The 72,089-nt window shown below is 35.8% G+C and overlaps 2 protein-coding genes across 6 annotated transcripts; one reads left to right on the plus strand and one right to left on the minus strand.

The window, feature by feature from the left end:
- Window positions 1-907: 907 nt before the first annotated feature.
- Window positions 908-31,897, minus strand: LOC131150328 (protein OVEREXPRESSOR OF CATIONIC PEROXIDASE 3). Of its 4 annotated transcripts, none has more exons than XM_058100967.1 (4): window positions 31,598-31,897; window positions 12,459-12,806; window positions 11,331-11,639; window positions 908-1,321 (listed from the first exon to the last, which is right to left on the minus strand). In XM_058100967.1, the coding sequence occupies exons 1-4, from the start codon at window positions 31,790-31,792 to the stop codon at window positions 1,160-1,162; spliced, it is 1,014 nt and encodes a 337-aa protein (XP_057956950.1). In that variant the 5' UTR covers window positions 31,793-31,897; the 3' UTR covers window positions 908-1,159. The 4 variants fall into 4 exon arrangements, with proteins under 4 accessions (XP_057956950.1, XP_057956953.1, XP_057956954.1 ...); XM_058100970.1 differs by having other exon boundaries at window positions 908-1,350; XM_058100971.1 differs by having other exon boundaries at window positions 908-1,426.
- On the plus strand, window positions 31,741-37,250 carry LOC131150329 (uncharacterized). Of its 2 annotated transcripts, XM_058100973.1 has the most exons (4): window positions 31,741-31,983; window positions 32,048-32,195; window positions 34,504-34,735; window positions 36,859-37,250. In XM_058100973.1, exons 2-4 carry the CDS (start codon window positions 32,101-32,103, stop codon window positions 37,153-37,155), a joined length of 624 nt encoding a protein of 207 aa, XP_057956956.1. In that variant the 5' UTR covers window positions 31,741-31,983; window positions 32,048-32,100; the 3' UTR covers window positions 37,156-37,250. The 2 variants fall into 2 exon arrangements, with proteins under 2 accessions (XP_057956956.1, XP_057956955.1); XM_058100972.1 differs by having other exon boundaries at window positions 31,979-32,195.
- Window positions 37,251-72,089: the final 34,839 nt, after the last annotated feature.

Consider the following 72,089-nt stretch of genomic DNA (forward strand, 5'->3'; position numbering starts at 1 on the left):
ACATAATTGTTTAATTATTTATGTACAAAATTAATTTAATCGGATCACTCAAATCAATTAATATGCATATACATAATTAAATAATTAGTTTAATTTATATATGTACATAATTATGCTGGTAGATAATTATATTATTAAGATGTGACGATGGTAATCTCTCACATGCTTTGAAATTAAATGCGTCAACAAATATTTAATTGGGTAGGTGATGAATGAGTTATAAATAGTTACATGGGTCACTCCTTTAACATGTTAATCTGGATGTAGGTATGCATTTATTTTCCCTCGAGTTTTATTGAGGTTGCAAAATTAAGGAAAATAAAAAATCAAAACTTAATCAAAATATTTTTCAGTAAAATATTTATCTTTCTTTTAATCTAAGATTAAGTTTTTAAATGGATTTGATAGAATAAGATTTCAATAATTATTCTATTTCATACTTTATGCACTTTATTTATTAATTGATTGATTTTATTTTATTTTATTTTTTATTTTAATTTATTTTCATTACATAGGAACTCCAGGCATCAACAAGCCCTTTGAACTCCCTGATACAGCACCAAACCTACGTCTTCCTCCTAGTCCTCCCTGATCAGGACAAAGTCTGGATGCATACACAGTTTCCGTGCATCAGTTGAACGCTCGGCCAATAAGATATTTATATTTTTTTATAGCATCAATAGATATTTATATCTTTTTTTAAAAGTTTTAAAATTTTTTTAAATCTACAAAAACTATTAATTACCTTTCTATAAAACCCAAGATCGGTCTCTCACAGTTCAAACGTCATTCAGAATATTTACTCTGCTTTCTGGTGGTCTCTTTCATTAGTAGGATCAATCAAGGATGGCTCAACCACTTGGCTCTTGATTGTTGTTTTCTCTTTCTTTCCCCTTTGTGCAGAAAATAATAAAATGAATATAAGAATTTTTTATTAATATTGAGTGTCAGGATACAAATTCAAAATTTGATGCGTAAAATTAAAATATTTTTTAATTCAAACCAAAGATTTTACTTGGAAAAAAAAATTAAAATTATTTTCTCCCTATATCAAGTATTATTAAAAGCAAAAGAATGTTGAGAAATAGCTAGGCTAACAGAAAATAAATAACACGATGGGACATGTACAAGACATCAACTAAATCAGATTAAAGTTCATCTACAGATGGTTTTCTTGGGCAGAAACAGTTTCAGAAGCAGACAGTAGGTAAGGAAGGCGATGATCAGGAACACAATCTTCAGCACGTTTGTCCTCAAACCACTTAACAATTCTTTTGCGGGGCAGATTTGTCACCAGCACAATACTGCTGATCATTGTATTCTGCATTATTTGTCGATAAGCATGGAGTACTACAGTCATTAAACTTCACATCATCTCTTGGATAATCCAAACAAACAAGCTTTTTCATGGAGAAATGGTAAATTTCTTATGCAGTGCAACAAGCATGAGAAAATAGGGATAAAAAAAACATAGAAACTGTCATCAAAACAGGGCAACTCCAGAAAAAGTAAAGGATGCCATTTTTCCTGGAAATTCTACAGCTTCATGAAAATCAGAAATTACTTGGTCATTCTATGGCATAGACACGACGCTGATGGCAACTTGTCACTGGAAATGAACTCTCTAGCCCCTAATTTCAACAGGCACATAAATTTTTTTTTTTTTTTCTTGATTGTTAATGATTATTTAGTCATTTAGCGTTATTATCGTGTCAAGAGTGATGTTAGTAAGTATAGTAAGGGTATTATGGTCATTGGTGTTAATTTTGGTCAGAATGCCCTTGCTATCGGGTTTGCTTTCATTATATGTAGAAGAGATTTACATAGTTGTTGTCTGATTTTCAGCACATTTTCAGCGCCTAAATGCTGCCAGATTTACAGCCTAATTTTATGCTATATACAATCTAAATATAAACTAAAATATTTCAACTAAATTATTTACAGCCTAATTATCCTAAATTATCTTCGTAATATCCCTCCTCAAATTGATGCTGGTAGATCAAGAAGCATAAATTGTCAACCAAGAACTTATGCTAGTGCCGAAAAAGAGCTTTATTGAATATGTCTGCAGTTTGACATTCGGTGGAAATGTGAGGAAGACTAATCACTTTTTTGTCAAAGGATTCACGTATGGAATGGCAATCGACTTCGATATGTTTCGTACGCTCATGGTAGACGGGATAAGCAGCGATTTGAATAGCAATGGTATTATCAGCATGAACAAGAGTAGAATGAAGCTGAGAAAAAACCAAGTTCACCCAATAAACCACAAAGCCATGTGATCTCAGAGCATGCGGAAGACATAGCATGATACTCGGACTCAGTGGAGGACTTGGAAACTCTATCTTGCTTCTTACTCTTCCAAGAAATGAGTGCATTGCCTAAGAACATGCACTAGCCAGTAAAAGAGCGACAATTATCCGCACATTCGACCCAATCAGCATCACTATACCCCACCAACTGTAAGGAAGATTCCTTAGGAAAGAACAACCCACGTGTAGAGGTGCCCTTCAGATATCGGATAATGCGGCAGACAGCGGCTAATGTAGATGTTGAGAAGCCTGCATAAATTGATTGACTTGTTGCACAGCAAAAGAAATATCAGGACGAGTAATTGTTAAGTAGTTCAAACTCCCAACAAGCTGCCGATACAAGGATGGATCTGATAGAAGCTCGCCTTCCTCCTAACGAAGCTTAAGATTTACCTCCAAAGGAGTAAGAACACAATTACCCAATTGGAAACCAGCCAATGAAATCACTTCCTGCACCTCAAAGCCAAAAAAGTACTGCAGGGAACCAAGATCTTTCATGTGAAAAGAGGCCTTGAGATGCTATTGTAAATGCTTAATTAACTCAATATCAGAGCCAATAATCACAATGTCATCAACATATATCAGAAGCAATACAATTCCTCCAGAAGTATTGCGAAGAAAAAGAGAGGAATCAAACTAACTCTTGAGTAAAATGAAAAGCAAGCAGGGTAGAGCGAAATTTATCAAACCGTGCACGTGAAGTCTGTTTCAGTCCATACAAGGATCGGTGTAGCCAACAAACCACCAAGGAAGGTGTAGCAAACATGCCGGGAGGTGGAGACATGTAGATTTCTTCCTTCAAATCCCCATGTAGAAAAGCATTCTTTACACCCCTCTCCCGGAGAGACCACCTCTGCGACGCAGCAAGTGCCAAGATAGTCCGCAGAGTAGTCATTTTGGCAACAAGTGCAAAGATCTCTTCATAATCAATACCATACTCCAGCCGGTTCCCAAAAGCCATGAGACGGGCCTTATATCTGTCCAGTGACCCATCAGACTGAAACTTGACTGAGTACACCCATTTACAACCAATAGGTTTGGCACCAGAGGGACAAGTCACAAGATCCCATGTGTGATTATCTTGAAGAGCTTCGATTTCTTCTTGCATGGTCTATTGCCAACATGCTTGGGTAGCTGCCTGGGTATATGAGTGAGGAACAGAAATAGTGTGGAGAGTGGCAGTAAGCGAGGTATGAGGAAAACCATAACTATCTGGTGGATGTGTAACCTGGGTGGAGCACCAAGGAACTGCAGAATCAGATGACGGATCAATGTCTGGAAGGGGCGTTGAAGGAGGACGTCGATGATACACCACACTCGGTTTAAATCGCTCAATAGAAGAATACCTATCATCAAAAGCGAGAAGAAGAGTAATAGGAGTATCAAAAATAACCTGAGACTGAAAGAAATATTGATTTTCAAAGAAAATCACATTCCAGGAGATTCGGAATTTGTTTGCATGAGCATCATAACAAACAAATCATTTCTGAGTAGGAGAATATCCCATAAAGGCACGCGTAATAGACTGGGCAACAAGCTTGTGGCACTCAATAGGTGGTAGATGAACAAAACAAACACACCCAAAAGTATGAAAGATTTGATATTCAAGAGATAGGGAGAATCATAATTTAGAGCGGCAATAGGCAATCGATTGATCAAATAGACAATAGTAGATAAATCTTCTACCCAGAACTTAGAAAGTACAAAAGAATCAATCAACAAAGTACGAATGACATCTAAAAGATGATGATTCTTACCCTTAGCAACTCCATTTTTTTTTAGGGGTATAAGACAAGAACGTTGGGAAATGATCTCCTTTTGCTGAAGAAAAGTCTGAAAAGAATGAGACATGTACTCCCCCCCGAGTCAGAGTGTAAAGTTTTGATACAAGTATTGAACTGTATCTCAACAAACGCAACAAATTTTTGAAAGACTAAAAACACATCAGCTTTAAAGTGGAGAAAATATATCCAAGTAAATCAACTATAATCATCAATAAACATCACAAATAACGATACTGACCATGAGAAATAACAGGACTCACACCCCAAACATCAGTATGCACAATCTCAAAGCAATTAGAAGTACGACTACCATGTGTAGGAAAAGGTAAAGTTTTACTTTTACCAAGACGACAAGTAGCACAATCAAAAGATATAGGAGAAGAAGAAAAGGAATCTCTATTGCCCAAAAAACCATGTTTCATAAGATGAGCCAAGACAACAGAATTAGGATGACCCAATTTCTTATGCCAGACTTCATTATTATTGGCAGTAACCGTACAAATAAGAGAAAGGACATTAGGAATAGAAAACTGTAAAGGAAATAAACATCCCACTTTAGGCCCCTTTGCGATCACCCTCCCTGACACCTGATCCTACACAAGACAACCACCACGAGAAAAATGAACATCATAGTTATTATCTACCAATTGTCCAACAAAAATCAAATTGGTAGACAATCCAAGGGAGACAAAAACATTGTGAAATGAAGAGCCCAAATTACCAACAGCAGTAATCGAAAGAGTACTGCCATCAGCAATCTGAATATTTTGTGTGCCTCTATACTTACGAATACCATGGAGACTCATCATATTACTAGTCATATGATTAGAAGCGCCCGAATCAACAATCCAACAAGTTGAGTTAATAGTCATACTTTGCAGGCCTAAGGCCGTAAAAGTAGAATCAACCATCTATTGGACCATTTCTGTTGTGAGAACATCCGAATAAGAGCTTACAGTGGGTGGCGCAAAAGAACAAGGAAGAAGAGGATTGAACAACAGCCCAAAAAGCTTGGGATTGGCGATTTTGAGGCCGCATTCGACAATCATCGATGACATGGCCTTCTTTCTTGCAGTAATTACAAACTTTCTTAGGACAGTTGCGAGCAATATGACCAAACTCCTTGCAACTGAAACATTGCAACTTGTTCCTCGCTCTCTCTTGTGCTACATATGCTACATTCACAGCCTCAGAAAATACCTTCTTAGAAGTCATACCCATCTGAGTGGATAACCGTTGTTCTTCACGCAATAAATCTCCCAAACAAATATCCAAAGATGGAACCGAATTACAGTTCAATAAATTGGCTTGAATAGGCTCAAATTCAGGTCAAAATTTCATCAAAAACTGATTACGTTGACTCTCAGTATGAACTTCTTGAAGAGCTGCGAGTGCCGTAGGTGGAACCTTAGCATGAACAATAGCAGAATACTCGCTTCAAAGATTAATAAAACCAGAATAAAATTGTTCTATAGGTAAATTACCTTGACTGTAATTACTAATTTCCAACTCCAATTGGAAGTTCCGAGCACTGTGATCTTGGTGGTAAATAGAGTGGAGATAATCCCACACAGCCTGAGTAGTAGTAAAACAGCGAAGATTGGTCACAAGGTGAGACTCAATCGTCCTCAACAGCCAAGAGATCACCTTAGCATCCTTGACCTCCCATTGTGCAAATTCCTTTTAATCAGTGGGCACTTGAGCAGAACTATAAATATGATTTGATAATTCATTCCCTTTCAAGAACATTTTAAATTGGAATTCCCACGTAGGGAAATTCTTTCCAGTAAATCAAACAATAGTCTTTTCAATAGACATGATGAAAGGCACTAAAAAAATAAGCCCAAGCAGTCAACCAAATAAATGGCAAGCCTAACTCAAATCAGGTCCAAATCCAAATAATAAGAGGTCCACAGACATAACCAGATTACAAAAGCCCAGCAGAAATAAAAAAACCCAGATCAAACACGGAAGGCCCAAATCAAACACGGAAGCCTAACTCGAAATATCTGCCCTGTGTGAAAAGCAACACAGCAGAGGAAGAAACACAACACCTTCGTCGATCACACCAGGAGGAATCGAAGTTTCTGAGCCCCACAAAAACTGCCGACAGCCACAAAGATGCCCAGCCACCACGAGAAAAAACACCGAGATGAGTAGCCCGCAACCAAGGGCAGCGTGTGCAACTGAAAAAAAATTCCAGCAGCCCCCAACAAAACTCAAAAACCACCAAAGTGGACACCATAGAGAAGGCCAACGCCCACGAAAAGCAAGAAAGAACTTGCTGAAACCGAGAGAAAAATTTTCTTTTTTTTAAGAACAGCGATAAGAATTGCACCCAGTGATTAAGACCAAAATGACGAAATCAGAAGAGGGGCTCTGTTACCATTTTAATTTTGTTCTGAATGCCCTTTCTATCGGGTTTGCTTTCATTATATATAGAAGAGATTTACATAGTTGCCCGATTTTTAGCACATTTTCATCGCCTAAATGCTGCCAGATTTTCAGCATTATTTACAGCCTAATTTTCTGATATATACAATCTAAATATAAACTAAAACATTTCAACTAAATTATTTACAATCTAATTATCCTAAATTATCTCCCTAACAATTGGCATTGTACTTGACATATATTGTAAATAGAGGGAGAGACCTGTCATGGAAGTTAGTCTTCCATTTTATCCAATTAGTCAACATAATAACAAAGCATGATTCTGAAACCCAAACCCTAATTGTTACAAACACCATCAAAACCGAAGCCTAAAACCTTAATCCGCTGCATGTCTACCATCATGGAAGAATTTCCAGCAACATTATAGCCCTAGAAAACAGCCAGCAGCTGCCAGAAATCGGACCAGTCGCTGGAAATTTCCTGGGCGACACTGCCAGCTCAGGAACACAAAATCTATTATAGATTTTGCAAAAACAACACCATAGTCAACCACAAACACTGCCAATCTGCCTCCCCCTGAAATCCCATCTCTAGGCAGTGCCCCACACACCCTCACGCGCCGGTCGAAAGCTGCCAGGGCTGACCCCATGGGCTGGTGCATGAAGCTACTTTCAGGCATGTTTTTGACCTGAATTCATTGAGCAATGCTCAAAGCCCTCTGTAAACAAATTAATGGAGTTTTTGTTATGTTTCTTTTTTTTTCCAAAGATCTCACCTTTTTTAATTGCTCATGCACAGATCCTGAGGAATGGTTGTTTGATGCTTCATGAAGCTGCTCGTCAATGGTTATCGAGTTTATTGGGGTCTGAAACAGTTGGATTTGTTGTGTTTTTTCAATGTTCTAATTCCTTCCACAGACGAAAATACCAAGCTGTTGGGCATGTGTTTTGCTCAAAGATCCAATCTTTGTTTGACCACGCACTTGTGGTAATTTGTTAGTTGTTGTTCGGTTTAGTAAAGGTCAATGGTGACTCTCTTGGAGCAGCGGTAGTGTTTATAAGCTGTTTTTGTGAGGCTGCGGCAGTGTTATATAAGTTTGTTGGCGATTTGTCCGAGGTAGTTTTGGTGGTTCACCTCTTCAATTGTTCCAATGTTGTGTGCTGGTTTCTTGTAGAGTTCATAAGCTGTTTTTGTAGGCTGTGGCAGTGTTATATAAGTTTGTTGGTGATTTGTCCATTGTAGTTTCAGTGGACAACCTCTCCAATTGTTGCAGTTCTGTGTGTTGGTTTCTTGGGGCTGTGTCTGAGTTTCTTGGTGCTGTGGCAGCCTTGTACTGATTTATTTGTGACTTGTTCATGGTGGGTCACCTTGTTCGTGATTGTTCTAGTTGTTCCAACAATTAATCTTGTTATCACTAGTCTAAGTTTGTGAGTGTTGGGATGAAGTTTGCAAATCCCAAGAGTATGGTTTCCTCATTAGTCACTTGCTTGAGTGAACCGCGTAATGTGACTATATCAAAGGAGTATTCAAGGTTTTTACAATATCAATCGTCTCAACAAGCATCTTATCACATTGCACCTTTTGCCAAGAAAGGTAATTCTGCAGTATCTATATCATCTGGTATCTTTGGTACTAGTCCCTATTGCTGCTAAGGAGATAGGAATAGTAAATCCTACTCCTTCTATCTCTCTTTCTTCTATTTTATACATTCCTAAATCCCCCTCTCAATCTAATGTCAGTTAGTAAGCTTACAAAGTCATTAAATTGTTCCATCACTTTCTTTCCTGATTCTGTAGTTATTTAGGATTTGAAGACGAGGAAGATAATTGGCATAGAACGTGAGACTCATAGGATTTACAACTTTGAAATTTCTTTCTCTTCACATTGCATGTGCAGCAGCAGCTACAGCACTACAAATCCGTTGTCAACTTGCTCATCCATCCTTGAACAAGTTGAAACAGCTAGTTTCTACATTATGTCTAATCTTGAGTGTAAGTCTTGTCAATTGGAAAACAGTATCAAGTTCCCTTTGCTCCCGGGTCGACAAACGGGTGGTTAGTCCTTTCATGTAGGACATTCCGATATTTGGGGTCCTAGTCGTGTCATGTTGAAGTTGGGGTTTCGATACTCAGTGACATTTGTTGTTGACTACTTTAGGATGACTTGGTTATATTTAAAAAAAAATCGTTCTAAATTGTTTAATATATTTTTTGTGCTTTCTGTTCTCAAATAAAGACTGAATTTGATATGCCATCCAAGATACTTTAGTACTTAGTACCCTTCACTACCTATATGACTAATTCTGGTATGATCCATTAGTCCTATTGTGCCCACACTTCACAACAAAATGGAGTTGCAGAGTAGAAAAAACAGACATATTCTTCAAGTCACTCGTACCATATTGTATCAAATGAATGTTCCCAAAGTTTTTTGGAGAGATATTGTGCTTATAGCTTGCTCCCTCATTAATAAAATGTCGTCCTCTATCCTTGGTGGTATCATCTCATATTCAGCCATCTTCCCTAAGGCTCATTTGTTCTCCCTTCGTCCTCATATATTTGGCTGTATGTCCTTTGTCCATCAATTAACTCTAGGAATGGATAAGTTGGATACTCGTGTTATCAAATGCATTTTTTGGGTCATTCCTATACTCAAAAGTGATATTGATGTTATAGCCTTACTTTACGGATTCTTTGTCTCTATTTCTGTAACCTTTTTCAAGTCTACACCATGCTACTCTAATTCCTTGAGTTCTATTGAACATGATGAGTCCCTTCCTCTACCTTGCCTTCCAGATCCCAACCTATTATCCATGCCTAATCCTCCTACATCGTCATCCAATTTGAGTACTTCTCGTCGCTTGGATCATCCCTATTTGTAGGTATTCACACGACGACTCAAGGAAGGAGAGCCTATAGCTTCTACTATTGCACCTCTAATTCCCTCGTCAAATGATCTTATTTCTCATGATGTTGATCTTCCTATAGCTGTTCAGAAAGATAAACGCACTTGTACCCAATATCCAATCTCTAATTTTGTTTGCTAATGATTTCTTGTCACACTCATATTAGTGTTTCATTAATACTTTGTTGCCTATTACTCTTCCAAAATCTATTTCTGAAGCCCTATCCCATTCTAGGGGGAGGATTGCAATGGGAGAAGATATGCATGCGCTACATGATAATGATACTTGGGATTTGATACATCTTCCTCCTAATAAGTCTATGATTGGTTGCCATTGGGTGTACAATGTGAAAATCAATCTTGAGGGTTTTGCGGCTCGTTTGAAGGCCCACCTTATTGCTAAAGGATATACTCATGTGTACGGTTTGGATTATTCAAATACATTCTCTCTAGTTGCTGAACTTGCCTCGGTATTTTTTTCATATCATTAGCCACTACTTTTTATTGGCCTCTACATCAGTTAGATCATGAAGATACATGGTGATCTTCACGAGGTATATATGGAGCAACCACCTGGGCTTGTTGCTCAAGGAGAGTCAGACTCAATGTGTCAACTTAAGAAATCATCATATGGATTAAAAGAATCTCCTAGAGTATGGTTTGCCTGATTTAGTGCAGTAGCACTTGAGTTCGGCCTCCGACAATGTGCAGTAGATCATTCTGTATTTTATTGTCATACTCCAGCATGTGGATGACACTGTGATCATGGTGATGATGATCAAGGCATCTAGGACCTATAGCTTTTCCTACAAAATAAATTTTAGACCAAGGGCTTGGGACCATTGAAGTACTTCTTGGATATAGAAGTATGGAGATCTCGTATGAGAGTTGTCTTGTCATAGAGGAAGTATGTTCTTGATCTTTTAATGAGACAACATATTTGGATCCAAACATCCATATATCCCAATAGTAAGTGTCAGATATCGGTGATTTGTTGCCTAGCCTAGATCGGTACCGAAGACTTGTTGGAAAGTTGAATTATCTCACAGTCACTCAAATGGATACATGCTTCACAACAAGTGTTGTGAGTCAGTTTCTCGATCCCTGAGAACAAGTCACTAGGATGCAATAATTCGCATTTTGAGATATCTCAAAAGTGCACCAAGATAGGCCTCTTATATTAGGATCAGGGTCACACTCATATTTTGGGATATACAGATATAATTGAGTCGGATAGCCTTTTGACCAAAGATCTACAACCGAGTACTGTATCTTTGTCGATGGAAATTTGGTGTCGTGGAAAAGTACAATGCAAGCTTATGGTGGCTAGGTCAAGCATTGAGTCAAAGTATAAGACTATGGCGCACACTACATGTGAACTTGTTTGGTTGAAGAACATGTTGAAAGAACTAGGTTTTCCACATTCTCAGCCTATAGAGCTGATTTACGATAATTGAACTACTATTTATATTGCCTCCAACCCGGTCTTCCATGAGTGGACAAAGCACATTGAAGTTGATTAACACATCATTCAGGAGATACTTGTATAGAAACTCATTACAACTACTCAAGTAAAGACTGAGTTTTAGCTTGCTGATTTGTTCACTAAAGCCTTGAGTGGTGCTTATGTGAAATTCGTTTGTAACAAGCTAGGAGCATATGATATACATATGCTCTAGCTTGAGGGAGGGGGAGTATTAATGGTTATTTAGTTATTTAGCATTATTATTATGTGTTGGAGTGACGATAGTAAGTGTGAGTTAGTAAGGATATTATGGTCATTGGGATTGTACTTGAAATATATTATAAATAGAAGGAGAGACCTATCCTTGAAGTTAGTTCTTCCATTTTACCCAATTGTCCAACACTGATAAATAATAAGAACTCATGTTAAGGAATATTGTTAAACTGCAATATCAACACAAGCTTTACTTACAGTAGGGCGCTTTGTTCGTCTATAAACTCTTTCAAGGGTTTCAACTTGCACTTTCTTCATTCTCTTTTGAGCAGACCAACTTCTTTGCATGACATGAACTGGCAGTTTTGCCTTGGCTTCAGGTTTTGCAGCATCTGTATACATCTTTTTAGAGAAGGTTTCCCTAGGTTTAGTTTCAGGCATCACAGTTGTTGGCACAGGCTCTTCGGGTAGGGCAGCACTCATCATTAGAAGATCTGGTGGGGGGTCACGAAGCAATTCAAGAACAACAGCCCTATCAAGACAAAGATCAGCTGCAAGAGTTTTAATCTGCCAGAAAATAAGTCAATTGGATTTCAGATATTTGACAGCATAGCAAAGGGTACTGAAATCAAATGATTGTAAAGCAGATTACACCTAAAAAGGCTAACCTTATGCATCAGCCCTGTTGGGCATGCATATGTATGGGTACTGTTATACAAAAGAAAAATGAGAGCATTCCTATGTCTAGTTGCCATTTCTTCTTTGCTAAATTTTAAACAATGATTTGAAAACTTAAAACTAATTTGCACAAAATATAATCAAAATGCTGAACTAAATAAATTTTCAGCTGGAAATATTTGTACAAGTCAATAAGATATCTCCACAGACTATACAATATGTTAACCAAATAAACCTCAGGAAATCTTATCTATAATAAATTTGTATTCAGCCAGTTAGTTTTCCAATTCAGTCTACTATACTTGAGCCCAGCTGAGACTCAGGAACACTTGATAATTTCACCAAAATTAGGAACCAACTAAAAAATGACTTGCTTTGATGACCCCCCAACATTTGATCAATGGATATCTCCATTACTTTATCAATTAAATAAGTGCTCAACACTATGAAAGGTTGAATATGTAAAACCACCCAATGAGGACAATAATTCCACATAGCATAGGAAGTTGGCAACTGCGTATTGAAGCCACTCTCAAAACTAAAATTATACACGGTTCTGCAGCAAACAAAACCAGCCTATCCAGGCAATAGGCGGGTAAGATTTCACAGATTTTCACAGATAAAATATTTGACAATAAAACACAAAATTGTATTTGCATCAATTAAACTGTTTATAATGTAAAAAATTTTAAACATCAAGATGCTCACACTAGTTTTACGGCGCCCAACTTTCAGAGCAGAAGCCAGCCTTCGAAGTTGCCATCTTTTCAGTTTCACTGGTGTTTCTTCTTCATCCTCATCATCAATCTCAACATCATTTCCACTTTCTATATTATCTGCAGCTGCATTAGACTTCCCCAACAGCACATCATCCCCCAGTGCCTCTTCTAACTCACGCTCAAGCTTGGCAAGGTCTTCCTCGCTTATTTCATCATCATTGTCATTTGTTGATAGATCATCATTTTTAAGATCTTCTTCCAGCTGACTAAAAAGTGCATCAAAAGCATCTTCATCTAAATCTTCTTCCCCCATAGCATCATTATGAGGCACATTTCTCTGTATTAGAATATATAGCATTATTTGCATAGCAACATAGATTAAGTACCAAACAAACCATATATCTACTACACAAAATGATATGCTCAGAAAAATTTCCTAACCACCATTCGTATTTAATAAGAGAATTTTAACATCAACACTAACAAATGAGATGATATACATACAAAAGAGGACAGTTAATCAAATCCTAAGGGTGACACCTTAAAAATGAAAGCAAAAACGAGAATACACATGGAAAATAAGTTTGAATTGAATACTTTTAAAAAGTAAAAATTTTTGGGCTTATTGGAGGCACACTAGGCCAGGGCTATGCAATGGCCATTAGCCTGTTCTCCCATCCCATACCCTCCCAAGGTCTGAACCTAAGACCTCCAACATGGAAGTCACTCTAAAATATGCCCCTAGAGGCACTTGAGAGTTGAATGGTTCATTTGAGATGCTATACCGAACAACATGACGTACTTCTTCTACGATATGGAGCTTCTTTAGCATCACATCTCAACAGAGTCATGTATGAACTTCTTTTATACAAAGGATCCCCATTGAGATAGTATCTCATTGCTAGTCTTTAGATGGTTTATTGTGATTGTTTGTTGCATGTGAGGGAAATTGTTGGTTCTACAAATCCTAACAATTTTTCAGATGTTGTCCCAAAGGTACACTTAGTTGGATTCAATCTCAACTTATATTTCTCAATCTTCCAAATAGCTTTTCTAGAACTTTAGGATGTTCTTCACCAATCTTGGACTTAGCAAACATATCATCCATATATACTTCAATCTTCTCATGCATTATGTCATGGAATAATGCCACCATGGCTCTCAAATATGTAGCTCCAACATTTTTTAACCCAAAAGGCATCGCTTTATAGCATAATATGCCCTATTGAGTAATGAATGTGGTTTTAGCTTTATCTTATTCTACCATCTTTATCGGATTATATCTAGAGAAACCATCCATGAATGAAAACAACTTATGATCTCCTGTATTGTCTACCAACATGTCAATGTGGGGTAATGAAAAAACATCTTTTGGACTAGTCTTGTTCAAATCCTGATAATAAACACACATTCTTACTTTATCATCCTTCTTGGGAATAAGAACAATGTTAGCTACCCGTTTGGGATAATTGCATACTTCTAGGAACTCTATATTAAATTTTTTCTGGACCTCTTCTTTGATCTTTATTTTCCTTTCAGGGCTCATCCTTCTGAGCTTTGTTTCCTTGGTTTGCAATTAAGACACACTAGTGTCTAATGAGTCACCATGTCTATATCCAATCTAAGCATATCTTGATAGGACTAGGTGAGTATATCATTATATTCATGCAGTAGCTCCACCACTTCTTGTCTTACTCGTGAACTCATCAAAGTGTCAATTTTCACCTCCTATGGAGCATCTTTTGCTCTCAAGTTCACAACTTCCACACCTAGCATATGGTTTAATTTGTTACCTTCATGTTCCAACATTCTCAAAAACTTTTCTAATGGCTCTAATTCCTTATCTCCTTTGCTAAGGTTAGGCAAAGTGCATTACAGTCAACAATGTTCTCAAGGTTCAAGATGGGTTTTAATTTCTTGCAGGGATAAAATGAAAAAATTCTAAAATACATGCAAAGAAACAAAGGCTAAAAGAGAAAGAACAAGCTAAGTCTATTTACAATAAGATATCTTTCTTTGGCCACAAGTTAACCAAAGAAAGGCTTTCATGTTAAAAAAAATCATTCATAAATAGGCAAGACCTCAGCAGTCCAATTACCAAGTGACCCTAGTGCAAATTCAGAAACATCCAGTTGACGCTCCTCTCAACCAACCATTGTGATATATAGTCCATCTTCAAACAATTCAATGAATTCTTCAAGATCAATGACTTCCTCAGGAACGGAAGACAATCTTCAATCCATGATGCATTAAACATGATAGCATTAGAGAAGTGTAACTGATATAAGGAATTACTAATGCAAGTTCATATGAAAGTCTTCCTTCAATCTTAGCCAATCTCTGATCTTTATGTCAAACAAATGCCTTAACTTTATCTTTTTTAGACAATTGAAAATCCAATCTGAGTGTGTCTTTATGACTCTTCAATACAATTGGTTCAATTATTCCTTGTAAATGCTTTCCCAACCCTTTCTCAAATTCATATTCTTGCTTCAACATCTATCTGACAACCATCATGCTGACTTTTGTGAATTTTGGTTCTAGAATTGCTACATTTTCTCCACCAAAAGTTGGAGATATTATTTCAACTATATTGAAGGGGCAATCTACTGACGTATTCTCAGCTCCAATGTCTCTCTATGTCAAACAGATGCCTCAACCTTATCTTTTTTAGACAGTTGAAAACCCAATACAAGGGTGTCTTTATGACTCTTCAATACAACTAGTTTAGTTAGTTCTTATAAATGCTTCCCAAAACCCATCCTAAATTCATATTCTTGCTTCAACATCGGCCTTGCTGCCATCATGCTGACTTTTGTGAACTTGGTTATGGAATTGCTACATTTTCTCCACCAAAAGTTGTTGACATTATTTCAACTGTATTGAACGCATGGTCTTAAATTTCCACTAAATTGTCGAAATTTTTGTCCAAACTTTCGATTTTCGTGATCTTCGAAATTGAAATGGCAGTCAATTTCCATCTTGCATAATTTCCATCAAAATCTCAATGAATCATCCAAAATTTATCGAAATCTCAAAATTTTAGCAAAACTTATCAAAATTTGAACTATGCAGTGAAATTTCCTCGGAATTCAAATGAGAGATTTAGGAGTGAAGTGAAATTTCTCTCTTAAATTATTTTCTTTATTTTTGTTGAAACAAAAGAAAATTAAAACTACTTTTGAAATTATATGAAAAAATAAACCTACAACAACATTTTATTTAAACATTCATGTCTAAATTATCATTATTTGTATAATAAATAATATTTAAGGATATATGAATTTCATTTGTACAAACTGATTCACTAAATATGTTTTACGTACATTATCTTACAAATATGTTGATGCACATATTATATTACAACTTTTACACCTCATACACAGCATAGATGTATTTACTTGTAATATATTAGTCCTAAAACTTACATTATTATGTCCATTAATTACTAAAGCTTCATAAAAGAATTCCATGTTTTACTATTGATTTCCATTATTTTTCCAAATTGAGATCGAAATCGAAATTTCTGTCGAAATTTCCATACTTTTGGAGCTTAGAAATTTGAGTTGAAATCGAAATTTAAGACTTGGATTGAATGGATAATCCACTAAAGTATACTCAGCTCCAACGTAAGATACCCCACTCTTGGTTTAATTGTTCCAACACCTTTTTCCCCTTTTATGGTGACTAGATGATTTCCAAAAACAATTTTAACTTTTGATGCAAGGAGGATGGCAGTGTCCTAGCCATGTGGTTCATAAGCCTTCCCAACAACATATTGAAAGAAGGTCTAAATTCCAGCACTTGGAACACAATCTTGAAAGTGCAAGGGTCAATTTCAATGCTCAAATCAACTTCACCAACACAATCCCTCATGATCCCATAAAAAACTCTATCAAACTACTTTTCCTCATTGATGACTTGTCTATTCCTAGCTTCACCAATATTGAGTATGGACACACATTTAGAGCTGAATCATTGTCAACCAACAATCAGGTTAAGATCAGCTCACCATGCTTCACAACTATATGCAAAGGACTCACATGACCTCTTCCCTCAATTGGAATTTCACCATTAGTGTAGGCTATGTTGTTGACTGTCAATATGGAATTGACTAGGTCTTCAAACTGTTCAACTAGTACATTTTGTGTCACATGTACTTCATTCAAAACTTTTAATAAAGCATTCCTATGACCCTCTGAAGTTGTGAGCAGATTAAGTAAAGAGATTTTAGCTAAAGTCTTATTCAACTGTTCCACAATGTTGCAATCATAGATATTAAGTTGTCGAAACTTCCTCACCTCTTCATCACTGACTTCTTTGCTCACTTCTTTGCCTGCTTCTTTCACCTTCTCCGCGGCATCCTTATCTTTACCATTTCTCCTTTCCAACTCTTCTAGTTGAATTCACAACCTTTGATTCGTAAGTCCAAGGCATAGGTTGGTTTAAAGAATATAAGTTGGCGACTTGATAATTACAAGTTCAAGGTTTAATGGAGATGATGTATGATATTGGATATAGATGAGTGTATAAATGATGGTAATGGATGATGTTGGTTGATTGACGGTAAGGACTTCACAAACTTTAAGAACATTGATTGATGTGCCTCCATGACCGGGTAAAGGATTTGTCTTGGCGGATGTTAGGATTAGAAGCATCTCCAACTAGATGAAATTTCAAGATACTTGCATCAATTAAGCCTTGAACTTTATGTTTAATAACTAAGCAAGTGTTGGTAGCATGACCAAGAGCATTCATGTGATATTCACAAGAGACATTGGGACTATGAAACCTCATATTTTCACCCAATTTCGAAGGTACAAGTACTATCTTCCCTTGAGATACCAATTGATGATATAAACAAACCAAAGGTATTGATAAAGTGAAGAATTCTTTTCTTTGTCTTGATTTGGGGTTCGTCTAGCTTGGATTAGCTTTTGGTGAGCTAGGCACATTAGCTCATGAGTTGACGACTAGTTGTGCGGTATAAGTACAAACTACTAGAGCTGTGGTTTGGTTTTGTGCCTTGCCATGGGATACCACACTTCTCCTTTCTTTTCCTTCTTGACAAAGGTCTTCTTCCCTGTGACTTGTTCAAAGCAGTGCAATCAATTAGCTTCCCTGATCTCCAATGGCTACAATTGTTGCAAAGTTGGATAAAAGCATCAACTTATCATAGTACATTCCTTTCAATGTACTCACGAAAGTGCTAACCATTTCTATATCAGACAATGGTGGATTGACTTGAGTAACAGCCTCTCTCCATCTCTAAACATAGTGTTTGAAAGTTTTTGAATTTGTTTTCTTCATATTTTGAAGACTTTGAATAATGTTTAATTCCACTAGAGTGCAAACACAACTATAGAAAATTTATGGAATCATATAATCCAAGCAACTGGCATCGTGCTTGCATTAGGTTGCAAGTGGTAGTAGCTAGGCAAAGGTTGCGTGGCACTAATGAAACAAGGACTGGATAGCCATGTAGTAGCAAGAAAATGTTGTCCAAAAATGAAGGTATAAAAGCATTTAAAGTCCTATCAACCTAGTGTCAACAGGACCACAATATAGTTGAGAAAGTAGAATGTAAGTAAACCAAATACTTAATAATATCATTACTAAAAACTCATTTTTTTAGAAAAATTAGAATTTAACAAAATATCATATTCAAATTTTTTGAAAGGCAAAGGTACAAGGCAAATTGTTTTAACCCTTATGAGTTGAGCATTAGCCTTAAGGCTGCTGAGACATATGCCTTTTGGGAATTTTATTTTATTTTTAGATAAAAATATGAAAATAAATTACTTATATTTAAAAATTTTAAAAATTAAGAAAATTATAAATACAATTTTTAAATCAAATATAATTTGTAATCTACTTGTTGGCCTTTATAAGAATACCAACTTGAATTCACTAAGTAAATCAGGCTAGAATAGTTATATAATTCAAAGTTAAAATTATGTTCATGATCTACGATGCAACTCTAAATTACTTGGGAAAGGTTGAGGTTTAATAGTTGAAGAGATCAACCCATATTAGGTCATTCCTTCAAATAATTCTACGAACATGTGGTCATAAATATTCTAACTTCCTTTATATAATTCTACGAGCATGTGGTCATAAATTTCTAACCAAACCAAACTAAAGATTCAGACACCCAAAAATTTAAAAAACCTTAACTAAAAGGCGCAAAGTCGTGCCTTCTATACAGATTGTGTAAGCGTCAATGAACTTTTTTTTTTTGGACTTCATATTTTGCCTTGATTGAGCCTTTTAAAATATTATCATATTCACATAACTGAACATAAAAGAAACAACTAGAGTTTTTCAAAATCATGAGTGACACACTAAGATGAAGATGCACTTCCATGTTTTATTTTTGCATTCTTAGTAATTTAAAATTTAAATACACATGCACAGGCAAATAATGCAGATGGAGAACTCCAATGAAGCTCTGCTGAGATGTTAAGAAAAAAGTAGAAAAAGAAAAACATTGCAGCTTTATGGGTATCAAAAGCAGAGTCTGGGTATCAAAAGCAGAGTCTACCTTGGGGGAACAGGAAAATAATTGGGTTTTGTGAGACAAGTACGGAAGTGGGCTGCTACAATCTACCATGTTTGGGGAATGAGGAACTCTAGATCTTTTGAAGATTCTCCTATTGTGATTGATTCCAATGTCCAGACTCTTGGACATCGTCCTTGATGTTAGAGGAGATGTTCTAGTCTTTCTATGTTTGATATTTTTGTTTATTTATTTATTCATTTATTTTTGCTTCTTAAGGCTACTTTAGCCTCTGTTTATAATCATTTGTTTCACCCTTTCTATTAATCCCCCCGCCTGAAAAAAATAAAAAATAAAAAACATAAAAAACATAAACAATAGAAAAGGTAGTGGTACAGGGCTATTTGAAATTTTCCTTCATATAAATAATCACCTATTTAGCCATAATTTACTCTTATATTTTGTTAGTTCCTCTAATTTAGGGTTTAGTAATGCCATTTTGGATACAACAATAACAATAACAAACCAAGCCTTAAGTCCCATTAGGTAGGGTTGGCTACATGAATCTTGTTTTGCCAATTTTACACAATCATCAACAATTTCCTTCGACAATTTAAGGGCTATTAAACACTTACAATCTCACTCCTTATTCTAAGTTATTTTAGGGTTATCCCAACCCCTTCTAGTCCCTCTAACATTAAGTAGCTCACTCCTCCTCCTTGGTGCACTATTTGGCCTATGTTGCATAAGCTCAAACCATTTGAGTCACCCCTCCCTTATCTTATCTTAGTCTTATGCCTAACTTTTCACAAATATTTCATTCCTTAAGTTATCTCTTAACGTTATACACATCCACCTCAACATTCTCATCTTAGCAACTTATATTTTTGGAATGTTGTTTCTAGTAGCTCAACATTTTGATTCATATAGCATAACTGGTCTTATAGAGGTCCTATAAAACTTTCCTTTTAATTGTAAAGGTATTCCATGATCACGCAACATGCATAACTTATCCATTTTACCTACCCTGCTTGAACTATATTTATAACATTTTCTTTGATTTCTCCTTCAACTTGCATAACAGATTCAAGATATCTAAATCTAGTAGTTCTATAAATTTCTTGACTATCAAGTATAATCTTTTCTCTAGTATTCCTCCTACTACAACTGAAATTTACATATATTGTCTTATTTCTATTATCCTAAAACCTCTAGATTCTAAAGTTTCTCTCCATAATTCTAAATTAGATTCTACTTCACCCCCACTTTCATCAATCAAGACAATATCATCTGCAAACAACATACACCATGGAATCTCATTTTGGATATTTTTAGTAAGTTCATCCATCACTAACGTGAAAAGATAACAGCTATCCTTGATGTAAACCTATTGAGATTTGAAATTGCTTAGACTCTACACCTATAGTCCTAGCGCCAATCATTACTCTATCGTACATGTGTCAGTATACCTACTAAATATTCTACTTCACCCCCACTTTCATCAATCAAGACAATATCATCTGCAAACAACATACACCATGGAATCTCATTTTGGATATTTTTAGTAAGTTCATCCATCACTAATGTGAAAAGATAACAGCTATCCTTGATGTAAACCTATTGAGATTCGAAATTCCTTAGACTCTACACCTATAGTCCTAGCGCCAATCATTACTCTATCGTACATGTGTCAGTATACCTACTAAATATTCTCTCCCCCCCCCCCCCCAAAAAAAAAACCCACCATAGAACTTCTCAAGATACCCTATCATAGGCTGTCTCTAAATACTCAAAACCAAATGCAAATCCCTCTTCTTTCCCTTAAACTTCTCCATTAATCTTTCTTAAAGATATATAGCTTCTGTAGTTTATCTCCTATGCATAAAACCAAACTGATTTTCAAAGATCCTTGTTTCTAACTTTAGCCTTTATTCAATTATGCTTTCCAATAGTTTCATTGTATGACTCACAAGTTTAATTCCAAGACAGTAATTACAATTTTGAATATCTCCTTTATTTTTGTATATATGTATTAAAGTGCTTTTCCTCCATTCATCTTGCACTTTCTTTGTCTTTAAATTTTTATAATTTCATTAAATAAATTAGTTAACCATATAATTACAGTATCACCTAAGCATTTCCAAACTTCAATTAGGATGTCATTTGGTCCTATACCTTTTTTTTTCATTTTTCATATTTTTTAATTGAAAACATAACTTCATTAGCTCTATTTTTTGCAAATATATCTCCTTTTTTTTAGCTTTTTCCTCATTTGTCTATTATAATTTTAAGTCTTTCACTTGGCTTTCATTAAATAGCTTACTAAAGTAACTTCATCATATTTCTTATACATTTCTTCTTTAATCAAGACAGTATCATCCACATTTTTTATATATACATTTTGCCTTCTCTAAGTCCTTGCTCCTTCTTTCTCTAGCTCTAGCAAGGTTAAATATGTCTCTTTCCCCTTCTTGTAACAAATCTAGCATATAAATTATTATATGCTCTATATTATAAGCTCAAGTAACGCTATTTTATGCGTTACCATTTATTTACCTGAGAGATTTATTTGAGGGATGTAGATGTCTTAAGACAATTCATTGGGAAACAAAAAGGCAAATCCCTTCTTCTTGTCTTTGGAGGTTGATCCTCTTTAAACAATCAATTTCCTGATGTGAATCACAAACAGTACCATGTGGTATCAATGCCATGGCTCAAGGAAGCCAGCTAAAGAAAATGGAGATGCATTTAGAGTTGATAGATAAACAGATTCTTGAGGTTCAACAATGATTGTTCATAATGTCCAAACTGAAGAATCAAGCAATTGAGGAGATTAAGCCTTCAATCACTGAATTAGGTCTCAAATGAAGGATCATCTAATAATGAGCAAAAGGAAGGTCTTCTCAACCAAACTGAATCAGGGAGATTGATCCAGCCCATTACTTGTCTTGGATTACCTCATTTTAACAGTGAAGATCCAAATGGGTGGATGAATAGAACTGAGCAACTTTTCAAGTTCAATTTAGTTTTGGATGAACAAAAGGTTTCACTGGTTTCCACTTTGAAGGTGAGCCCTGCAATGGTGTCAGTGGGTGAAGAAAATGAGAACTAAAACGCGTGCAACTGCTCTGCATTTGTTTTGGCTGAAGCATATATGAGGACTCCACCAGGAACTCACTAAGCTCTGTCAGACATCCACTGCTCACAAATGTGGGTCCTGATTTGAACATCTTGCAAATTGGAAGATAGCCAAACCTGAGGAATTTTTTATTAGTTGTCTTGTCAGTGGAGTCAAGAGTACTTAAGGGTGAGTTGAAGTATGATATATGAATGTTGAAACCCAAAAGTCTTAACTGCTGTAATGGGGTTGAGTTGGTTCAATGAGGAACAATTGCTACTTTACATCAAAATAAGGATAGTGCACTGACTTCTCCTACAGTTTTCTTAAGTACTAAGTCAGCTCCTGAGGAACAATTGCTACTTTACATCAAAATAAGGTTAATGCACTGACTTCTACTAAGTCAGCTCCTTCTGCGACTAAACTATTGACACCAACAGAAGCTAAGGCTAGGCGCAAAAGAACTTGTGCTACAATTATGACGAGAAATTTGGTTCTGAGCATTGTTGTAAGATGCTACAGTTAATCTTAATAGAAGGGACTTGATGGGATTGAAGATGCTGCGGGGTGTTAGATGATAGGAAACGTGAGATTTCTTTGCATACCATATCAAGAACCTCATTTCCCCAAACCATGCATGATTCTGGTGAGGTTAAGAAACAAACAAGACTATTCTTATCGATTCTGGAAGTATGCGTAATTCAATTCATCCTTCTTTAGTTAAACAACTTGGATGTTGGTGGGCCCCATAATCAAGACAATTCCGTTGAAGTTGAGGTGGCCAATGGGGATGCATTATCCATACAGGGTGTCTGTGAAATAGTAGGTACCAACATCATAAAGAAAGAGATGTCCACAGGAGATGCAACAATGCTAATGATTTTATATTCAGAGGAAAGAAGTTGAACAAGTGGAGATTTACCAACAGATTTGATGTTCCTAACTTCTTGTGCATATTTTTTTTACTCCCTACTCCTATTGGCTTCCTGCATTCTCTTACTACCAACAGCGACACCCCAAATATCTATCATTACTGATATCCCTATTTTTAAAAGTCAGATTTAATGCCAGTCTCCGAAAATGTTGGAAAGGGATACTATTCTGAGGTAGGACAAGTAAGAGAATTTAGATATAGAGAGAGATTTGAGAGAAAAAGAAGAAGAGAAGCAGAAGCAGGACAGAAAAAGAACAGATATGGGAAAGGAACAGAACAGAGGTGAGAGACAGAATTAGAAGAGAGATAAGAGAAGAAGGAAGAAGGAAGGAAGAAGGAGATGAAGAACAGCAGGAACCTGCAGGAAGAGAGAAAACAGAGAGAGCAAAAATGCAGCAATCTGATTTCAAACGATAATAATCCAGTAACTAACATGTACAGAACTTACGCCCACTACTAACATACATGTTTACATAAAAGCCCCAATAAAACAAGAAATTACAAAATAATTTCGAAGTACTTAAATACACCAAATAAACCTAAATTGAATAACCTTCTAAAATAACAAGAGTTTTCCCAAACTAAAATAAAAACCATAGATACATTATGAACATCTAAAATTCTCCATTGGTGGTTCTCACATCGTATTAAGCCCAGCAATAGTCCCTATTCAGCACTTGTGCTTCTGGTGTGGAAAAGAGATGGGTCATGGGGGATGAGTACTGATTATCAGGTTCTCAACAAGCATAACAATCACAGGTAAGTTTTCAATTCCCACCATCAATGACTTGTGGGATGAACTATATAAGGTGGCTTATTTTTGAAATTGGATCTCATATCAAGTTACCACCAAGTGCAGGTCCACAATAATGATATTCGAAAAACTGCTTTTCACATGCACAAAGGGCACTATGAATTCCTAGTCATGGCCTTAGGATTTACAAATGCACCTTCAACCTTGAGTCTCATGAACACCATATTCAGACCATGCTTGCAGCACTTTGTTTTTATGTTGCTGACATTCTGATCTACAGGGCTTCTTAAAAGGACTGTATATTTCATTTGAATGTAATTTTTAAAATTTTAAAGGAGCATCAATTGTTTACTTAACAATCAGAGAATATATATATTTTTTTGGGGCAAGCACAGGTGGATTATGGCTTCAGACCCACAAGAGTGTTCATAATGCTTGACCGACAAGCTCCTAAAAACCTTGGGCATTGAGAGGACTATTGGGGTTCATCAGATACTCGAGAAATTTGTAAAGGATTATGGTAACAGAAAAATTGCAGCGCCAGTTACTTCTTTGCTTTAAAAAAAAAAAAAAAATTTCAGTCGAACGTCAAGGTGGAGGTTACTTTCAACTTGTTCAAAGATAACATGATAAGGCCACCAGTTTTGGACTTACAACATTTTCTAAACCATTTGACATAGAATGTGATGCGACGGGCATTCAACCTAGAGCAGCATTCATGCAAGATTTTAAAGCTTTACATACATTGTTGGTCTACAACCCAACAGCTTAAAGCTTTTAGGAAAAGTGTTAATCTGACATGGTATTAGAGCTATGGTTGCCAAGAGGTCCTAGGTTGTAGTCTTCTTGTCTGCATTTCTTATGTGGTGGTTAAAAATTATCTTATTCCTAGTAATGGTTGTTATTCATTGTTTTAACTCTCCAAGTGCAATGGGGCTCACGTGCAGGGGAGTGTTGATATACATTGTTGGCCCACAACCTTATAGCTCAAGCCTTTACTTAAAGTCAAGTCTAACACAAAGAACCATTGGCCTATACAGCTACACAGGCAAGGCCTTGCCTGAAAGGCATTAAGGGCTTTCTGTCCATGAGAAAAGGAGCTGATGATAATCCTTCATGAACAAATTGAAGCATCACTTAATGGGCCACCATTTTGTATTCTATACTGATCATGTAGCCTGAAGACTTTGAAGGAGCTGCATCTATCAACTGAATTTCAGGAAAAATGAATAGCCAAGCTTATTGGTTTTGACAATGAATTTGGATAAAGAGCAAGGTGTTGAAAACTCAAAAACAGATGCTTTGTCTGGACAGATGGAGGGAGAATTGCTGGCTATCTCTTTCCTATTCAGCTTGGGTAAATCAGGTAAACAAAGGATTTGTGTCATTAAGACCAAACAGGTGCATATGCCCACTATTCTCACGCAGTTAGGATATTGCGGTATAAAAGTTGGGTGGCACTGGAACAAAAACTGCACGGCAAGAACTAGTTCTTAAATTGCTACACAATTCACTCAAGGATGGTCATACGGGATTTCACAAACTTATAAAAGAGCTCTAGAAATTTCTATTGAAGGCAGGTGAAGAAAGATATCAAGCAAAATGTCATTGTTTGTCATGTTTGCTAAAGCAATAAAAGTGAAAATATGATTTTCCAGTTTGCTTCAGCCTTTATAGGGTTTGGGAGGGATTTATCAATGTATTATTTTGAAGGCATGCAACCATCTCATGGGAAGGATATGATAATGGTGGCGATGGATCAAATTTCTAAATACGTCCATTTTATTCCTGCTGCTCATCCTTATATTGTTGCCCAAATTGTTCAGTTATTCACAGAATTTGTTTTTCAGCTACATCGCATGCCAAAATTCTCAGTGACAAGGCTAAGGTGTCTTAGTGCTTTCTGGAAAGCACTATTTACATTTAGCTTGCAAGGGTACAAAGTTATGCATGAGTTCTTCATTACATAAGTTATGCAAGGTACAGTGTTTGGACACCTATGTTTCACTTGTCAGCACCCAAGAGGATGGTGCAAGTGACTTCCATGGTTTGAATGGTGGCATAAAAATACTTTTCACAGTTCTACCAACATGACTCCTTATAAGCCATTGCATAGTCAGCCTCCTCTTATGGTGCTCTCTTATATTCTAATTCTAGGGCCAACTAATGTTCACCAAGTGGATATAAAGTGTTTTTTATTTGCTTAAAGAGGACTTAAATGAAGCACAAGTTTGAACAAAGCAACACGCAGACAAGCATAGGAGCAATGATCCTTTGAAGTTGGTGACAGGGTGATAAGACAGCATCATGGATTTGCAGCCATGACAGGAAGTAGGAGAGATAACGAGGAAGAAAGGGGAAGAAGAAGGAAGAGGACATACAAGGGGAAAATATCACATGTTAACTTCTCAATTCAAATTATCAACTACTACTCCTACATGGCTTTCAACACAGTTTATAAGAAAGCCTCTAATACATGAAATTACACATATACCCCTAAAACTAGTTGAAATTACAAACACATCCCTAAAATACAAAAATATTACAAGCATGTCCATAAAACACATAATCCTACATTCCTACTACAAGCAAACTAAATACACATAATAAACTAATAACAAAGCACATTGGGTTTAGGACTAGGCGTGGATACAGCCTCTTGCAAAAATGCAAGGTAAGGTTGTGTACTATAGAGACCCATTGTGGTCAGCGTCCGCCCCTTCCCCGAACGCTGCATACGCGGGAGCTTTGTGCACCGGGCTGCCCTTTTTTTTTTTTATTGGGTTTAGTACTCAATAATCCATTGACCCTCTTCTCGTCCTCTATCAAAGGATTTATTTGCATTTGCAGTTTTATCACCAAACTACAGTGGCTATTTAGAGTAAGTAGAAATTATCTCCCAGCTTTTATGGGGCCTACAAGAATTTAGAGAAAATTCGCCAAGTTGCTTATAACTCTATAAGCTAGATGTAGAGAAAATTTGCCAAGTTGCTTATAACTATATAAGCTAGATGTACCTGGACGGCTGGCCCTACAAGATCCAAAGGCACATCCTCTTTTATATTTCAAAACCTTAAAAAGAGGATTGTACTTGATAAGGTGGTCTCTACCAACATGCCTTATTTTGGTGATTTGATGAAGTTTTTTGGATAGAAAATGATCAAAAGCACAACCACACTATAGCAGAAGTGCTTATGCAGTGGTCACAAACTCATTAGGAAGATGCCGCTCAAAAGACTCTGCATGAGTTACAGAAGAAATTTCCTAATTTTCAACCTTGAGGATAAAAATTAATTTCTAAGGATGAAAGAATGAAAATGTGTTATTTGAAAATTTCCTATTTAGCAATATTCTCCTATTTTGCCATAATTTATTCTCCCTTAATTTTTCAGGTCCTTTAATCGAGGCTTAAGTTACTCTACTTCGGCTTTGGGTAATCTCTCTACGGAAAGGACATGTCCTATACATCCCTAGATGACAGCCATGTGTCATTACCTATAATCAATGGTTTAAATTCAATCACATCCATATTCCGCAAGGAATCTCAAATCTCCAAATGACATCAAATAACAATTATACCTAAAATTAGTTTCCCATACACATGCTTCTTTGCTCTGCAACCAAACTTCTCGCCTTTTTGCAATTTGCCTTGGCTCATTTTACTTAAAACTAGTAGTCATGGGCCTCATGGCTTTTGCTTTTTAGTAATATGAAATATTAAATTATCAAGCATAATTGGTATGGCATGATCCCATAGATCTTACTTTGGATCCAGTATCACAAAATTCACAACAAGTTTCAAATATGGTGTCATGTACTCAGGTAAACTGCTATATGCTTGAATAAAAGTGAAATGATTTTATTGAGATAATATTTATTTATATTACATATTTTTGACAGAAAAAATCGATCATACTTGCAAACAATGGATAATGGTGGACACCAAAGTGGCAGTCTCATAGAGTTGGAGTTTCAAAGGATAATGTTCATGCATTTACAAGATTTTATTTTATTTTTCTTTTTTTGGATTTGAGAACTCATCTATGGTGCAGTTTTTTATGGATTTAATTTTTTTGAGCCTTGAGAGGCCTCAAACTTGATTCTTGTTGCATTGAAAAAACTATTAATTTGTCAAATTTTGAGATACCTAACTTCCTTCTAATTTTATTCTTAGGCCTCTAACTTACTGTAATTTTGAATATAATCATTGTTTGCTGTCATTTAGAAATTTAGACTCGTTATGAATATGGTTAAATTTAGAAGATAGATTGAGAGCAATGACATGTGACCATAATGGGTAGATACATAGGACAAGGATCTAGAGCTGGTTTTGCTTTATTTATTTTAAGAGATTTAATTAAGGTATGTAGAGCAGTATGGCAATGCAGTGAGAAGTAAAAAAATTCAAATATCTTTTTCTTGTCTTTGGATGTTAATCCCCTAGAAGTGATTAATTTATTTTTTCAACATCAGAAAGCTAATTTTGGAGGCTCAACAACAATAAAACCAAGCCTTAAGTCCCACTAGATGGAGACGGCCACATAATCCTTTTCCACCAATTTATGTGATCATGGACAATTTCTTTCGATAAATTCAGGGCTATTAAATCCTTAATCGCTATCTCATTTCAAGTTATTTTAGGTCTACCCTTACCCATTCTACTACCCCTCGTAATAATTAACTCACTCTTCCTCACTAGCGCACTATGTGGCCTACGTTGCAAGTGCCTAAACCATCTAAGTCGTCCCTCCCTTATCTTCCATAGGAGCTATGCCTAACTTGCTGCGAATATGTTCATTTTTTAATTTATCTTTCAGTGTTATACCATTCATCCATCTAAGCATTCTCATCTCAACAACTTTCACTTTTTGGATATGTTATTTCTTAGTTGTCCAACATTCTGATCCATATAGCATAACTGGTCTTATAGCCATCCAATAAAACTTTCCTTTTAATTTTAAGTGTATTCTAAGATCACAAAACACACTTAAACCACTTCTCCATTTTACCCAACCTGCTTTAACTCTATGCATTACATCCTCCTCAATTTCTCCTCCAACTTACATAATAGATCCAAGATATCTAAATCTACAAGTGCTATTTATTTTTACATCATCAAATTTAACTTTGTCACCAATATTCTTCCTACTATTTTTGAAATTACATTTCATATATTCTGTCTTATTTCTACTTATCCTAAAGCCTCTAGATTCTAAAACTTCTCTTCATAATTCTAACTTAGCCTCTACTTTACCCCTAGTTTCATCAATCAATACAATATCATCTGTAAACAACATACACAATGGAAACTCATTTTGGATACTCCCAGTCAGTTGATCCATCACTAAAGCAAAAAAATAAGGGCTCAAAGTTGATCCTTTATGTACACCTATTGTGATTAGAAATTCTCTAATATTTCCACCTATAATCCTTACACTAGTCATTACTCCATCATACATATCCTTAATGACATCAGTATACCAACTACATACACCTTTTTTTTCTAAAACCAACCATAAAACTTCCCTAGGTACCCTATCATACGCTTTCTCTAAATCAATAAATACTATATGCAAATCCCTCTTTTTTTCCCTAAACTTTTCCATTGATCTTCTAAAAATATATATAGTTTTTTAATAGACCTTCCAGACATGAAACCAAATTGATTTTCTGAGACCTTCATTTTTAGTTTTAACCTTTGTTCAACTACCCTTTCCCATAATTTAATCATATAACTCATTAGTTTAATTCCACGATAGCTATTACAATTTTTAATATCTCCTTTATTTTTGTATGTAGGTATTAAAGTATTTTTCCTCCATTCATCTGACATTTTCTTAGTTTTTATAGTTGTGTTAAATAAATTAGTTAACTATATAATTCTATTATCACATACGCATTTCCAAACTTCAATTGGAATGTTATCCAGCCCTATTGCTTTTCCATTTTTCATCTTTTTTATTGCAAACTTAACTTCGTTAACTCTAATCATGTGAAAAATCTTATATTTTTAGTTTTTTCCTCATTTGTCAATTCTAAGTTTAGGTCTTCTACTTCACCATCTTTCTTTTATATCTTCTTCCTCAACCAAGACAATATCATCCTCACTTTTTATACATTTTACAATACCTAAGTCCTTGCTTTTTCTTTCTCTAACTCTAACAAGTTTAAATATATCTTTTTCCCCTTCTTTTGTATCTAATCTATCATACAAATTATTAAATGATTTATGTTTAGCTTCACTAATGGCCTTTTTTGCATCTTTTCTGGCCTCTTTATACTTGTCAAAGTTATCCATGTTTCTACATTTTTGTCATGTTTTATACCAAATTATTTTTGTCTTTACGACTTTTTGAACATCTTGGTCCCACCACCAACTTTCTTTACTATTCAAGAATCTTCATCTTGACTCGACTAAAATCTTTTTTGCCGTTTTTTTAATAGAGCTAGCTATTCTACTCCAAAGATTGTTTGTGTCTACACCATCTTCTATAGTCCAATCACCATCTTTGATCATTTTATCTTTAAATTTTGTTATAATTTCTCCCTTTAGAATTTAGATTCCACCATCTAGTTCTCTTACATTGATTTATTTTATCCTTACTCTTCCATTTTTCAATACATATATCTAATACTAAAACTCTATGTTGTATGGTTAAGCTTTCACCTGGGATAACTTTACAATCTTTATATGATAAATGATCTACCCTCCTACTTAAGAAAAAGACTATTTGAATTTTATTTGTCCACTTTTGAATCTTAGTAAGTATTCTTCTCTCTTCTTAAAGCAAGTATTCATTGTAATAAACTTGTATGACAGAGCGAAGTATAAGATCATCTCTCTAAGCTCATTTTTGTCTCTGTATCCATATCCTCCATGTATCCTCTCATAACCTTTATTATCCCCTCCATTGTGTCTATCCATTCAAATCTACTCCTATGAATATTTTCTCAGTCTTTGATATGTCTTCTATAATAATATTCACTTCTTCCCAAATTTGTCTTTTAAGATTTTCTGGTAAGTCTACATGAGTACAAGCACTAATGATATTTATTATCTTTTTACCTAAAACCATCTTGATTTTTATAATTATATTCCCTACTCTATTTACATCTAGAACACTATCTTTCAAGTCTTTGTCTACAATAATTCCTACCTCATTCTTATGTTTCACTTTTCCGGTATACAACGTACCCGGACCCTGACACATCATGTCGCTTCAGGATGACGACCTAGCCAACCCTCACCCACTTTTCGCTACACTCAGATGGTATAAGTGCAACACAGCGCTCGTAGGGGACACCGTAGCGAATATTCGGTAAAGATTCATATCAATAAAAATTTTACGCTGGTTGTCAGCTACCTAACGCAACCCTCCTCCTTTACTGGACCCGGCTGTGTGCGAAAAGATTAGAACATTACGGAGTTGGCTCAATTTATGTCATTTCAAGAAAGAGGAAGAGGAGGATATCCAACCATAAATGTTGCTTAGTTCGCAGAACTTTGTACATGGTGTTTTGCCCTTTTGCCTATTTCTGTTTTCTATTTTATTTTTGGGGCCTCCTTGTTTTGCTGTTGGAACTTTGTTCTTCATTTCATCTTCCAACAAAAAGTAGAAAAATTAAAATTAAATAAATTTTCTATTTCTATATCTTAGCCACAAAAAAAAATTTAAAGCGAAACCCACCACTAAGCCATCATTTTCTTTCATTTTCCCAAGGTTTCCAACCAAGAAAACAGAGTAAAAAAAAAAAAAAAAACCTATATACAATCTTCAACATAGAAAAAACAAAGAGTAAGAAACATTCGAAATTTTGCTTACCTTGCCTTTCCCCGAAGATGTGACTGCAGGGGAGGTGTTATGTCGGCGAGAGAAAACGAGAGCAGAGAAAGACAGATGAGGACGTGGCAGGATTTGATTGAGTACCGGAGGGCGAAACAGGAACAGGCTTTTTTCAGGTGGCGGGGGAGAGGCTCGGACGGCCATGGAAGGGTGAAGCGATGGAGCAAGCGCCATTGATATCTCAAGCTCAGTAGCTCAGAACGAAGTGAAGTCTATTGGGAAGGTTTTTAGGAAATATCCACTGCGGGTCGCGCATTTTGAGAAACTTGCAATTGCGCCGGATCGCACCGTCGCAGGTTGGATATTTTTTTTAAAATGGGACCTACAGTATAACGTCGTCGTTTCAGATCAGCAGAGATATTAAGGTAAACCGCTAAGAAGAACCATGCCGACGTCGTTTATCTTGGCTCTGAATTTTATTCCCCACAGGTGCGGCGTGCCTTCCTGTACCATACATCGCTCTCTCTCTCTCTCTCGCTCGAATGGCATCTTCTTCAAAGGGATGGCTCAGCAACATCTCGTCAACAGCTTCCCGCGCCTATCTCTTTCTGATCATCCTTCAGATCCCACTTTTCAGGTAAAAGGCCTTTGCATTTGCCATCAAACCCAATTCGTTTAATGCTTTAGCATTTGAACTGGAACATTTTACGCTTGTAACTCTATATGCTTCTTCCCGTCTTCCGTTTCCATGATCTCAACCTGTTCTTCAACCTTAATTTTACTCGTAATAGTTGTCTTCATGATTTAGCTTTTGACTGTTCCTGATTTAGCTTTTGGCTGTTCCTTGTTTCGAAATGCTCCTTGCAATTTTTGCTGTTTTGTTGGCTTTGACGTCGAACTACTTTTTGTGTTCTTTAATGGATTGAAAATTCAGAAGCTATCGAAGGCCATGTTCTGCATCTGGGTCTATTCTTTGATATGTTCCCATGAGGGTTGATTTAAGACCTTTGAGCAGCGGGGTCTGTCATATGAGCCTTCAGATTTTTTAATTATAATATTATTTTTTTAATAGCATTAGCATATCATCATAGGTTAGTATGTCTCAATTCGGACTTATTCTTTGATCTACTTGAGTTCCAACAAGAACAGATGAAAAAAGGATAAATGGTAGTTTTTGGAAGCATGGATTTCAAGCCTTAAATTAGGATTTGTGTGGATTTGGAACAAATTCAATACAATTTTACTCTATACTTTGTCCAACTCCATACAAATCCAAATCTAAAGGCCTGAAATCCATGCTCCCAAACATAGAGAAAATATTTTCACCACATTCATTTGTAGAAAGACATCTAATAATTGTCCTTGATGGATTTCATGTTACTTGTTCGCTGTTTTGAAAAAAAAAAAAAAATCCTTCTATTAGTAGCCACCAGATAATCCTTCATCCAACTAATTAATTTAATCCTGCAATTTATTTGCCTTCATTTTCTTATTCCTTCCCAATACATCTTTAATCTTAACTGTGTTTTAATTGATCCAAAAATGAAGGTTATGCTTGGTTCGAATATTGTCTACTTCTAGGTTTAGAATGGTACACAGGGATTTGATAGCCTACAGAAAAGAAGTGTTGTTTTTGTAAATGACAAAGGAAAAATTTGTACTGATCAATAACGTGGAATAGATGAGAAATGAATATTCCCAAATTCTCCAGTGGGAATGTCCATTACTATCCTATTTTATGCTGGATGAAATAACAAAAACTCTTCTAAGAGTGACTATTTTCAAAATTATTAGATTCTTATATAATTTTATCACATTCCCATTATATTATATTCTATTCCTATGACTAGTTATTCCACGAATCAAAGTAACATCTGTATACTTCTAGTGTTAATGAATGACTAATTATTTCATTCTTTCTCAGGAAGAAAGTTAGCTACACACACACACATATAATTATTTGATCCTGTCTCCTGAAATAAATTGGCTGCTTATATATATATAAAATCCATTTATGATTTACAGTTTTGCCCTTGTTGATCTTTGAACTCCTGCACCCCATTCATAGTTAATTTTTACGTTTAACCATCCAATGTATTTTGTCTGATATCGTCGTATATTTTATTAAAGAAAATATTGATGTTTGATTTCTTTATGCTTTTTAAAATGATGACCGGTGATGAATATACAGATTGAATGGATTTACACCAAAATTTGAAAAATAAACACTGCAAGATTTTATAAAATATTTTCTCAATTTATTCCCCTCAAACTAATCTATTTAATCCATTTCTTTGATTGCTAATGTCTCTTCACAGGCAATACCTTTAAGCAATAATAAGCAGTACAACAATTATAGTAAAAACCACTTTAGAGTTGGCATCATTTTTTTAATCCTAGTTTTGTAAATTTGTCCAGAATATTTGCTGTATTGATGTTTATTGCATTGATACTAGTTAATTTAGCTTGCTGTCAACATGATGCAATTTATTCTGTGATTACTAGTTGGAAATTTTGAGTAATGCTACAACAAAAAATTATATATATATATATATATATATATATATATTAAATAGTTACGGGCTCAGCCTTACGGTCATTGGCTCAACTTTGAAGTGGCCATCGGAATATTATTGTTAAGACTTACTTTCTTCTTTGCTGGGTAAGATTATGATCTATACTGATTTTTGTTGTATCTATGGCCATAACATGTAATTTTAGTTGTCAATTATTCTTATTGTAATATTTATTTGAGAATTCTATTTGTCATTTTGTTTTTCTCTATTTCTAGAATATAAATAAGCCTATGATTCTCACTGTGAATATGTATAAATCTAGAAAATAAATTGCAGTAATGGCAAAAAAATTTTAAACTTCAAGCTATTTACTAATTGCTTTGTCTCTTGGTGCTTCCCCCCTACCCTTCTAAAATTTTACATTCACAGGGTACCATGTAGATCTGGTATGTGTACAACGCCATTACAGGTCACTTCTTCCCAGTTGATTGCAAGTGAGATCTTTCCTGTAGCTGTAGTGAAGGCCCTTCTCTACCCTGGAGCCGTAGCAAATGGCCTTGTCAAGAACTTAACTGTTCCAGGATGGGATCACCTACTAAACATATATAACTTGACCGATGTGAAGGAAGCCCCGGCAATAGCTGATCTCCAACGCCTGGAGGTTCTGCCTCTTTCTTTTACATCCCCTTTTCTGTTTGAATATATATTTCATCCTAATTTAAGGGAAATTGAATTATTTAGGGTTGTACTTGTAGTAAGGCTTGATGATGGCTGCTAGATGGCAAAGATATCTGGAACTGGCATGAACTTCGAACTTAGAAGGGTATGTCATGTACTTGTGTTGGAGTGAGGCTTGAGAGCAGGGAAAGAGACATTGGTGTGCATTAATGGTGAGACCAGGCTGCCAAAAATGGTGTGGAATTCTGGGTGGTGGATAGAGTCCATGGTGAGTTGTGCGAAGATTGGTGCTAGGTGGCAATTGTTGTGGAACTGCTTGTGGCAAGCATGGATGTTTCATGTGGCCGAAAAATGAAGGCAGCGCTCACCACTGGCAACTGTCTGCAGCAACAGTTATAACTCACTGTCAGTGAGCCCGCAAAAATGGTGGACATTGCTGTCTCAGAATCTCATTTCAAGCTATTTAGGTTAAAATTGAAATAAGTTCAATAATTAAGAGAATGCAAAGGTTGATGAGTAGTATTACTCTAAAATATAAGGAAAGAACACATTTGTGCTAAGTTAGGCATAGCAACTATACAGCATATGGTAAGAGCGGTCAAAAATGGTTTGAGCTCTTGCAACATTTGCCAAATAATACACCATGAGAAGTGAGCTAGTTATTGTTTGTGGCAGCAGGACATGGAGGACTGGACCTAGACTACTTGGACTGAGACAGTGAAAAGACAAGAAAGGAATATATTTGTGCTAAGTTAGGCCTAGCACCTATACAACATAAGATAAGAGTGGTCAAAATGGTTTGGGCTCTTACAACTTAGGCCAAATAATGCACATGGGAAGTGAGCTAGTTAATGTTAGAGGCAATAGGACATGGAGTGCTGGACCTAGAATACTTGGACTGAGACTGTGATTAATTTCTTAATGGTTTGAAGGCATTCCAGCTGTTGGAGGATACTGTCCTAGATAGTCCAAACGGATAAAGTAGAACCCTCCTAGTGCAACTTAAGGCTTGGTTGTTGTTGTTAACTGACATTTTGGTCTTAATAGGAAAAGTATTTCAAGGGTGGAATGGTGATTCCATTGGTTGAGGGTGGAATCTTGATTTTAATAATGGGGGGATATTGTTTCTGCTAGAATCCCAATTATGGCCTTACTGGAGTTGAATAGGGGAATGGAATCAAGACTACAATCACTGTTCTGTTCCTCTCTCAATTTCATCTATCCAAATGCCATGTAAATGATTTTTGTTGTTTGTTTTCATTGATTTTTGTTGCTTCCTTGGGCGAGGTCCCCCACCCCCCAAAAAAGTAATAGTTGGCTATATAACACGTTAAGTAAATAGCTTTTTTTTTGGGACAACTTTTTGAAGTTAGTTTTTCCTAATAGAATATTTTATTCCATTTGCATCCTTCGTTTCTTTCAAATTTTGCAAAATTATCAACGCATTAATCACGTTTCCACAAATACATCAATTTTGGTCATTTTAAACATTTCAATCACCGTACTACTTTTTGCTGAACTCAACCTTTCTTTTGAGCAGCTTCTTTTTCAGAGGCCAAACAATTTTACAACTAGTGAATCAGTTCCTTTCCAAATGTATCTTGGACAGGGGACTAAGCCTTTGTATCTGTATTATTTCATAATATTCTTAGTTTCATAACATTCCCAAACTATTTCCTTTTACTTCCGCCGTTCTTGCTATTATCACTGGTTTCTCATCTTCCCTCTTGACTTCTGGATTTTAAATTATATGTGGGGCAAAGTAACCCTCAATCCAAGTTTTTATGATGATAATGACCATTCTGATTCGAATCTGAAGTGTAGCTGTTTATATATTTATATATGACTGATTGGAAGCTAATCTCACCTGTGAGGGAGTGCCTTAATGGCTGAACAACAGCTTCTACCAAATAAATAACAGTTCTGTGACTTCAGTCCAAATTTCCAGTCACATTTGGGATAGATAATCTCATCAACTCTGCATTTATATGGATCTCCTTCCATGGCAACAAGATATGCCAAAAATGTTAGTTTCTCATACAATACCCTAGATTTCTGGTTTTAATTTTCTTTGCTGGTGACCACACCTGTCTTCTGAATTGGCAGGTTCTTGCAGGAAGCTACTTCGCTGTGGCAGGAGCACTTGTGGGTATGATAAAACCAGGGAGGATGAGCATGTTTGGGACGCTTTTGATAATCTGGGGCCTAGTCAAGGAAGGGATACTCGGAAAGCCTGCGAACACCGATCCCACAACAGCTGTTTATGTCTACCCAACAATGTTGATTGCATTGATCTGTGCCCTCTCATCCATTAAGTATGATGTAAAGAAGGCTATAAGAAGTGCCCCAGCCAGGCCCATCGCTAAACCTCTGCAGAGCTCATCAAAATCAAAGCTGAAATGAGTTCCGTGATTGTATCACTTTTTATTGGTTTCATCCACACTTGTATTGAAATTTTCAAGATTACTGAGTTAGAACTTATTGTTCTCCTACCAAAATCAACTCTAAACTCTCTATCTTCAGTCTTCTGTCCAAGTTCCTGATTTAATTGATTAAGGGAACCATGCAAGTGTTGCAGACATGGGAAAGCTTGGAGGTGCTTCCCCTGGCTGCCAATCAAATGCGAATTTCAAAATTTACAGTTGGATTTCTGATACTGTGGTCTCCGTTCGTAAATAATCAATTCTTTTTCTGAAGTCATGTGACTCTATGGTACCCTACCAATGGGCCTCATAAGGGCCTTCCACAGTAAACTATCCCCTTCCCCTCGCTTTCTAAAAGTGGGAGGAATCCTTGCGAAAGGGATTCCTTGCGAAAGGGATTCCAACACTGAACATTAATTTTTTAATTAAAAAACACAACTATACAATTGTTAGTGAACTATTTACAAAAATGTGCTAAAGCAAAATTAACTTCTAGTAAATTGATAACCTTTTCGACTATCCAAAAGTTGATTATTATAGAATCCATGGTTTTTTACATGGAACATTACCGAATTTTTGGAAGTTGGTTTATGAACAAAAAATTGATTTTTGTTAGTTGGTTAATGAAGTATAAACTAACTATCTAAAAGTCAGTTTTTTAAAGAATGCGTGGTTTTCATGTGGCCCATTTACATCGACTTTACTAACATTTGACAAGTCAATTTAAGTTCAATTAACTGACTTTTCAAAAGTTCTTTACTCTCTACATGGCCTTACTAACCTTCATGCACAACCTTGCTTAACCACCTTCATCCAAAATTTAGTTTCAATTTGTATGGACAATTGTGAACCTTCGCATATAAATTTTACATAACCCTTTACTAACTTTTCAAAAGTCGGTTTGTAAAAAATTTCAGCCCCTTCCCCTTCATGCAATTTATATAATGAACTAACTTTCAATAACGTTTCTTAGCATACTTTGATTTACATTCAAAGTATTTCACAAATTACATATGACAATATAATGGATAAAAAGGAAAGAATCGGCCACCGCCCAGTTGTCATCTCTTGTATGCAAAGGTTCACATCAACTAACCAATTTTCCAAAGTTGGTTTCTGTTTTGCATGATATTTTACATGCACCTTCATGTAAGATTTTCGTATACAAAAGTTGGTTTTCCCTTCACCCTGACTTTGCATAAGTTGGTTTCAATTTGCATGGATAAACGTAAACCTTTGCATGTGAATTTTACATAACCCTTGTCGTGGTGTGATAATTGTATGATAAATAGTCAAACATCTCATCCGTACATAGCATAGTAGGTGTAGGGTATAAATGTAGAGGCGGTGTTGTAATAGTTGTGAGTATACTCTACTTCAATTTCAATACCCTTTTATTTTCATATTTATTGGCCAAAACTACCATTGTATATTGTTGAGGAGAGTCATGTTGATGACAATGGCAGTGGGAGTGGTGGATCATCAATTTTTTTTATGCATATGAAGATATCCTAGTAGAGGCTAGCGGGTCTAATATTCTGTTGTTGGTGAAAATGTTTTGTAGATGTTATAGTATGTGGCTCATATTTTGAGTGGAACATATGTATAAAGAAAGCATGGTGAAGAAAAACGAAGAAGCTAGTTTGTAGAAAAAATCGTCGATGGTTTGCAGAGTAACATCGATGGTGTTAGGCTCAAGAAGAAACCGTCGACGGTTTGGCAGAGATCATCGACAGTTTGGTCTTGGGAAGAAACCGTTGACGTTTTTTTCTGAAACTGTCGATAATTTCAATCTCAGTAAGAAGTTCAATAAGTTGAACTTCAATACGCTTTGTTCAACGCTATTTTTGAATTTTGAATTAGGAAGTTCAATAGGTTGGGGATTCAGACGGAAAACCTCCGGGGGTTGATGTTGGTTAGCATATATACAATGTTGTGACCCTTGTTTGATAAGATAGTTAAAATTTCAGCCGCTTGCTCCCATGGACGTAGGCAAATTATCGAACCACGTTAATCCTTTGTATCATTGTTTTATTACTTTCTTTATAATCTGTGTGATTGTGTTTTTGTATTATTCATCATTGGTAGTTGCATTGCACGATCGGTTTCTGCACATTGCGCATTGATTTGTATAACAGTATTGGATATTGATTTAGGAAAGAGCTTAAATGATAATATCAGGAGGTACAAGTACGTGAAGCCTACTCTGATTCAATGCAACGCCACACCCATTTTGATTGTAGGGCGAGACTTGATGACGTGTGAAGAGAAGTCAAATTCTTTAAAGCTTGCTTGTAATAACTATCGTGGAAGAAGTTCAACTTAGTTGTCTTTACAGTCTAAAGTAAGCTAAATTTAGTTGTAGACTTCACCCAAACCACACCATACAAAGGATATGGTTGGTAACTATTCTTTGGGAATTTGGAAAAAAAAAAAAAAAAGTATAAGGAATGAGAACTCCAATTCTTCAAAGCATGCCCGTAATAACTATCTTGGGAAGAAGTTCAATTCAGTTGCTATTACAAGCTAAAGTAAACTAACTTCAATTGCTGACTCAACCTAAACCACATCATGCAAAGGATATGGTTGGTAACTATTCCTTGGGAATTTGTAAGCAGGAATAAGAAGTCAAATTCTTCAAAGTATGCCCTAATAACTATTTTGGGAAGAAGTTCAACCCAATTGATGTTACAACCTAAAGTAAGTCAACTTTAGTTGTAGACTCCACCCAAACCACACCATACAAAGGATATGGTTGGTAACTATTCATTGGGAATTTGCAAAAAAGGGAATGAGAAATCTAATTTTTCAAATAATGCCCGTAATAACTATCATGAAAAGAAGTTCAACCTAGTTGCTATTTGTGACGCCCCGATTTTCATACCATTTTTTTTTCATTTTTGTCTCCAATAAATAATAAATATTAATCAAACATCTACCATGTCAAAACTCTGATACCATTCTAACATAACCCAACCCAAAATGTGTACTAGGTAAACAGTCTATCTCATACAAATAAACCTAACAGTGGAAGTCAATATTTAAAAACCACCCATAATACAAATAAGTAGAGTTCCACACATCCATACATATCCCAAAAATCCATAATGTACTCTAGGGGATTACACAAACTTATCCCCAACACAAAACACTTACCTCATCTACCAGCATACCAGCTCCCCTCTAACTTGGAGCTTTATCTACTGGTCTGTCATAATTTCTTGAAATGTTTAGATATTTGGGTGAGATACCTCTCAGTAAGACAAAACAAATTATTCATAGTGTGTGGCAGTATGAGTTTGGTTATATCATAATATACTCATTTAAGTTATTACATCATCTGAGAAAATATACCGATATGTACTCATAATCATATAGATATAAAACATAATTTCATAAGCTATGTTACCATTTCTTATACTTACATATATACAACCAATATTTATCAGCAAAAGTTCCTGGGGATAAGGGAGATTATATGCCCATATATGTTGCGCCCCTTTGATTTGATATCATTTGTAACCTTGCTCGATTAACTCGGGTGCGACTACAACTTATACTTATTAGGGCACTCACCTTACTCAGTAAGCCCTCAGGTAGAGAGTTTTACTTCGCCCAAATTATTTATGCAATTAAACTTGCACTCTTTCATTTCTCATTTTTATTTCACAAACTAGCTCATAAGTGTCCACTAGTAACAAATACACATTATGTCTGTAACTCATGGCTGCCCTGAGAATATTCACATCGTCATGCTTTCCCCCATGATCAGGTTGTGTGGCCCGAAGGCTGGACCTAACCACAGTTAGCCTACCCGATTAGATCAAAACAAGGAAACTGTCTATCTATAGTATGATTGGTATGCCCACTCCTGGTTCAGATGCCAGGTGGCAAAACTACCCTTCTTACTAGCTCAATCGACTGCCACGCCACACTCTCCACGAGACCATGGTTGCACTAACACCTTACTAGCAACGGTACCATACTCTCTATCCAACTTCAGTCCATCAGGGTTCTCATTTCCACATTTCAATATTTGCATTTTAGTGTTCACATTTCAGTATTCACATTTCAATATTCACATTTCAGTATATTAATATATTTCATCACATCAGAAATGTTCTCACCATTTTCTGTTTCATTCCCATCATATCAGTACACATTCCATCTCACAATAGTATATATCTCATTTCACGTATTTCAACATTTCTCAATAAAGCATATTGATATTTCTTATTTTGTTGTTTATCATAGATAACATTTATACACACACACACACACACACACACACACACACACACACATATATATATATATATATATATATATCATATTCCATCATTTTCTAGTAAAATACACATTGATATAACACAATTTATCGTTCTCAATAAAATAATTATGTATTCCACTTTTCGTCATTTCCCATATTTCAAATCTCATATCATCACCATTCAGTATATAAAATATAATTGATTTCCATTATCTTTATTTTTGCATAAAACATTTCAACATATATATCATAGTCTCTTTATTCTTAGTGCAAATCACATAACCCAATTTCAAACATATTTCCAGTATTAGTCATATGCCACACAATTTTATTTGATATTCGTGTCATAATAATCTCAAGAAAAATATCATATTCTCTTTTTCATATATTTATTCAACTAGTAATTTTTAAAAATAATTATTATAATTTATTCCCCTTACCTGACTTACTGAGAGACTTGCTAAAATACCCAATCTCACGCCCATGGCGTTCGAAACTCAAAACCCTAAAACTCACATTTCCCCTAAATCAATCAATTCAATTCCTAGAATAATAATTATTTTAATATTTCCTAAGTCCACACACTCCCAATAGCTAATTGAACTTTAAAAATAATTAACGGATATAATTCCACTATCCTCACCCTAACCTTGGAGTGGTGCCTAAGAAACTCAAATTAAAAATCTCCTTCAATTAAAATGACGAGGATCGGAGTTAGGACCTTGTGGTGGTGTCCGATCGTCGATTTGACTAAAGATTTAAGGAAAAATTGAGGAGAAAGTGAGAGTTTATTTTATCTTAGGAGTGGTGCCTACAACGCTACTACGGCAAATCCACTTCCACTTAAAATGTCAGTGATAGAGAATGGAATCCAGTAGTATTTTTCGTTCTTCAATCGCCAAATATTTGCCAAAAAAATAAGGATGAAGAGAGAGAAGGTGTGAGGAGAGAGAGAGAGAGAGAGACTCAAGCTTCTATTTAAATCAAATCATCCTGAACTTTCAGGATGAGTTCAGGATGATTGACTCTTCTTCCTTTTACATATATAATAATATATATTATAACTTTTACTTATATATATATATATATATATATATATAATGTACATTATATTATTATTATTTACATATATATAATCATCATATTATTTAATTTAATTGAATTTATTTAATAATAATTAATTATTTAATTAATAATAAATCATATTTTAATTTTTTTAATATATATATACATATAATATGTTTATGTATATATATATATATAATCATATTATTTAATTTAATTTATTCAATTTAATAATATTTAATTAATTAATTAATACTAAATCTTATTTAATTTTTTTCCCAAGTTACTATATTCTCCCCTCCTAAAAAAAAATTTTTGTCCTCGAAATTTGTTGAATAGCACCCCAAGTAAAATTTATCGTTAACCTAACAACTTTTGAATTAATTTTTTAATAAACTCTATAAAAACTAGTAACTAACACAAATCGATGGATTATACATCCTGTCCTAATATACCTTACTTAAGCACCAACACTTAACAACTCCAATTTTCATCTTCAATCTTCCAAAGATCCAACACCAACATAACTTTAAAAGATTCAATAGATAACTATCCTTTGATTATGACATGACCCAAAAATTTTATATTAGCTGTCCAGAACCCACATTTCTTGTTTAACATATAATTGATGCTCTCATAATGTTTGTAAAATTAATCATAAATGTTGTTCATGTTCTTCTTGAGTCTTTGAATACCCCAAAAATCATTTGATAAGAATATCTAAAAATTCATCACCTATGGGTAAAGAAGTTTGGGATTCGTTAACTTGTATATTTCTTTCATTGTTGTTACAAACCCCAGACATGTGCCCAAATTCTATCATTTCACAAGCTCTCAAGATATCAAATATGAGAGTTTGTTAGTTGGAAGTAAACCATCACTCCTTTTGGATATCTGAGTACTACTTTTTTTTGAAAACAATCAACTAGGTGTATGATAAATAGATAACCACCAATGGTTAGCCTTGTCTTTAAATAGAGAACTTGTAATGATGACTCATACTCATCAAGAATCATACCTGTTGGGACATCTCTGACCAAGATGTGTAATCATTCGTGTATCAGATCAACTATATAAAAGACACTTCAAAACTCTCTTCATAACTTTGTAATTCGTTCAATTCATTTTCAATGTCAAACTAATGCACAAGCTTACACTTTTAAATCAAGGTAAAGTATTGTAAATACCCCAATTTTAACCAGACCTTCGTGAAAAAACCCGGTGCACTTAAAAGCTAACTTTATATCTTAGGTGTATTAAAATGAGTCCCTATCCTTAAATGAGTCCCTCTCGGGTCTCTATCTCTCGCAACCGCACACCCCTCTAACCTTCAGGCTCTCCCATCTCATCTCCCTCATCTCTCCATCTCTACTGTTCATCCTCTCTAACCCCCTCTCCGAGCATCAACCTCAAGACTCCTTGGTGCACGTTTCTACAGCTTCACGACCCTCCTCACCACATAGCCAGCTCCGACGCACACAGCAGCAATCATCATCGTCATCGCCCCCGGCCTCTCCTCTGCTGTCAACACCCACTGCCATCACGCACTACTGCCCCATCTCCCGCACTCCGACAACTACTCGCCTTCTCACAGCCACAGTTATACTACATCACGCCCAGCCTCGATGATGCTCCAACGAGGAGATCACACGCACAGCAGCCCCGACATTCACGTTGCTACCAGACAACTGTGAACTCTATTCACAACCAACTCGATCAGATCGTCATCGACAGACTCTCCTCGATCATCAAACCACCATTCTTCACCGTCGCTCACACCGTCGTTCACACTCTTCACCACAACCCAGGCCCCATCTCCGATCTCTCATGCAGTCGTCGTCGTCATCGCCTTCCGATACACGACGGACAACCGCAACCATGGTTTTAAATTGCGGTAGCGGGTAGCGTAACGTAACGATAATAGGTGTAACGGGAAGCAGGAGTAGCGGATGTTACATAATGGGAAGCGGGTGTAACGACCGTGAATTTTTTTTAAGCACACACAACCTTGTGCATATTAGCGTACTTGCATGTTTTAAGCTTTTGGCCATTCTTAGAAAGGGTTTTAGTGTATTTTGGACCCTTTAGTTCGAGTAACTAAGTTATTTGATAAGGGCAACAAGTTTACATTTGTTTTAAACCATCATTGATAGAAAATTACGTGTGTGCGCGTATTTATACTTCTCATTGTTCTTATCTGTGATAAATTCTTATGTGTGCTAAATGAATTAATAAAATAAAATATTATACACTCCATTAATCTATTAGACACATAAGACATACGAATAATATAAATATAAAATAGCTAGAAAAGAAAGAAGGTTGAAGTTGAAAAATAAAGAACATAAATATCACATTACTAATATTATTAAAAAAAAAATTCTTAACAAGTTAGTATTTTGAAATTGTTAATTAATGCATCTATTGTGAGTATTTAAAGAAAAAGTAAATTTTGTATCATTGTCATCCTCATTATAATCTTTTGCACCTCTTGCCACTTGGTATATTGAGAATGATATATGAAAGAGAGAGAAAAAGTGAGAAGAAAAAGTAAAAAATAAAATATTTTTTTGGTGTAACAGTCCTATAGCGGTTACGTAACGGCCGTAGTGGCCTTTACGTAACGGTCGCGGTCCGTAACGGCCGCTACGGCTGTGATTTTTCTTCCCACCGATTTCGCGGTGTGGAACGGTATCAGTAACCCAAAAAACCTTTACGTAACGGTCGCGGCCTTTATTTAAAACCATGACCGCAACCCTCCGTCATTCCCTACCTGCAGTAAGTTCCCTGCACATAAACACACGTGCACACACAGAAAATACCATGCACACACAGTAAAACACACACGAAAACACACACAAACACACGCACTTCGTGCACTACGCACCCCACGCACGGCTACTACTCCCCAAGGTAGGATTTTTAGTTGAACTTTTTTTTTTGTTTTTTTTAAACATGTGATTTTATTTGACTTCCTTCATATTATCATGTTGTGATTTTATTTTCTTCATTTTTTTTCCTTTTTTCATCCTCATGCATTGAAATAATATTACGATTTTATATATATATATATATATATATATATATTTATATTTATATTATATGTAGGTAATATGATGATTTATCATTGTTTATTGTTTTTAATATCAGATGCATATTTATATTTTATCATGATTTATTGTATCATATTGCTATCATATATTATTGTATATTATTTGTTACTATAATATTATTGTTTATTATTTATGAAAAGTGTTGCTCTTATGTTCATGTGATGTTCATATTTGTCATTGTTTAGAGGATTTCATGCTAATCTTGTTTAGGCAATTTCCTAATTTTAGGATGTTGATTACTTTAGGTTTAAGTTCGTTTAGGGTTTTAATTATTTTTACATTTTTAAGTGTGTTGATTATTTTACGTTTAGTGTTTTTGTCATAATTAATGTTCATATATGGGTTTATTATTATTGTTCATATTTAGTGTTTATTTCATATGTAGCATATTAATTTTTAGGGTTGTACATTAATTTTTTATTTGATTTATTCCCATAATTTCCCATTTAGTGGTTATATTAAAGATTTACATATTAGTATTAGCTTTAAATTGTTTCCATAATTTCCCTATTTGCTTACCCTTGTATAATTACCCACTAAATTTAGAGTTAATTGGTTTCCATGTTTTGATCATAAGTTTGAATTGTTTCCTTAATCTTGGTAATTGCTTCCATATGTGTATCGTGTGTTAATATTAAGGTAATTATTATATTATGCATCTTATCCTTATTGTCATTATCATTATTAGAAGTAAGTTATTATTATCATTATTGTATATATTTATATATATATTGTCATATTGTTATATTGTTATTGTTATAGTGAATATTCTTGTAGTGTATATTGTTATATTGTTATATGGTGTATATGAGTATACTGTTATATTAAGTATGTTTTTATATTTAGTATTCTTAGATTATACGTTCGTATTAAGAATATTGTTATATCTTTGATAATGACAAATATCTTTGTATCTTACTTATTCCCTGAGTTTGTGTGCAGGTTCATTTTTGTATGAAATTGCAAAGTCTTACATCATATGGTGGCATATGGAGATACAAGGGAAATGAGAACCAAATTATTTTCATTTTTATTTAATGTTTAAATTAATTTTGGATCTATAATAATCATGGGTTGTAATAATTAATGCATTGCATGCATGATAGGCTTATATGAGCTCAATAAGCATAGATTGACCTTAGGTTCCTTAAACATCACTTAAAAAATCCCCTTGGACTCTCAAGTCATATATATGCAAATAGGGGTGAAATTTAAGCAAAAACAGGACCTACTTCTAATTTTGAAAGGGCTTCGGTCGACCGAACTTAGGACGTTAAAAACACCTTGGTTGACCGAATAGGTAAAAAGTCAATAAGTTGACTTGGCTCGGGCGACTGGTCCAAAATGAACATACTGTTCACGGTCGATTGAATGTAAAAGCTGACACTTTTTACCTTCCCCAACTGCCCGATGTTTTAGTCCAAAAACACCCCGGGAGACATAATTGTGAGGTTCGGCAAACCAAACAACTCACCGGGCGACCGAACCTCGAATGTTTGGAAAATCGCCTTGGCTCAGCCAACCAGACTCACCATCGGGCACCCAAAGTCAAAAATTTACCTTTTCTCTATGTGTCTATTCAGGCGACCGGCCCTAAGGATCGGGCGATCAAAACTCTCGAGTTGCCTTAATTTAATCGAAGTAATTAGGGTAAAATGGCTGATTAAACTTTTCTAATAATTCCCTTTGTGTCCCAACGGTTATATTTTTATCAAAAGCTATATATATACCTTCATTTGGAAAAATTAGAGAGTGATTAAGATCTTGATTAACAAAAATATTCTCTGAAATTCCTTGAGCCATTCTTTCATATACAAGCTTACATACTCCACCCTTACTCATTCCTTTTGCAAAAAACATCTTTGGTGAGAGTACCTTGAGATAACCTACCTTATCACTTCAAGCTTACACTCTCATATACTTGGATTGATTTTTGATTTTAGTGAGAGTAAGCCAAAAAGTTTTCCCTGGTGATTTAATCCATAAATTTATTTTGGGAAAACTTTCTTAAGCTAGTGAGTCTTTGCATTCTTATCGCAATACTCAAGAACTTGTCTTGTGTTTTGAAGAAAATATTTTTATAAAGCTGGTTTTCAAAATATCTCTTGTGCTTATCTTTTGAAAAACATTTACGAGATTTTTGTTTGTGTGTTTCATATATTTGATATTGAATATTGTGATTTATATTGTTATTTTGAATCAAAGATCCCTACACATACACTCTCACACTGTGATTGCTATATTTGCAAGAGTAGTTATATAATCTTCATTGAGCTTATAATATCCTGTCATACTGAAGTGCATTGGTTATATTGGTACAAATCGTCTTATTAAGCACATATATTGTACACAAAAATTTATATTTGATTATCTATTGTTTTCTAGGTGTGGCCTGAGGGGGCGTTAATATAGCCTGTTAAGGATTGATTGTAAAGGTTGAGGTCAGCATTGGTAATTTGACCTGGTGTTGTATACGGTGCTGTTTTACCTATTAAGTGAGTTTTAGTGGAATCCTCGGGCTTGCGAGCTAGAGGCGGGAACGTAGGCACTTTTTTCGAACCTCGATAACACATCTAATGTCATCTTATTTTATTCACTTTACTATAATGTGCATGTTTGTTTAATTTATTTGGAGCAAATTAATTACAGATGTATTTATTGGCTTACTTCTTATACATTCTAGATTGACCATAGGTTTGTGAAATACTGCTGTTGGTTAGTCGACCTAGGAATGAAATTTTTTAAATATCCAATTCACTTCCCCCCTTGGGATTACAGTAAAGTCAACAATTGGTATCAGAGCCTAACTGCTTAAACTTAATCATTTTTCTCAAAAAGATCAAAATGGCTCATAATACTGTAACCCCTTTTCCCGAGGGACCCTCGTCCACACGTCCTCCTGTTTTCAGTGGTGTGAACTACACTTTTTGAAAACAAAGGTTGCACATTTACCTTAAAAATATTAATTAGAAGGTGTGGAGAGTTGTCTCTAAAGGAAATTATATTCCCATGAAAATTGAATATGAGATTAGAGTACCTAAGACTGAGGATGAATACTCTGATGATGATATAAAAGTTGTAAGTATAAATGCAACTGCAATGAATAATTTATAGTGTGGACTTGATGTAAATGAAATCAATAGGGTTATGACATGTGCAACTGTCAAAAAAATTTGGGATAAATTAGAGGTTACTTATAAGGGCACTAGAGATGTTAAGGATAGTAGAATTGACATGTTGACTAGTGAATATGAAGCATTCATGATGAACTCTAGTGAATCCATACAGAGCATGTACACTCATTTCACTCATATCATTAATTCACTACATGCATTAGGCAAGACATATCCCACATATGAAATGATTAGGAAAATTCTTAGGGGATTGCTATTTGTTTGGGAAGCAAAGGCTACTACTATAGCTGAGGGTAGAGACTTAAAAGCAATGTCCCTAGATGAACTAATAGGGCCACTCATCACATATGAGTTGTATATTAATGATAGATTAAATAAGAAAAATAGAATAAAGAAAGTGACTGCTTTGAAAACATCTACTAACACCTTTAGTGATTGTAGTGAACCAAAATCAGGAGATGACATGGCTATACTTACCAAAAAATTTAGTAGGTTCTTTAGAAAGAATAGCAGACCATATAGAAGGTTCAGAGATTCAGTATCTGAAAAGGGAGAATCAAGTAAAAAAAAAGAAAAATCAAATGCTCCTATATGCTACAATTGTAACAAAGTGAACATATCAAATCAGACTGCTCGTTGCTGAAAAAAGGAATCAAAGAAAAAGAAGAAAGCAATGAAAGCCGGCACATCGTGGGACAAACAAAATAGCAATGATTTAGACACGGACTGTAGTGACTCTGAGGTTGCTCACTTGTGCTTGATGGCATACAATGATGAGGTACTATCGTCCTGCTTTTTATCTTCTTATTATTCTGATGCTAATTCTGATTCTGATAGCATGCCTACATATAAAGAATTGCAACATGAATATATTCGTGCATGCAAATTGCTTGAAAAATTGACCAAGAAAAATATTGATTTAGAAAATAAATGCAAAAATTGGTTAAAGCTTTTTGAAATGGGAAAATCTGTTTACTCTACTTGGTAAGAAGAAAAGAATTTGAAAATTGCTGAGCTTGAAATAAAATTGGTGGATTCCTCCATAATTATCTATAAATTTATAGAGGGCCAAAATAATTTTGAAAAACTTCTTGGGGACCAAAGAAACTCGCTTGGTAAAGAAGGTCTCGACTTTAATGGAATTGAAAATGTAAGGCGAAATGATCTTTATTTGGGACATTTTACTCGTAAATCAAAATCCCACATTCCACTTAAAGAATCATTCAAGAAAATGATATGTTATAAATGCAAACAGATAGGTCATATTCAGTTTGGCTATCCATTTAGAAATAGACATGTGAAAATTAAGAAAGTATGTAGAGTCAAAGGTGAACTAGGTACTAATCCCTTTGGACCCAACAAAATTTGGGGACCAGCATCAATTACTTAAATATTTTTTCAAGTGTGCTTAAGGATCCTCATTTAAGGACAAGTGGTATATGGATAGCGGCTGTTCATGACATATGACTGGCGACAAGGCCAAGTTCGCGTCCATTGCTCCCAAGGAAGGAGGGTTCATGACCTTCGGGGACAACACAAAGGGCAGAATCATCGGAGTAGGTAAGGTTGGTAAGGAACCTTCCCTCGTTATTGATAATGTCCTATTAGTTGATGGCTTAAAACATAACCTTTTGAGTATAAGTCAATTGTGTGATAAAGGTTATAGGGTGTCCTTTGAAAATGACAAATGCATTGTTGAAAATAAATTTGATAACAAAATTCTTTTTACTGCTGATCGTCACAAAAATGTTTACCCCACTGGTTTTGATAACTTAGCTTCACAACATGTAACATGTTTTTCTACTATAAATGAGGCAAGATGGTTGTGGCATAGGCGTCTAAGGCATGCTAACATGGATCTTCTGTCAAAACTTGTGAAAAATGACTTAGTTAAAGGCTTACCAAAAATACCTTTTATGAAAAATAAAACCTGTGATGCATGCCAAATGGGTAAGCAAATGAGGTCTAGTTTCAAGAAAGAGAAAATCATATCCACTACTAGACCACTTGAAATACTGCACTTAGACTTATTTGGTCCTAATCAAGTTTAGAGTCTAGGAGGAAAATTATATGCATTTGTAATTGTAGACGACTATTACAGGTTCACATGGGTACTATTTCTTACACATAAAGGTGGATCACATGAACAATTTACTAGACTTTGAAGAAGAATCCAAAATGAAAAGGGCTACAAAATAACACACATTAGAAGTGATAGGGGAACATGAATTCAAAAATGATGGCATAGAGAACTACTATAACTTAGAGGGTATATCTCATAATTTATCTGCACCTAAGACCCCACAACAAAATGGTGTTGTTGAAAGAAAGAATAGGTTCTCGCAAGAAATGGGTAGAACAATGCTTAATAAAAACCAAATTACCCAAATATTTCTGGGCCTAAGTAGTGAGCACTACTTGTTACATAATGAATAGAGTATTAACCAAGTCATCTTTTAATAAAACTCCCTATGAATTATGGAATGGCCATAGACCAAACATCTCTTATTTTCATATCTTTGGTTGTAAATGCTTTGTTCTTAGGGATAATGAGCACCTAGGAAAGTTTGACTCAAAATTTGATGAAAGAATTTTTCTAGGTTATTCTCTTAATAGCAAGGCTTACAAAGTATTTAATAAAAGAACATTAACTATTATTGAATCCATCCATGTTGTCTTTAATGAATCTAATCCTTTTTCCAAAAGAGATGATGAAGATGATATTGAAATTAGAAAAGGATTAAAGAAGCTTTCCATTGAAAATAATGTGGATAAAAATTCAGAGATTAATGATAAATCAATTGAAGATAATAAAGTTGAAGATAAGGTTCAGGTACTTCCTAGAGACTGAAAATTTATTATGAACCATCCCTTAGATCAAATCATAGGTGAACCCTCATGTGGTGTTGCCACACGGTCTTCCTTAAGAAATATGGTTAGTCATTTTGGAATCTTATCTCAGGAAGAACCTAAAAATATTAAGGAAGTTATAGAGGATGAATCATGGGTAATGTCTATGCAGGAAGAGTTAAATCAATTTGAAAGAAGCAAAGTTTGGACCCTAGTTCCTAGACTTAATGATCACACTATTATTAGAACCAAATGGGTTTATTTCACAGAAACGATGAAAATGGTGTAGTGACTAGAAAAAAAGCTAGGTTAGTGGCCCAGGGGTATAATCGGGAGGAAGGAATAGACTTTGAGGAAATATATGCCCCCCTAGGATGGAAGCTATTCGCATGTTACTTGCATATGCCACTTTCAAGAACTTTAAATTATATCAAAGGGATGTCAAAAGCGCCTTTTTGAATGGTTATATAAATAAGGAAGTATACATAGAACAACCACCAGGATTTGAAAATCATAAATATCCTAATCATGTATATCGTTTGTCTAAAGCCTTGTATGGATTGAAACAAGCTCCTAGAGCTTGGTATGAGAGGCTTAGTGGTTTTCTTCTAGAAAATGGTTTTACTAGGGGCAAGATTGATACTACACTTTTCATTAATTCTAAAAATGATCATATGCTCCTTGTACAAATATATGTTGATGTTGACCTTAGTGTTCACGCCCAGTTTTGATTATGACAAATACTCATTGTATCTAATGAGTGTTTAAAGTTTTGTGCAGGAACTAAAATCGTTAAGATCGAGATGTGCACAAAGAGGAACTCAAGCTGAAGACCCTTTTGTCAATTATATTGTTTTTAATTCATATGCAAATGGTCTGTAATAGTAACTAGGGCTCTGGTTTGTAATAAGCTCACACACATCACATGTATGATAATACGTAAGCTCAAAAAAATGTGAATAAGAAAGGACCTTAGAAAGACCTTAGGGCATTCCCTTCGGTCGACCGACACCAGACTTTTTTGGTGTCTTCAAATTGGACCCCAAGTGACCCTAGGACACACACATTTGCACATATGTTTGTTAGGCACTTCATTAGGGTTTGTATGTCTCAAAACAGGACTGAAATGCACATTTGGTGCACTTTCGGTCAACCAAACTAGCAGTTCATTCTACCCTGCTTGACCGAACCAGGCTTGGGTCAACTGTTGACCAAGGCCCTGGTCGACTGAACTAGGTAGTTCAAAAAGGCCTGGTCGACCGAAACCTCCCTGGGTTAACATTTTGACCATCTAGTCGATCGAGCCAGTTTTGTACTCCAACTACCTGGTCTACCGAGGGTCCTCGGGAGAAATCCCAGCGATCTAGTCGACTGAACTAGCCAGTTCAAAATGGCCTGGTAGACCGAACCTCAAAAAATTAAGAAATCGCCCTCTCCTGGTCGACCGAGCCTTCAATTAAAAAATTCCCAAGTCAACCGAAGCATATGAGACTTGGTCGACCGAGCCAGTTTTGTACTCCAACTACCTGGTCGACCGAGGGTCCTCGGGAGAAATCCCAGCGGTCTGGTCGACTAAACTAGCCAGTTCAAAATGGCCTGGTCGACCGAACCTCAAAAAATTGAGAAATCGCCCTCTCCTGGTCGACCGAGCCTTCAATTCAAAAATTCCCAAGTCGACCGAAGCATATGAGACTTGGTCGACCGAACTTGTTCTGGTCGACCGGATCTCTTGGGTTGCCCTGATTTTTACCGCGGTTAAATATTTTTTAAATAGGGTTAAAATGCTTTAAACATCATTAAACTTCCCTAATAATACCCAATAGGTCCCCAATAGTCATATTTTCTCCTATGCCTGTATATATGAGATCATTTGAGAAAATTAGCATGGATTAGCTACTTTGATTAAAGGAGAATTCTTTGAAATCCCAAAAGCCTATACTACTCATTTTTTAGCCTCATTCACTCATGCTTACGTTCTATTAGTGCCTACATCATTTGTAAGTAGATTGAGTGTGTGTTTGGAAGGGTTTACTCTCCTTGTTCTATTTGCTTGGCATGATTTTATTTGAGAGAAAAACCTAAGGATTCTTAGGGGACTTTGTTGATAAGTCTATCCTAAGAAGACTTTGTTAGATCTTCTAAGCTTGCACCTTCATTGCAAGATCTTGAGAAGATTGTATTTGTTTTTGGTTGCAAAAACTTTTCAAACACTTCCAAATATCTATGGCACTTTTATCTTGTAAAATATTTGAAGAGATATTTGTTTGTGTGATAGTGATCTTTGTTGCCATATTCTTTCACTCATATATTATTTGCTGAATACAAAGATTACACATCTTTTTCAAACCAAGCATATACATCATTTAATACTTACATGCTTGAGATATCTTGCTGATTGAAATACTTGAGACTTGACATCTTTGTGTGAACTTATTTTATGAATATCTTGTCATACAAAGATTGCTTGTTTGTCACTCTCACTTACGCATTACATAGATAGAAAATACCCTTGAGAGTTGAACCATTTAGACCACACTGAGCTTACATATTGAATCATATTGTGGTGTATGTTATTGCGCGTATTTGGGTACACATTTGCTTTACTTGAAAGCATACTCATTGTACCATCTGATTATATACACATTTGTTGTATATCCAGGCACAAGCCTGAAGAGGGAGACTAGCCCTGGAATAGTCCCAGATTGGCTTAGACCTAGTTAGGAAAGTTAGGTGCGTCGTCTTGTTAAGGCGTATAGGTTGAGGTCAGTCCCGCTAATTGACCTGATTAAGGTTGAGGTCAACCCTGTGTTAATTTGACCTGATTGTAAATGGTGCCGCTCCACCCTTAAGTAAGCTATTAGTGGAATCCTCCGCCTTGCGAGCTAGAGGCGGGGACGTAGGCATAGTTGGCCGAACCCCGATAACATATCATGTGCTTTGTTTATATTTCTGTACTTTATATTTACTGCACATGTATGTTATGGTGTGAATGATGCGTTTGATTGATTTCCACATCATTTTTATCTATGCATTTGGAATTGCATAGAAAGACCCTAGGTTTGTGTAATACTGATTGTAGGATTAGTTGAACTTAGGAAGAAAGTTTAAAATTTCAATTCACGCCCTCTCTTAGGAATACACCTTTTCTAACAGTTGATGATATTATATTTGGAGCTACAAATGATAAATTGTGTAATGAGTTTTCCAAATGCATGCAAAACGAATTTGAAATGAGCATGATGGGTGAACTAAGCTTTTTCCTAGGACTCTAGATTAAACAAGCCAAACATAGGACTTTCATATGCCAATCAAAATATGTTAGGGACTACTCAAGAAATTTAATATGGAAGATGGTAAAATTCTAGGAATTCATATGAGCTCTTCCACTAAACTTGATAAAGATGAGCAAGGTATTCTTGTTGATGTCAAACTTTATCGTGGCATGATTGGAAGTCTCTTGTATCTTACAGCTAGCAGGTCTGAAATTATGTTTAGTGTTTGTATGTGTGCTAGATTTCAGGCTACACCTAAAGAGTCTTACTTGTTAGCAGTGAATAGGATACTTAGGTACCTTGTTGGGACTATTGCCTTAGGATTGTGGTACCCTAAGCATACTTCATTTGAAATTGTTAGTTACATGGATGCTAACTTTGTCGGTAGTAAAGTAGATCGAAAAAGCACTAGCGACACTAATCATTACTTAGGACAATCTCTGGTTTCTTGGTTCTCCAAGAAACAAAACGTCAGTTGCCTTATCCACAGTCGAAGCTGAATATATTGCGGCTGGAAGTTGTTGTGCTCAAACACTTTATATGAAGCAACAACTTATGGATTTTGGTTTGCACTATGACACGGTTCCAATCAAATGTGATAACCCTAGTGCAATCAATATATCAAAGAATCTTATCTCACATTTAAGAACCAAACACATTGAAATTAGACATCATTTTATTCGTGATCATGTACAAAAAAGGGATGTGGCACTTGAGTTGTGTGCACAACTAAACAATGGGCTGATATATTCATAAAACCTCTTAAGGAGGATAGATTTATACAAATTAGATGTGAATTAGGTCTAATGCACAATAGAGATGCCACCTAGAAGTATGATTACGTGCATAAACTGAGGGAGAGCCACTTAACTTAGAAAACTACGGCTCTGAAAATTTAAACATTCTCTTACATCAATCATTTCTATACTTCATACTTTGTGAGATTACTTTTGCTATTCATTTTGCACTGCAATACTATACTATCTTTTGGATGTTGAAAGTAATACTGGACTACTTGAGTTGATTGATGTGAATTATTGTAAACTATTTGTTGAAATCAATTAGGTCTTTGATATATAGATTTTTTTTTTTTTGGGAAATGCTCCACTTTCAAATGGCATGGTGCTGAATTTTGTAAATTTTTTTCCAAAACTATGTCTTATATTTGGATGACTATTACCCACTGCATGCCTATATGCTTCTATCCTTTCTACCTTAGCCCTTTTGCTAATGCCAAAAGGGGGAAAAGTAGCAAAACTAGGTAAACAATTTGGTTGCATTGCATGATTAATTATGTATGTCTTCCTTTCCTTATATGCTTGAGCTTTAAAATTCCTTTATGTATATTCTTAGGGGAAGCCTTTCATGGCTATACCCACTTTTGCATGAATGTCTTGAGTTTGTGTGTTGGTTCATTCTTGTATGAAATGGCAAAGTCTTACATCATATCGTGGCATATGGAGATACAAGGGAAATGAAGACCAAGTTATTTTCATTTGTATTTAATGTTTAAACTAATTTTGGGTCTGTAATAATCATGGGTTGTAATAATTAATGCATTGCATGCATGATAGGCTTATATGAGCTTAATGACCATAAATCGACCTTAGATCCCTTAACATCACTTGAAAAATTCCCTTCAATTCTCAAGTCATATTTATGCAAATAGGGGTGAAATTTAACCAAAAACAAGACCTACCTTTGAATTTGAAAGGGGTTTGGCCAACCGAACTTAGGATGTTAAAAACGCCTTGGTCGACAAAATAGGTAAAAAGTCAATAAGTTGACTTGGCTTGGGCGATCGGTCCAAAATGAACATATTGTTCACAGTCAACCGAACGTAAAAGCTGAGACTTTTTACCTTCCCCGGCTGCCCAATGTTTTAGTTCAAAAACACCCCGGGCAACCAAATTGTGAGGTTCGATAAACTGAACAACTCACTGGGCAACAAACCTCGAACGTTTGGAAAATTGCCTTAGCTCAGCTAACCGGACTCATCCTCGGCCATTTGAACTCAAAAATTTACCTTTTCTTTGTGTGTCTATTTAGGCGACTGACCCTAAGGACTGTGCGACCGAAACTCTCGAGTTACCCTAATTTAATCACGATAATCAGGGTAAGAAAGATGATTAAACTTTTCTAGTAATTCCTTTTGTCTCAATGATTATATTTTTTTCAAAGGCTATATATATACCTTCATTTGGAAAAAAAAAAATAGAGAGTGATTAAGACCTTGATTAACAAAAATATTATCTGAAATTCCTTGAGCCATTCTTTTATATACAAGCTTACATACTCCACCCTTACTCATTCCTTTTATAAAAACATCTTTGGTGAGAGTACCTTGAGATAACCTACACTGTTACTATAAGCTTACACTCTCTTATACTTGGATTGATTTTTTATTTTAGTGAGAGTAATCCAAAAAGTTTTCCCTAGTGATTTAATCCATAAATTTATTTTGGGAAAAATTTCTTAAGCTAGTGAGTCTTTGTATTCTTGTTACAAGAGTCAAGACCTTGTCTTGTATTTTGAAGAAAATATTTTTGACAAGATGGTTTTCAAAATATCTCTTGTGCTTATCTTTTGAAAAACATTTACGAGATTTTCGCTTGTGTGTTTCAGATCTTTGATATTGAACATTGTGATTGATATTGTTATTTTGAATCAAAGATCCCTACACATACACTCTCACACTATGATTGCTATATTTGCATTATCTTGAGAGTAGTTATATAATCTTCATTGAGCTTATAATATCCTACCGTACTGAAGTGCATTTGTTATACTGGTACAAATCTGCATATTCGAGAAGCAAATATATTGTAGATGAAAATTTATATTTGATTATTTGTTTTATTCTAGGCGTGGCTTGAGGGGGCTTTAATCTAATCCATTAAGGATTAGTTGTAAAGGTTGAGGTCGGCCTTGGTAATTTGACCTGGTGTTGTATACGGTACCGCTCCACTTGTTAAGTGAGTTTTAGTGGAATCCTTGAACTTGCGAGCTAGAGGTGGGGATGTAGACACTTTTGCTGAACCTCGATAACACATCTGGTGTCATCTTATTTTATTCATTTTACTATACTATGCATGTTTGTTTAATTTATTTGGAGCAAATTAATTACAGCTGTATTTATTGGCTTACTTATATGTTCTAGATTGACCATGGGTTTGTGAAATACTGTTGCTGGTTAGTCGACTTAGGAAAGAAATTTTTTAAATATCCAATTCACCCCCCTCTTGGGATTACAGTACAGTCAACAAGTTAGATTATGTCAGATTTTTATAATAAATATATATATATATATATATATATATATCCAAGTTTATTTGTAAGTGGGTTAGATTATGTTAAATTTTATTTCAAAATATACCTGATTTAAATTAAGTACGCGAATTTAATTATATTTGCTTTATTTAAATATATACCTGAGCTAAATTAAACTACGCATATTTGATCATACCCGTTTTTTATTAAATATATCTGAGTTAAATTAAAATATGTGGATATGATCATACCCGCATTTTTATTTAAATATACCCGAATATATTATTATAGATTTTATCAGGTAATTTATAAAATTATAATTAGCATGCAAATCGTGTGACATGAGTTTATTTTATTGCGTAAATGAGCAAGTAGGATATTTTTGCGGTGTTATGTTTATTTCGTGATCTATTGCGAATAATTATGAGAATTTATTACAATTGTTATATTAAGAAATAATGAGATTTTATGATACTGTTTTTATTACATAAATTATAATTGTATGTTTTAAGAACCCTGAAAGCTTGAATGTGATGGATGCTCAGTACCGTAGCTATAGATGAGTATGAGTGCAACCACACTATTATGAAAGTGTTGGTGGTGGATAGTAGATTTGTCCTAAGTGCACACTTGCTTCCGGATCAGGATGTGATAGGAAAATTGCACTTACAAACATGTTACAGTTTGATTTATTTTGATCGGCGAACCAAGCTAAGTCTAATTTTCGTACCGCACAACCCTGTCATGGGGGTAAACATGACACCCATAGGCCAAAAAGAGTTTTTTTATACATATTTATATATTTATGTGATCAGAAACAATTATTAGGCCTAAATAATGATTTGAAAGAAAAGTATGCATATACATATATATATATATATATATATATATAGTTATACATGACCATATTTAAAGGGCCTACATGATGATTTTCAATAAAAGAAATTGCAAACGTATTTGTGAATAGAGCCTCGATTAGTAGGGCTAAATGATAATATGAAAAAAAGGTATAAAGGAAAGTATATATATTAATATGCATACATCTACTTGAATTAAAAAATGATTCACAATTATTAAAATGCAGTTTTTAACAGTTAATTATTGAATGAATTTTTACATGTAAAGCTCATTTTAGCCACACATTGGTAATAATCTAGTCATTACTTACTGAGCGTTGTCTCACCCCATTAATTATTTCATATTTCAGGACGTATTGGAAATCAGGCATAGCGAGCACTTGGGTGGAATTAGAGAATGTAGTTTAGGATAAATGTTTGTGTAATATTAGTTAAAGATGTTTTTTTATATTCCACATGATGTAAATATTGTTATTTGGAGATACCCATGTAAATATGGTTGTTTAGTACTCTGGTTTATAATATTTGAGGTTTTGAACTACTTCTACTACTTACATTAAATTTATTTATGCAAAGTTGCACCCTAGACCCCACCGGGTTTGGGGCGTCACACTTTGAATGATCGATTTTTATTACGAGTATAAGGCAATCGGTGATTCTTCGCAATTTTACATGTACTATATAATAAATGATATGACAATAAAGATGTATGATAAACTTGTCCTTTTTTATTCAAAAGAAAGATTTACATGTCCAAGGCAAGCATGACATAAATCATACGAAACATGAAGAGATTTATTTTGAAGGACAGAAACAAGAGCGGAATTTCCATGTTCTAGCACACATAAGCCGCCATCTCATTTACCGATTGCCACCACCTTTTCCATTTGGCGATTCTAAATAGTAAAAAAATTATTAGTAAATATACAGGATAATGGGACATTATACATTAATTTACTAATGAACAAAATTTTTTTAGTGATATGAGGGACAACCAAAACATCTAATAGTTGAAAATCAGGGGAAGGGAAAATTTTACCAGTGTGGGTGATGCGTAGGAATGCACTATTCTTGACAATAACACAATCCTTTCTGTTAGCCCTAGTGGCTAAGGGTTCTCATTTCAGTTTATTTTGATGACAACAACCCATTAGTAGTTCTTAAAGTATGCTAACATTTTTCCTCAAGCTCAGTTTAGATATACAGGAAAACTCCAAGACAAGCATAAAGGTCAAACATGTATCGAACATGCAAAGAGCAAATGATCATCAACAAAGTCCAACATACGACACATCCGGAACTCAACCACTCAAGCAAAACACTTATGATTTCTACATATATGTGTTGGGTTATGCGTATCAGATTGACATTGTAACTCTTGTGCATATGGTATGTTCAAGAGTATCCTACAAAAGACAAGAAAATCACACATGCATATAGTTCATAATAGGTTAGAACATAATTGTAATGACCTGCTACCTATATAACATTTTTTCATCTGTATATCATAAATAACATATGTCTGAAATACTACTGAAAAGATCTAAAGCTCAAAGGAGCACTAAGGAAACTCTAAATGTCATACACACCTAAGTAGCGATATACAAAAAAATTGGGAAACTGCTATATACAATACCAGAAAACTATAAATCTCAAAATGTATGCAAATATTACAAAATACCCAGTGACATCACTAAAACCTGGAATCTACCCCAAACCACTGGTATCATAGAAACACCTATCCTTCCCAATATGGGCAGTGCAAGATAACCTCTATCCGTGAGCCTGATCTGCTCGCCTAGAGAATTCTCTTGAAAAATGGTAAGTCACTGGGATGAGACAACGCTCAGTAAGAGGAAATATGCTATCACTAGTGTGTGGCGGTTGAGTTACACATTTAATATACTAAAATAATACTGATACTGTAAAATGAGTAAGCTGATATACTGTACAAAACACATGTAATGTAGTTTAAAATACAATTGCATATCTGAATTTGCTATCTGCAAATACTTCTAATATGATAATATAAACTGCTGCTGTATGATATATCTGTAAATAGGAACTTCTACTATATCCTAGAATCTGTATGTCATGATTTAACCCCTTATGACAGGATTGTGCGGCCCATAGGCTGGACTTACTCTGGTTGGCCTACTAGGCAAGTCAATCTATATCTGTAACATCCGCCAATCTAGCCCACTATAGTCTCTTCAGGCAATCTCCAAATCTAGCTCGTCTAATCGGCCACCTCAACCAAGCTTGTTGGGGAGTCTGCAATCTCTCCTGGCTCGGTTAGACGAATTCCACATACTATCTGAGTAATGTGGTTGCACTCTATCTGTAATAGCAACGGTACCGTGCTCTGCTGTATATCTCTATCTATTATATCCATAGGGATCTAATACTGTGTAATATTGTATATATATAAATATATATTTATCTTTGTTGCTTTAACGTGATTTCAAAACAACTATAACACTTATAAATATGAACTGTAATATCTGGATTATCTAACTGAATTTTCTATAATATCTGTCTGAAATATCTATCTGTAATATCTATCTATAATACTTGTCTGTAATATCGGTAATGTCTGTCTGAGTGTTATGGTTTAGAAATCATGTTATTCTGAAAAATACTATAAATTTCATTTCCTGCTAATAATCTATATAACTAAATATCAGTAAAGTTGTATAACCAACATACTATATTGTAATAAACTCATGCCACACATTTGAATAATCAAAATATCATGCTCAATTTCTGTAATTCTGCTGTAATTTTACTAATAATAATATTCTGGAAAAAAAATTAATCAATAAGCTGATGGATATATACATAAACATAATCTTCTGACATGCATTCTAAAATCCCTAGCATAGCATATTTCCCTTATCTAATTTCAGAAAAGTCCCTACTATACTCTGGCCCTACACCCGCAGGGTTCCCCGCTTAACACCCTGAAAAAAATATTCCCCAAAACAAAACATCAGTATTTCTTCGTATACTACATTTCTTATAACTATGAGAAATACAAATACTAAATAAAATGTTTTACCCTGAGATTGGGATGAAATTCAAACTAACCCCACCAACAATCCGCTCCAGCAGACTTGCAGAAAACTTTCCCAGGAGTGTCGTGGCGGTCTCAGATCGTCAATCCGGCGAGAAATGGAGTCGAGATCAAAGAGAGAAGGGGAGAAGGACGTTTAGAGAGAGAAAGAGAGAGAGAGAGAAAGAGAGAGAATAATTTCCTGTGCAAGTTTCTCATGAAAATACGATTTTAAGAGTACTTATAGCCCCGGATTTGTTGACGAGACACGTCATCTTGTCTACGAGTCCCTGAAGAAGTTCGTTGACGAATCCAAACCCCTCGTCGATGATTTTCAGACTGCCAAAAATCTTCTTCTTGGTATCTTCTCATCGATGAGACGTGTCCTCGTTGACGAGATCCTCATGTACCCTTGTTGACGAATCCCCTGTGTTCGTCGACAAGATCCTGATTAATTTCTTGGGTTATTTCATTCTCCCCTCCTTATAAAATTTCGTCCTCGAAATGTACTATCTAGTGTTGAACACCATCTATACAATCTACTATCCCATAGAGGCAAATGATCTACTTATTTTATTACTTACCCTCACTTATGGCGGAAGAATGTCGTGGTTACATTCTAAGTTCTGGGAGATTACACATATAAAAGTAAAAGACTACTTATTAACTAAATTAATACATGTACCTGCAAAAGAAACTTTACCTAACTACTTATACTTTACCTGATGACTACTAAACCTATTGGAACAATTGCAGGTATTTCTGTCTTATCTGTTCCTCGTGCTCTCAAGAAGCTTCCTCAATAGCATGATTCCTCCACAAAACTTTTACTAACTGAATTTCTTTGGTGCGCAATTCTTGTGTCTTTCTGTCCAAGATTTGTACTAGTATTTCTTCAATAGTTAATGAATCCTTAAGCTCTATTTCTACATAACTTATGTGGGATGGATCTGGGGCGTATTTCCTCAGCATAGTTACATGGAATACATTGTGTATTCTAGATAAAACTAGCAGCAAAGCTAGCTTGTAGGCAACTGACCCTACTTTTTCTAGTATCTCAAAAGAGTCAATATACCTAGGGCTCAACTTGCTCTTCTTTCCAAATCTCATAACCCCTCTTAAAGGAGCTACCTTCAGGAATACTCGATCTCCCATATCAAACTCTAATTCCCGGCGGCGAGTGTCTGCGTAGCTTTTCTGCCGACTCTGTGCGGTACTGATTCTTTCCTTAATTAGTCGGACTTTATCATACATCTGCTGTACAATCTCTGGACCCAAAACTCACCTCTCACCTACTTTATCCTAGAAAAGAGGACAACAACATCTCCTATCATACAGTGCCTCGTAAGGTGCCATGCTGATGCTAGCCTTATAGCTATTATTATAAGCAAACTCGACTAGCGGCATAAACTAAGTCCAGCTACCCCCAAAATCTAGCACGTATGCACGAAGCATATCTTCTAATGTCCGGATTATCATCTCAGTCTGACCATCTGTCTGGGGATGGAAAGCCGTGTTAAAAGCTAACTGTGCACCCATAGCCTCCTGAAAGCTTTTCCAAGATTGTGAAGTAAATCGAGGATCTCGGTCCAAAACTATGGATACCTGTACACCATGGATGCGAACTATCTCCTAAACATATATTTCTGCTAGTTTGTCCGTGGAATAATCGACTTTAATAGGGATGAAATGAGCGGTCTTCGTCAGATGATCAACAATTACCCAAATTGCATTCAATCCCTGTCGTACTAGTGGTAACCTAATAATAAAATCCATAGAGACATGATCCTATTTCCACTTTGGAGTGAAGAATGGTTGCAATTGTCCTATTGGTCTCTGGTGCTCAGCCTTAACCTGCTGGCACATCAAATATTGCTGTACAAATTTGGCAATTTCTTTTTTCATCCCACTCCACCAAAAATACTCTCGCAATCCCTATACATTTTAGTACTACTAGGATGGACGGTGTATGGTGATCTATGAGCTTCCTCTAAAATCATTCTTCTAATATCTTCATCTACTGGCACACACAGTCTAGTGTGAAATCTTAGAGCTCTGTCATCAAAGATAATGAACTCCTTTCCCTGACCATCCTGCACTCTTGTCATTACCTCTACCAATTCTACATCATCACCTTAAGCAGCCTTAATCTTCTCATACAGCGAAGGCTGAACAACCAGACTGGCAAAAAATGCCTGAGGACTATCCTTTACTAACTCTACACCAAGTCTCTCCAGATTTATCAAGATCGGATGCTGAACCTCCACAGCTGCCAATGCTGGTCCCACTGATTTCCTGCTCAAAGCATCTGCTACCACATTCGCTTTGCCTGGGTGGTAACTAATAGTGCAGTCATAATCTTTAATAAGTTCTAGTCACCTTCTTTGCCTCATATTCAGTTCTTTCTAGGTAAAGAAATATTTTAGGCTCTTGTGATCCAGATTTCGCACTTCCTACCATATAGATAATGCCTCTAGATCTTAAAAGCATACACCACTACAGCTAACTCCAAATCATGCATAGGATAGTTTTTCTCATATTCCTTAATTTGTCTAGAAGCATACGCAATAACTCTATCGTGCTGTATCAATATGCACCTAGGTCCCTTCAGGAATGCATCACTGTATATCACAAACTCGTCCTCCCCTTATGGGATAGCCAACACTGGGGCAGTAACCAACCTCTATTTCAATTCCTAAAAGCTCTGATCACAATCATCAATCCATTCAAATCTTACATTTTTCCTCGTTAGTCACGTTAGCGGACCTGATAAACTGGACATATCCCGATCTTACCTAATTTACTACTGCCTCTATCTTACTCGGGTCAACTAATACACCCGTATCAGAGATCACATGGCCGAGAAAAGAAACCTGTCTCAGCTAGAATTCACATTTCTTGAACTTCGCGTATAACTTCCTCTCTTTCAATGTCTGCAATACCATCCTGAAATGATGCTCGTGCTCCTCAAAACTCCTTGAGTAGACCAGTATATCATCAATAAATACAACCACAAACTGGTCCAAGTAATGATGGAACACCTGATTCATTAAATCCATAAATAATGCTGGTGCGTTACTCAATTCAAATGGCATCACTAAAAACTCGTAATGCCCATATCTCGTTCGAAACTTCATTTTTGAAATGTTTACTGCCCTTACCTTCACTTGATGATAACCCAACCGAAGGTCAATTTTAGAATAATCCTAGGTCCCCTAGAACTAATCAAACAAGTCATCGATCCTGGGAAGAGGATATTTATTCTTAATTGTCAGTTTATTTATCTCCCTGTAATCTATACACATCCTTATGGTACCATCTTTCTTCTTCACAAATAGAACTGGTGCTCCCTAGAGCAACATGTTGGGCCTGATAAATCCTTTATCCAGCAATTCCTGTAATTGGTCTTTTAGTTCTTTTAACTCGAATGGGACTATTCGGTAAGGTGCTTTAGATACTGGTGCTGACCTTGGTAGAAGCTCCACAGTAAATTCAACTTCACGGTCTGGTGGCAAACCAGGTAATTCTTCTAGAAATACATCTGAAAATTCTCTAACCATAGGAAAATCAGCTTGTTTTAGTTCTTCTTTTGGCAACTCCTTGATTTAGGCAACAAATCCCTAGCAGCCTTCTTGAATCAGTTTCCTCACCTGAATGGCTAACACAAGCTGTGGTGAAGAACAGACACGTGAACTAAGAAATTTGTATTTTTGCTCACTTGGAGGTCTGAAAATCACTTCTTTTAAATAACAATCGATACTAGCATGATTACCTACCAACCAATCCATAACCAGAATTATATCAAATCCCTGCATATCTAACATCACAAGATCATCTGGAAATATCTTTCCCTGAATAGTCACTGGAAAATCCCTGAGTACCCTCCTACATCTCACTACTGATCTAGTCGACGTAACTACAGCTAACCCAACATCCAACAACTGTGCCTCATACCCCGTTAATTTAGCATATACCGATAAAATAAAAGAGTGGGTAGCACCTGTATCAAATAAAACAATAGTTGTATATGAGAACGCGGGAAGAGTACCTGTAACTATGTCTCCAACTGCATTGGCGTCACCCAGCGTCAACACATAGACTCTTGCCGGTGCAGTGTTCCTCTGCTGGCCTCCATGGGGTGCCTGATAACCACCTTGAAATGGTCTGGGAGCTAGTGCCTGAGTTGGCAATCCTTGACACAACCAAGATCTGTGTTCGAGTCTCCCTCAGCGGTAGCAGACATCGTCTCCCCTTTTTACATTCACCTAGATGTCTACAGCTACGTCTAGGACAAGTAGGAATAGCTCGTCCACCTTGAGGATCACCGTAGCCCGTCATATGTCCCTGGCTACCACCATAACGATTTCCTCTCCATGGTCCTTGGCTAGAACTTTCCTGAAAATCTTGAGGCACTAACCTTTTCCTTTGACTCTGAGTCACAACACCTCTCTGCATGCCATTCTCAATAATAGCAGCTCTATCCACCACCTTCGCAAACATCTGAGCCCCGAAAGGTGATAACTTGCTCGAATAAATTCTGCCTCAGGCCTTCCTCAAACTTCCTTGCTTTCTTTTCCTCATCTGGTGCCAAATATGGGGCGAAATGGGACAACTCAATAAACCATGCGGCATACTGTGACACTGTCATCTGCCCCTAAGCTAAATGCAAAAATTCTACTGTATTTGCGCTCCGAATGATAGAAGGGAAATATCGCTCAAAGAACAATTCCTTAAACCAACTCCACAACACTGGCATTGGATCCGACCTCAGCTTCTCAATCAATCGCGTTGATCTCCACCAACGCTTTGCCTTTCCTACCAGTTTAAATGACGCAAATGACACTTTTTGCTTGTATGAACATGCCAATACTGCTAAAATCTCCTCAATGTCCTGAATCCAGTTTTCAGCTATAATCGGGTCAGCTCCTCCAGCAAAAGAGGCAGGCTTCGTCTACGTAAATTGCTCGATCGTGTAGCCACACTCTCCTCCACTTCTAGCCATCTCATTCATCACCTACTAAGTGACACTGCATAATACAACATCTATATCCCCATCTCCCATACTGGAGGGTCCTAGTCTATCACCTCCCACATTTGTACCACTACTCTCTTTATCCAACCTGGAAATATATAGAACACCATATCAAAATCCTATTTCTTGCACAGATCTAATTTATTCCATTCAACTAAACCCCAGATTCTTTATTAACCATCACCCATATTCTTGACCCAAAATCCAATCCTGCAACCTAAACGCATGACTCGTTGATAGTTTACTATGACTTTCCTGAAATCACCACCCCAAGAAAAGCACAGAAACCACCACGAAAATCCTATATTCAGAACACAGAACAAAACCTCAAATTCTTTTCCTATATTTTGGTATTGTTCCCACTGCATTCTAGAGTCTATAGAACCTAACAACCTAGGCTCTAATACCAAACAGTAACGACCTACTACTTATATAACATTTTTTTTATCTATATATCATAAATAACATCTGTCTAAAATACTACTAAAAATATCTCAAGCTTAAAGAAGCACTAAGGAAACTCTGAATGTCATACACACCTAAGCAGCAATATATATATATATATAAAAAAAAAAAAAACTGGGACTTGCTATATATAATACCAGAAAACTATAAATCTTAAAATGTATGCAAATATTAAAAAATACCCAGTGACATCACTAAAACCTGGAATCTACCCCAAACCACTAGTATCATAAAAACACCTACCCTTCCAGTATGGGCAGTGCAAGATAATCTCTATCTGCGAGTTTGATCTGCTCGCCTAGCGGGTTTTCCTAAAAAATGGTAAGTCACTAGGATGTGACAATGCTCAGTAAGAAGAAATATGTTATAACTAGTGTGTGGCAGCTGAGTTACATATTTAACATACTAAAATAATACTGATACTGTAAAATGAGTAAGTTGATATACTGTACAAAACACATAGAATGTAGTTTAAAATACAACTGCATATCTGAATTTTCTATCTGTAAATATTTCTAATATGATAATATAAACTGCAGCTGTATGATATATCTATACATAGGAACTTCTGCTATACCATAGAATCTGTATGTCATGATTTAAACCCTCATGACAAGGTTGTGCGATCTGTAGGCTGGACTTACCCTGGTTGGCCTACCAGGCAAGTCAATCTATATCTGTAACATCCGCCAATCTAGCCCATTGCAGTCTCTCCGGTGTAACGACATGCTATAATTTTAATTTATTCATTATTATTTTTTCACATATACTATTATTCACATATATGCTGAAATTACATTGTTCTGATACCTTCTATTTTAGGTCTAATTATCCACCTAAGCAACGAGAAGCTGTAGTCATATACCCACAACCATACACAAATATCTTACAATACCAGAGAGCTAGATTATCCATAAGTTACACTTATATAACTGAATAGGGCTATACAAAAATATTTTCTACCCTAAAAGACTCACCCTTCTGACAGGGCAGTACTGAAGTCCCTCTACTTGCAAGCCTGATCTGCTCACCTGACTGGATCACCTGAAAAATGTTAATATAATGGGATGAGACAATGCTCAGTAATACGAAATATGCTATTGCTAGTGTGTGGCAAGTGAATTACATTTCTATAATAATCTAGTTCTATACCACCATGAATAACTGAATCTGGGAATACAGTTACAAATAATATATAATACTACCTTGTTCACGTTGCTTAATATAACTGCCTCTATAAGTTTTCTATTCATAATACTTGTAATATACATAAGTACATCCTCTGTTTCTGTAAACTGTATATACATATAAATACTGAAAAACTTCCCTGTGGATAACTGTATGTCATGATTTAACCCCTTATGACAGGATTGTGCGGCTCGTAGGTGGGATTTACCACTGGTTGGCCTACCTAGATAGGCCCTCTTCAACCTATATCTAATGGGGAGCCTATCCACAGCATAGGCACGATCGACTTATCTCCTACGTCGATGAATACCCTGTGTTCGTCGACGAGGCCATGAGTAAATTCCTTGGGTTATTACATTCTCCCCTCTTTATAAAATTTCGTCCTCAAAATTCATTATTCACATGATCCATTATCTCTTAAAACAAATGGTCTACTTATTTTATTACCTGCCCTCACTTATGGCGGAGGAATACTAGTTTCCGGCGGCGAGAATCCACATAACTTTTCTGCCGACTTAGTGCTGCACTGATTTGATCTCAAATGAGTCGGACTTCATCGTACGCTTGCTAAACTATATCTGGCCCCAAAACTTGCCTCTCGCCCAACTCACTCCAATATCGAGGGGAACAACACCTCCTACCATAAAGTGCTTCATAAGGAGTCATGCCTATGTTGGCCTGATAACTGTTGTTGTAGGCAAATTCTACCAATGACATATACCGAGTCTAGCTACCCGCAAAATCCAATACACACGCTCGCAACATAGCTGTTAGAAGGGTGTATTCCCAAGTGGGGGGGGGGGGTGAATTGGAATTTTAAACTTCCTTCCTAGGTTTCAACTAATCCTACAATCAGTATTACACAAACCTAGGGTCTTTAATTCCAACTACGTAGATAAAAATGATGTGGAAATTAAATCAAATGCATCATTCACACCAAAACATACATGTGCGGTAAATATAAAGTACATAAATATAAACAAGGCACACGATATGTTATCGGGGTTCGGCCAACTGTGCCTACGTCCCCGCCTCTAGCTCGCAAGCCAGAGGATTCCACTAATAGCTCACTTAAGGGTGGAGCGGCATCGTTTACAACTAGGTCAAATTAACACAGGGCTGACGTCAACTTTAACCAGGTCAATTAGCGAGGCTGACCTCAACCTACACGCCTTAACAGGACGACGCACCTAGCTTTCCTAACCGGGTCTAAGCCAATCCGGGACTATTCTAGGGCTAGTCTCCCTCTTCAGGCCCGTGCCTGGATATACAACAAATGTGTATATAATCAGATGGTACAGTGATTGTGCTTTCGTGTAAAGCAGATATGTACCCAAATGCGCGCAATAACATACACCACAATATGATTCAATATGTAAGCTCAGTGTGGTCTAGATGGTTCAACTCTCGAAAGTATTTTCTATCAGTGTAATGCGTACGTGAGAGCGTCAAATAAGTAATCTTTGTATCACAAGATATTTAGCCAATAAGTTCACACCAAGATGTCAAGTCTCAAGGATTTCAATTAGCAGGTTGTCTCAAGCATGCAAGTATCAATGGAGTATTTGCTTGGTTTGCAATCAATGTGTAATATTTGTTTTCAGAAAATAATATATGAGTGAGTGAATATTGTAACAAAGATCACTATCACACAAACAAATATCTCTTCAAAATATTAATCAAGATAAAGCACACTAGATATTTGAAGGTGTTTTGAAAATGTTTTTGCAAACAAAATACTATACGATCTTCTCAGGATATTGCAATGAAGGTGCAAGCTTAGAAGATCTATCAAAGTCTTCTTAGGATAAACTTATCAACGAAGTCCCCTAAGAATCCTAGGTTTTGCTCTCAAATAAAATCGTGTCAAGCAAATAGAACAAGGAGAGCAAACCTTTCCAAACACACACTCAATCCACTTACAAATGATGTAGATACTAATAGAAGGTAAGCATGAGTGAATGAGGCTAAAAAATGAGTAGTATAAGATTTTGGGTTTTTAGAGAATTTCCCTCTAATCAAGGTAGCTAATCCATGCTAATTTTCTCAAATGATCTCATATATATATATATATATATATATATATATATATATATGCATAGGAGAAAATATGACCGTTGGGGACCTATTGGGTATTAGTAGGGAAGTTTAATGATGTTTAAAGCATTTTAACCCTGTTTAAAAATATTTAACCCGCGGTAAAAATCAGGGCAACCCGAGAGGCCGGTCGACCAGATCAGTTTCGGTCAACCAAGTCTCATATGGTTCGGTCGACCAGGGGACTTTTGAACTGAAGGCTCGGTCGACCAGGAGAGGGCGATTTCTCAATTTTTTGAGGTTCGGTCAACCAGGACATTTTGAACTAGCTGGTTCGGTCGACCAAATCGATGGGATTTCTCCTGAGGACCCTTGGTCGACCAGGTAGTTGGAGTACAAAACTGGCTTGGTCAACCAGATGGTCAAAATGTTGACCCAGGGAGGTTTCGGTCGATCAGGAGTTTTTGAACTACTTGGTTCGGTCGATCAGGTGGTCAAAATGTTAACCATAGAGGGTTTCGGTCGACCGAGGCCTTTTGAACTATTTTGGTTCCGTCGACCAGGGCCTTGGTCAATCAGTTGACCCAGGGAGGTTTCGGTCGACCAAGTCAAAATGAACTGACTTGGCTGGTTGATCGAAGGTGCACCATGTGTGCATTTCGGTTCCGTTTCGAAACATACAAGCTCTATTCAAATGCCTAATAAACATATGTGTAAATGTGTGTGTCTTGGGTCACTTGGGGTCCAATTTTAAGATACCAAAAAAGTCCGGTGTCGGTCGACCTAAGGTCTTTCTAAGGTCCTTTCTCATTCACGGTTTGTTTGAACTTACGTCTTATCATACATGTGATGTGTGTGAGCTTATTACAACCAAAACCTATTTACTATTACAGACCCTTTGCATATGAATTAAATACAATATAATTGACAAAATGGTCTTCAACTTGAGTTCCTCTTTGTGCACATCTCGATCTTAACGATTTAAGTTTTTGCACAAAACTTCAAACACTCATTAGATACAATGATTATTTGTCATAATCAAAACCGGGCGTGACCACTAAGGTCAACATTCTCCCCCTTTTTGATGATGACAAATACGATTGGCAAAATATAGGGTTAAGACCAAGAAGGCTCCCCCTCACACTATGCATCCAATGTTTTGATAAATAAAATTCCTACCCATTATTATTTTTGCCTTTCCATCTCCCCCTTTTGGCAATAGTAAAAAGGGCCATTTGAATTTAAAATTCTAGGCCATAGGTTTTTATTACATTTATGCGTGATGAATTTTAGAAAGATTTTTGAA

This window comes from Malania oleifera, chromosome 3, assembly GCF_029873635.1.
Source record: "Malania oleifera isolate guangnan ecotype guangnan chromosome 3, ASM2987363v1, whole genome shotgun sequence".
Lineage (NCBI taxonomy): Eukaryota > Viridiplantae > Streptophyta > Magnoliopsida > Santalales > Ximeniaceae > Malania > Malania oleifera.

What these genes read in the sequence shown, in the direction of transcription:
- LOC131150328 (XM_058100967.1), bottom strand. Translation starts at nt 31,792, where the DNA reads ATGGCGCTTGCTCCATCGCTTCACCCTTCCATGGCCGTCCGAGCCTCT. An exon ending in CATCTTCGGGGAAAGGCAAG is followed by an intron (nt 12,807 to 31,597) that starts GTAAGCAAAATT and finishes ATTCTAATACAG; the next exon opens with AGAAATGTGCCTCATAATGA. An exon ending in TTGGGCGCCGTAAAACTAGT is followed by an intron (nt 11,640 to 12,458) that starts GTGAGCATCTTG and finishes ATTTTCTGGCAG; the next exon opens with ATTAAAACTCTTGCAGCTGA.
- LOC131150329 (XM_058100973.1), top strand. Translation starts at nt 32,101, where the DNA reads ATGGCATCTTCTTCAAAGGGATGGCTCAGCAACATCTCGTCAACAGCT. An exon ending in CTTCAGATCCCACTTTTCAG is followed by an intron (nt 32,196 to 34,503) that starts GTAAAAGGCCTT and finishes TTACATTCACAG; the next exon opens with GGTACCATGTAGATCTGGTA. An exon ending in CTGATCTCCAACGCCTGGAG is followed by an intron (nt 34,736 to 36,858) that starts GTTCTGCCTCTT and finishes CTGAATTGGCAG; the next exon opens with GTTCTTGCAGGAAGCTACTT.